The sequence below is a fragment of the Brassica napus genome, chromosome C5 (genome assembly GCF_020379485.1).
Source record: "Brassica napus cultivar Da-Ae chromosome C5, Da-Ae, whole genome shotgun sequence".
In the NCBI taxonomy this organism is placed as follows: domain Eukaryota; kingdom Viridiplantae; phylum Streptophyta; class Magnoliopsida; order Brassicales; family Brassicaceae; genus Brassica; species Brassica napus.
Genome location: NC_063448.1, coordinates 37,324,180 through 37,396,268, shown reverse-complemented (window position 1 = coordinate 37,396,268; position 72,089 = coordinate 37,324,180). Strand labels below are relative to the sequence as shown.

The 72,089-nt window shown below is 34.7% G+C and overlaps 6 protein-coding genes across 7 annotated transcripts; 3 read left to right on the top strand and 3 right to left on the bottom strand.

Moving 5' to 3' along the window:
- The first annotated feature begins 34,175 nt into the window (after nt 1–34,175).
- On the top strand, nt 34,176–34,979 carry LOC106362502 (glutathione S-transferase T3-like). The gene has a single exon (XM_013802396.1). It carries the CDS (start codon nt 34,176–34,178, stop codon nt 34,977–34,979), a length of 804 nt encoding a protein of 267 aa, XP_013657850.1.
- A 3,234-nt stretch (nt 34,980–38,213) lies between these two features.
- On the top strand, nt 38,214–41,011 carry LOC106365606 (secretory carrier-associated membrane protein 4). The gene is made up of 12 exons (XM_013805045.3): nt 38,214–38,456; nt 38,792–38,884; nt 38,955–39,017; nt 39,114–39,147; nt 39,248–39,370; nt 39,460–39,522; nt 39,628–39,721; nt 39,821–39,866; nt 39,964–40,031; nt 40,361–40,409; nt 40,519–40,584; nt 40,700–41,011. The coding sequence occupies exons 1-12, from the start codon at nt 38,391–38,393 to the stop codon at nt 40,730–40,732; spliced, it is 798 nt and encodes a 265-aa protein (XP_013660499.1). The 5' UTR covers nt 38,214–38,390; the 3' UTR covers nt 40,733–41,011.
- A 3,496-nt stretch (nt 41,012–44,507) lies between these two features.
- On the top strand, nt 44,508–46,971 carry LOC106451744 (phosphoribulokinase, chloroplastic). Its single transcript, XM_013893726.3, has 5 exons — nt 44,508–45,632; nt 45,870–45,954; nt 46,052–46,136; nt 46,211–46,455; nt 46,533–46,971. The coding sequence occupies exons 1-5, from the start codon at nt 45,112–45,114 to the stop codon at nt 46,782–46,784; spliced, it is 1,188 nt and encodes a 395-aa protein (XP_013749180.2). The 5' UTR covers nt 44,508–45,111; the 3' UTR covers nt 46,785–46,971.
- Nucleotides 46,972–47,013: 42 nt separating this feature from the next.
- LOC106365605 (acetyltransferase NSI) lies at nt 47,014–48,590 on the bottom strand. Of its 2 annotated transcripts, none has more exons than XM_013805043.3 (7): nt 48,335–48,590; nt 48,183–48,243; nt 47,914–48,109; nt 47,714–47,828; nt 47,512–47,627; nt 47,353–47,446; nt 47,014–47,268 (listed from the first exon to the last, which is right to left on the bottom strand). In XM_013805043.3, exons 1-7 carry the CDS (start codon nt 48,474–48,476, stop codon nt 47,192–47,194), a joined length of 801 nt encoding a protein of 266 aa, XP_013660497.1. In that variant the 5' UTR covers nt 48,477–48,590; the 3' UTR covers nt 47,014–47,191. The 2 variants fall into 2 exon arrangements, with proteins under 2 accessions (XP_013660497.1, XP_048614726.1); XM_048758769.1 differs by having other exon boundaries at nt 47,512–47,629; nt 47,725–47,828.
- A 338-nt stretch (nt 48,591–48,928) lies between these two features.
- On the bottom strand, nt 48,929–51,370 carry LOC106365603 (plastidal glycolate/glycerate translocator 1, chloroplastic). The gene is made up of 8 exons (XM_048758768.1): nt 50,939–51,370; nt 50,546–50,861; nt 50,194–50,455; nt 49,999–50,114; nt 49,802–49,911; nt 49,559–49,736; nt 49,354–49,483; nt 48,929–49,273 (listed from the first exon to the last, which is right to left on the bottom strand). The coding sequence occupies exons 1-8, from the start codon at nt 51,215–51,217 to the stop codon at nt 49,123–49,125; spliced, it is 1,542 nt and encodes a 513-aa protein (XP_048614725.1). The 5' UTR covers nt 51,218–51,370; the 3' UTR covers nt 48,929–49,122.
- Nucleotides 51,371–51,817: 447 nt separating this feature from the next.
- On the bottom strand, nt 51,818–56,158 carry LOC106365602 (CSC1-like protein At1g32090). Its single transcript, XM_013805038.3, has 11 exons — nt 55,725–56,158; nt 54,908–55,060; nt 54,673–54,808; nt 54,499–54,600; nt 54,297–54,419; nt 54,121–54,201; nt 53,705–54,045; nt 53,384–53,629; nt 52,967–53,291; nt 52,480–52,713; nt 51,818–52,382 (listed from the first exon to the last, which is right to left on the bottom strand). The coding sequence occupies exons 1-11, from the start codon at nt 56,039–56,041 to the stop codon at nt 52,023–52,025; spliced, it is 2,418 nt and encodes an 805-aa protein (XP_013660492.1). The 5' UTR covers nt 56,042–56,158; the 3' UTR covers nt 51,818–52,022.
- Between the last annotated feature and the right edge of the window lie 15,931 nt (nt 56,159–72,089).

Here is a 72,089-nt window from a genome sequence, read left to right as displayed (position 1 = left end):
ATTTTTCTTCATTTATAAATTTTTAACAACATTTTTCTATATTTATAAATTTTTTATAATTTTGTATACATATATATATATATATGTAAATCATGTATAATAAAAATTTTAAAATTTTTTATAATTTTTTATAAGTTTCCACTAATAAACTATGTATAATAAAACGTTTTTTTAAAAAAAATATAAATACTTAACAACATTTTTCTTCATTTATAAATTTTTAACAACATTTTTTTATATTTATAAATTTTTAATAATTTTGTATACATATATATATATATATATATATAAAAGGTTTAATAGTTTTTTTTAAAACGTTTATAAAACCTTTTGTAAATATATAAATGAAAACATTAAAAATAGAAATGATTTGAGAATATGTTTGATGTATTAATTTTTTTTTTAGGGCCGAGGATGAAGCCCGCCCCGCAGCCCGTCTTCGACGTAGTTCGGTGAGCAGTTCCCGTGCATCGGGATCGTCTCATGACTCGGTTCCCGCATATATTCCCGCTCCAGCTCCCCCTGCCCCTCACGCTGCCCCTCACGTTGCTGCTCAACAGGATCCGGGGGTCATGCCGGTTCATCTATTGGTTCAACAACCAGGTCGAGAGCATCTCCCGTTTCTCCAACCCAACCCACGACGAGGCCATAGCACTTGGTTAGTATTTTTTTTATTTGTACCGTTATATTTTTTCCTTTAATTAACTTGCTAACTTGTATTTTTTTTAACAGGTTCACCAAGTCGAAAAATGGCATTAGCCGGAGCATCAACCAGATGATGTACTCCATTCTCCGTTTTGGATATCCAAAGTGGAGTGTGATCCCTAACGACGAACGAGAGTTGTGGTTTCGTCAGTTTGCGGTATAGTAACTCTTCATTTTTTTAAAGTTTTTACATTTTTTTAAATATATTTACTTATTAAATTGTGTTTGTTTTGTAGTAAGAGTTCAACTGGCACTCCGATCTTACGGAAACAGTCCGTAAGAAATTCAACGAGAAGGCCATGGACTCTTACACAAAGCAGATAAACGCGTGGAAGACAGTTTGCCAGAAGAACAAGAAGCCACGGTTCATCAACGGGACGGTGGGAGCAGTTGATAGGTCATTGGGAGAAGGAAGAAACTGCAGAGACGTCTTCTAGGAACTCCAGGAACCGGAAGAGCGATCGTGGCGGGAAAGGTATGTATGTGCACAACCTCGGCGCTTGCTCTATGTCTACTAAGGAGGATGAACTTGTAAGTTTTTTTTTTATTATTTATCTTTATATTTTTTAAATAAATATTTTATATATTTCTTGGCTAATAATGGCGGTTTTTTTAGATCGAAGCAAATGACGGTAATCCCGTTGATCGTCTCCAACTCATTAAGGTGGCTCACACTAACAAGACGACGGGTCAAATTCAGGACCCCGTGATCAAAGGTGTAGTTGATTTGGTGGAAGCTGAAATAGTTGCCCAATCTCAGCCTCTCTCTGATGACGGCGAATTCACGGGAGCTTCAACCAACCTGTCTCTATTGCAAATAAATGAGATGGTTGAAAAGGTAATTTTTTTTATTAATATATTTTTTTATAATGTCGATTACTTACTTGTCCCTATTTACTTACTTTAAATATTTTTGTAGGCGGTTCCTAAAAGAAAAGGAGGCCGTTTAGTTGGGTTGGCCCATCGTGCTTCTTCGTATCCGGCATCTTCTTCGCAAGCTCCGTATGCCGATCCCATGATTCTCGAGGAGCTACATGACAAAGTTGAACGGATTGGGGCATTGGAGGAGCAGAACACCACTATCCTTTCGGAGAATGCCACTATCCGTTCGGAGAATGCCACTATCCTTGCTGAGTTGGCATCCCAGAAGAAGTTCAACACCGAGATTATGCAGAAGCTAGATCGTTTGATGTCTTCGAGTTCATCTTAGTTTATTTCGGCTTTTTAAAACTTTCGGAATATTTTTTTTTTCTATTTCGGTTTGTATGAATTTTAAACTTTATGAATGTTTTTTTCCTATTTCGGTTTTTATGAATTTAAATTTTATAATATTATTAGTTTTAAATTTCTGATTTTTTAAATTTATTAATATCGAAAAATATATAAAAATACAAAATTAATTTTTTTTTTAAAAATGGGTATATACCGACGGACAGTGGTCGTCGGAATATACCGACGGACATATATCCGTCGGAATTTACCGACGAACCCCATTTCGGTCGGAATATACCGACGAACGAGGTTCGTCGGTATATTCCGACGACCGTTGTCCGTCGGTAAATTCCGACGCCTAAAGTTCGTCGGAATACACCGAGGAACACTTTACGTCAGAATTGTCCGAGAAACGTTCTCCGTCGGTACGTAGTTTTTCCGATGAACTCTGGTCTCGTGTATCCGCATCGTAATATCGTCGGAAGTTCGTCAGAATGACGTTTCTTGGTATTCGTCAGAAAGTCGTCGGAAGTTCTGACGAAATTCCGACGAATTTTTTTTTTCCGACGAAACGATACCGACGGACGGGTTCGTCGGAAATTCGTCGGAATCGGTCTATTCCGACGAATTTCCGACGATTTCCGCCATCAGAATCCCCCTGTTTTCTTGTAGTGATGAAATCCTCGGAATTTCCTCGGAATATACCGACGGAATTCCGAGGAAATATCAATCCGTCAGAATATTCGGAGGAAATTCCGAGGAAAAATGTGTTCCTCGGAAAAAACCGATGAATTCCGAGGAAATATTATAGGGATTTTACAAAATTTCGAGGAAATTCCGACGAACTAGTGATCGATCGATGCGTTTTTGGAGATATACCGATCGATCGATTACATTGTTATGCTTTGGTCCACCTTAGTGATCGATCGATGCGTTTTTGGACATAAATCCATCGATCGATCCGTTTATAAAAAAACATTCGAGATTTTGAAACCCCAAACACTAGTTCCTCGGAATTTCCTCGGAATATTCCGAGGAAATTCCGAGGAACACTTGATATCCTCGATCGATCGATGGGATAATCTCATCGATCGATCACATTGTTACGCTTTGGTCCATCTTAGTGATCGATCGATGCGTTTTTGGACATATATCCATCGATCGATCCGTTTAAAAAAAAATTGACGTTTTGAAACCCCAAACACTAGTTCCTCGGAATTTCCTCGGAATATTTCGACGGAATTCCGAGGAAGAAAAGGGTTTCCTCGGAATTCCCTCGGAATATTCCGAGGAAATTCCGAGGAAATAGGGTTTTTAAACCGAAAACAACGTTTTGCGGTTTGAATAACACCTATATAACCCTTATTAAGTGTCTTACGTTCATTATGAAGTCAAAAATTTGTTCCTTACCCTATAATAAACACTTTTCCGATTGTATGAACGAAATCCCCACAACATAAGAGAAACACTTATACACTTTAATGAACGGTAAAAGGAATACTTACAATTCGTTTTGAAATTTGTTATTTCGTGGTTTATGCTCATCTATACAAAGAATCCTCAATGGTATGCATTACAATTGTATAAGAAATGAAATACGGCAAAAAAAATTGATGTTTTGAAACCCCAAACACTAGTTCCTCGGTATTTCATCGGAATATTCCGAGGAAATTCCGAGGAACAATATAAATTAATAGAAATACATGCACAGGATATTCTTTTTCCTCGAATTAATGAAAATATTCCAAGGAAATTCCGACGGATATTTAAGTGGCCGTCGGAATTTCCTCGGAATATTTTCATTTAACCGGGCAAACAAGCCGCCAAATATTTCGCGAAAATTGAAATTGAAAATACTGAGGGAATTCCGACGGAAAATATCCGTCGGACCCAAGGTTTTATAAACTCGAAGCGCATCTTCTTCCCCATTTCTCTCTTCTTCCTCTCCGGCGATCTCTCTCTCCTTCCGGCGTTCTGCACCTTCTCTCGCGACGATCTCTCCGGCGAATCCTTTCCATTCTCTTACAAATCATGTAAGGACCCTATCTCACTCTCTTAGGTCCTATTTGTTAGGTTTTTAAGTAGATTTGATGATTTTAGAAGGTTTTTGATAGATTTTTGTTAGGGTGATTGGGTAGGATTGTGATTTGTTGTGTAATAGGTTTAGAATTGTGATTTGGTTGTGTTGAATTGATTTAGAACTTTTTTTTATAAATTGTTCATTATTTTTTTATTTACAAAACGTTTTTTCTATATAAATTCGATTTTACAAAACGTTTTTTGTATATAAATTCGATTTTTGGATTTATAAAAGATGATTTCATATTTATAAAAATATTTATATTTATTAAAACTAATTTTTTATTTATAAAACATTTTTTTGATTTATAAACACTATTTTTTTAATTTTTGTATTTATAAAAACTAATTTTAAATATACAAACCGTTCTTTGTATATAAATTCGTTTTTTGGATTTATAAAAGATGATTTCATATTTTGAAATTAATTTTGTATTTATAAAATATTTTTTTTGATTTATAAACACTATTTTATTATTTTTTGTATTTATAAAAACTATTTTGTATTTATAAAAAGATGATTTCATATATATAAAAATATTTATATTTATAAAACTAATTTTGTATTTATAAAACATTTTTTGATTTATAAACACTATTTTATTATTTTTTGTATTTATAAAAACTATTTTGTATTTATAAAAAGATGATTTCATATTTATTAAAACTAATTTTGTATTTATAAAAAAAAATTTTATTTATAAAAACTATTTTATTATTTTTTGTATTTAAATATGTTTTCTATTTCAATTTTAATTTTATATTTTCGAATTTCAATTTAAAAAAATAAATTTATAAATTTTTTTTTTAATTTTGGAAATATTCCGAGGAAGTTCATCCCTCGGAATATTCCGACGACATCTTCCTCGGAATATTCTGAGGAATTTTCGACGAACTTGTGGTCCTCGGAAATTCCGAGGAAATAGGGTTTCCTCGGAATTCCGTCGGAAATTTCCGAAGGATTTCCGAGGAAAGATGAATTTCCGAGGAGTTATTTCCGAGGACTTTTTTCGTTGGTATGTCGTCGGAATAGCGTTATTCCGACGACATACCGACGATTTTTTCCCTCAGTATGCCGATGTTTTCTTGTAGTGACATTAACATCACATGTCCACACATCACTCATCACTCATCACTCATCCACACATCACCTGTCCACAAATCATCCAACCACGCATCACTCGTCCACAAATCACCCATCCACAAGCGTCGTTTCCATTAAAGGCAAAATTGTCCACAATCTGTCGCTGGCCCACAATAAAGTGTGTCACATGCAAAAAAGTGTCTCTATGTGTAATAGAAAGTCAAAAAGTGTCCCTTAGTGTAATCAATTCTTACATGAGTCTGTGGGCGAGACCCTAGAGGTGGTTTTGGGAGATTCCAAAGTCAGTTGTTCTTCAACTCATATTTGTTATCAAAGTATTCTAATATGTTCTTTTGTAAGCTTTCTAATATTGTTTTATATTTAAATGGGATAGGGAGACATGATCCACGGTACCGTGAATAAAGAATTGGTTAGCCAGTTTATGGTTTGAGGACACACATGATTCAGTTATCTTTAATTAATATTGAGTAAGTTATCCTGATGGTTTTAATAAGTAGTTTGTATTTACAAATAATGTCATGTGCTAAAAGTTATGTATTTTCTACACTGCAGTATGTTCACATTAAGTGTGTAGCTTATGGTGTTGTTGGTCAAGTTTTGCATAATTTCTGGAACTCAACTGATGCAACTGTCGTCCTATGTGTTTTACAGTTTTGGAAAATTGCTTGGAGTGTAGGCTATTTACAGTTCGAATTCTTACAAACATTATGAGATGATACACACGATAATTTTTTGTTAACATGACCTTATCATGACAAGGTGGATTGAATCACGTGATAAACATTGAAGGCTTTTCCAAAATTTTGTTTGAGCCTGATGATGTTCCAGGATCCCTATCTTTCAGACTGAGGAAATACAATTTGTATTATGATTTTTATAACTAATTGTGTATTTTACGTGAATTGATATCTTGATTCTTTTCTCTTAAAAGGATTCCAAACATTGCATACTGAAGACAAGATTCATATAAGTTTGGTTATAACATTTGTTATTTTGAGTTGTTTACTTATATTTTATTCCTTTCATATTTTATAATTTTCATTATGTTTAGTTGAATTTTAAATTCATGATTTATGGTTTAATTTAATATTTTCTTACGTTTATTGCCCACTTAAACTATCCATACTTTGAGCAGTACAAACATTGATATAAGTTGTTAACAAGTTCGAAGCTAACCTTATATAAATTTCGAGAAACTTTGTTAACCATCTACGGATGAGAGGCAAATGTCACTAACACGAAAAACCTTCCTTTAGAGATCTGTTAAACAGCATAAATCCATTTAGAATAAATAGTCGGCAGACAGAATTTGAACATATATCAAGAACTGTGACGCTAGGTTTTATAAGTGATATCGTTGAAGAGATCGTTGAAGAGACATAAGCAAAACTATATTTTAGTAGGTAGCTTCAGTAGCCTGTCAGTAACCTGAATATTTTTTTGGATTTGTTCTTCAATCCTCCGACCTATTCCAATACTTGGTCAGAGTTCAATGGTGTTGATATGATCTCGAAGCCTTAATAGCATACATTTCGATGCAGTATCTAACAAAAAAAGTAGACGATTTCAGTACCAGTTAGCGAATTAAGATGAAGAAACTAAAAATGATTTCATCGCAACTCTACCAAAATCTGAGAAATGTATATCAGATTGATAAGACGATTGTAATAAATACATCGGTTCAAGTGAATTAGACCTTCATCGATTCAAATTGTGTATGGTATCGTGGAACCCTAATCCCCTTTTGTTAATTTTTTCTTCAATGATAAAGTTATATTGTGTTTTGTTTTGTCATCCGATTATAAATCTTCACTAGACCACCAGCGCGGATATGAATTTTCAGTTTTTAATTATTTATTTTATTAAATGATGTATTTGTAATATTCGTTCATATTATATTCATTAAGTAAATATTTTTTTTGCATCTTAAACTATCTATTTTTTACGAATGTGTGATATTATATAAAAAATATAAAAAAATGAGTATATAGACTTAATTAGATAATTGTAAAAACAGAAAAAAAAATTTGTGTGCGATATCATATAAATAATGATCCGCCCAGTTAACAAAAATCATGATTTTTATATGTGTATTTTTTTTATTTTGACCATTTCCTTAAAACTATATTAAATTTTACATATTTTAATTAGAATATTTTTAATGTCTTTACTTTTTATTTGAAATGCAACTCAATATTTTTTAAAAAATTATAACAAAATATTTAAAAAATATTTTTAGAATTTGTTTGAAAAATACGAAAAATTACATTTTAAATTAAAATTATCCAAAAATATGATAAGTTTTGATATAAACGAAAACTCAAATTATGTCAAAAATAATTATATTCAATGATAATAACAATTTAAATTGATTATTTTTAAGAAAATACATTTACAAAAATATTGTTTGAAAGAAAATTCATTTATCTTTCAAATATAAAATGAAAATATTATAATTAATTAATAAAATATATAAATAAAAATCATAAATTTAGCAAATGACAACTGAGTTATATTATGCTAAAATTTTCTTTCTAACAATTTAGCAAATGACAAATGAGTTATGAGCAAATAAAACCATTTTTTTTCTAAAGCATAGCCATTCTTAAATATTTTTTGAATAAATAATTATTTTTAAATTTAATCAACTGAAAATAATATCCGTACAATTGTATGAGTCAAATTCTATTTTTATTGATGCATGTTATATATTAGTGCTGCATGTTTTAGGTAACATTTTAATGATGCACGTTTTTGAAAATCTCTATTATTAAAATTATGCACGTAAGGATAACTCATGAGTTTACTTGGTTGATTAAATGACATTATGTCCAAATTTATTCAAGAATATTTCATTAAGGTAACTGAAAAAGACAAACAATAAAATAGGAAGTTTAAATTCATTTAAGCATATTTCAATAATTTAACTGAAAAGATAAGTAATAAATTAGGTAGTTTTATTCGTTTTAGGATATTTCATAAATGCAACTAAAAAAACAAGCAAAAAAATAGGGAGTTTAGTTAATGAACTAAGAACATTTTCAAATGGATACTTCTCTTTTAATAATATAGATTTCATTAATTTAATTAAAAAGATAAGTAATAAATTAGGTAGTTTTATTCATTTTAGGATATTTCATAAATGCAACTGAAAAAGACAAGCAAATAAATAGGGAGTTTAATTAATGAAGTAAGAACATTTTCAATTGGGTACTTCTCTTTTAATAATATAGATGGATACTTCTCTTTTAATAATATAGATTTCATTAATTTAACTGAAAAGATAAGTAATAAATTAGGTAGTTTTATTCGTTTTAGGATATTTCATAAATGCAACTGAAAAAGACAAGAAAAAAAATAGAGAGTTTAATTAATGAAGTAAGAACATTTTCAAATGGGTACTTCTCTTTTAATAATATAGATGGGTACTTCTCTTTTAATAATATAGATTTCATTAATTTAACTGAAAAGATAAGTAATAAATTAGGTAGTTTTATTCGTTTTAGGATATTTCATAAATGCAACTGAAAAAGATAAGCAAAAAAATAGGAAGTTTAATTAATGAAATAAAAACGTTTTCAAATGGATACTTATCTTTTAATAATATAGATGGGTACTTCTCTTTTAATAATATAGATTTCATTAATTTAACTGAAAAGATAAGTAATAAATTAGGTAGTTTTATTCGTTTTAGGATATTTCATAAATGCAACTGAAAAAGACAAGCAAAAAAATAGGGAGTTTAATTAATGAAGTAAAAACATTTTCAAATGTGTACTTTTCTTTTAATAATATAGATGTCTGTTTAGAAATTGTAGTAATTTACTAAAAGCCTGGCTTCTAGGCTAAATAACGAATGAGCCGTTATATAAACCCTGCGAAAAAATAAAATAAACAAATACAAAAAATAATTTGGACTTCAATATTTATTTCATAAACAAATTATTAAATTTTGTGATACTTTATAATTTTTAAATTAACTATATTTCGCCCAAGGATTTTATACAATTTTTGTGAATATGGACATGTTCCTTTCAACTTAAATAGTTAGCTTTCGTAATTCATAATGCATGTAAAATAAAATCGATTTTATATTTTATAATTTATATAAACTATAGTAACTATATATATATATAAATTTATATCTTTTTATTAAACATTGTAATTTTCATCTCACCCTTGGACAAGGCATGGGTCTTATCCTAGTATATATAAATTATAGCAAAAACAAATTTTGGTATAAAAAATGAAGATTGAAAGCATCTATTAAAAAACTAATTATTTAGGTATATTCATTAATTATATCTAATTAAATGATTGAAATACATTTATGTATTCATTAATTATATCTAATTGACTCCAATGCAAAAGTATACCCCAAATTCAAATAAATGCAAAAATAACCCAAAAGTCTAGTGAAATTACAACGAACCTCTTATAACCAAACAAAAAACTAGTATGCATTTTTATGAATATAACCCCGGTAAGTCTTTTGATGTTTTGTAAGTCTTCCGCGAGAAGACTTCTAGACCTCGAAATCTTCTCAAATAGTATACTTTAAAAATACTTTCTAAATTTTATAAAAAATATTTTTATGGGGAAAAATATAATTCAAGTAATTATAAAAATTTGTAAATGATGTAAATTAATATCTAACAAAATTGAATTGTTTTCAATAAAGATGAGCGAATGTAGATTGAGTCATGATATTATTTTGTTTAGGTTTTGGAATCTTTACGTTTTTAATAAAATTAAAGTTAACCTATATGTGTTTAGATATTAATTTACATCTAAACAATGAAAACTTTACGTTTTTAATAGTATACTTTAAAGATTGATTTTTAGTTTAATGGAGTGCTTGTTGCTATTTAGTTACAAATAATGCATTAGAAAACTTTTGGGAGGGAAAGTCTAACAGTATGACGACAAGAGAGGCGATTTAGGGTTCCTATGTTTTCTCGACGATGGGAGGGATCCATGGGGAGATAAAGAATCGGGTTGGTCTTCAAATGAGGGATTATTTCAGAGAAATATGAAAAAATCAGGGAGATTTGGCAAGGGGATATTTTTCGGAATCGCGAAGGCTACTCCCTCACAAAGGGAAGAATGGAATTGACAGATCCAAGTACTAGGATTATGGCGTTCGATTCCGATCTGGATATCAGTCATCATTAAGACGATATCTCAGGAAAATAGAGGTATGATCTTTGTTTACATCAAAACAAAATATTTTCCATTTGAAATAGAGTTGAGAGAAAATATGATTTCTCCAATTCATTCTGATGATTGGAAACTATGGATATGATTACTGATAGTAATAGGGAATCCACAGATTTTTGGTTCGTTGATTGATTATTGGTTAGTAATGATCAAAACCAATCACAGGGGATATGGTAATAATGATGTAGAATTTTGGCGTGAGGAATTGGTTTGTTGGAACTACTATAAAGACTGTTTGGGTTGTAGTCAATCTCATATAAGATTTTTACATCTCTTTTCTCCTAAGCATAAAGAAGGTTTTGATTTTTTTCTGTCTATGATATCAATGTCTCAGAGCCAGATGTTGGGAAAGACTGGAGATATGAAACATGGGGAAGGGAATCGAAAGCGGTTGAAGATATCAGTTACTCACTTCGACAACTCAGACCTTATCAAGAATTACTCTAAGACCTTGATATGGAAATGCATGAATCCGGAAGAACAATACATCAAGGCTCTAATTGTGATGCTTCCAAAAATTTGGAAATTGGAGGATCGGGTTGTTAGAGCAGACTTGGGGCTTGGCAAATTCCAGTTTGATTTTGTGAAGGAAGAGGCCATTGAGGCAGTTCTAAATATTCAGCCATTCCACTTTGATTATTTGATGATATATCTGGTTAGGTGACAACAAAGGATGACACACAACTATCCGTCCGAGATCACATTTAGGGTTAAAGTTCTTGGCGTTCCCCTTTGGGCAGCGCCCAAGTTTTTGGTTTTATTTAGGAACGTTTAAACAATAGACTAAATGGATGGACCTTCAAGTTTTTTACCAAGGGGAATGAAAGTGATTATAAAATCTGTGGTAAAGGCTTCGCCAAACCATGTAATGTATTGGTTTCGCATACCAAAAACTGTAAAAATTTTGGTGGAGTTCAGGGGGCAACACTAGAGGTATGCACTGGAAATCATGGGATAAACTATGTTGTCATAAGGACAAAGGATGTTTAGGGGTTAAAGATCTCACAAACTTTAACACAACTATGCTTGGGAATCAATTTTGGAGGTTGGTAGAGAAACCGAACACATTATTCTCCGTGTGTTCAAAGAACGGTATTTCAGGAATGCATCACCCCTGAAACCAATTAGATCGTACTCGTCGTCCTATGGCTGGCGTATTGTCTATGCTAGACCTCTGGTTAGCAAAAGACTAATAAAAAAATATGAGATCAGGATCATATATCTCTGTATGGAATGATTATTGGCTCCCATCGACTTGTCCGAGACCAGCAAACAAAAATCAAAACAATCTTTACCCGGACCTTACAGTGGATAATCTCATCAATATAAAATCGAGAACATGAAATTTACAGGTAATTCGGACTTTGGTTGATCTTCAAGATGCGATAATAATTGAAAGTATACCATTAAGTCGGATTCAGACAGCAGATCATGATGGATGGCATTATAATAATAATGGGAGATACACGGTTAAATCTAGATATCAAGTGGAATGAATGTACCCGGATAGAGAAAGAACGCTACCAGAGTATGGTCCTTTCGTCTCTCCGTTGAAGGCTTTATGCTGGAAAGGACACTGTCCACCTAAGATGAAATATTTTTTATGGTAATGGTATCAAGATGTATAGCGGTTAGAAAAAATTAAAAGCAAGAGGAATAAAAGGAGATACGATTTGTGCATGATGTGGAGCACCTAAGGAATCCATAAAGCATGTGTTTTTATGAATGCCCACAAGTTGTTCAGGTTTGGGCACTCTCACGAATTTCGTCGAAATAATACATCTTTCCCACTCAATCACTCTTCACAAACATGGTTCATTTATTTTGGAGAGTTTTTCCGGAATCAGAAGATCATCAATTTGCATGGATCTTATGGTACATATGGAAAGAAAGAAATAACAAACTATTTAGCAATTTGGATATTGATCCTAGAGATACTCTCAAATTAGCAGAAACATAATCATTACTTTGGCCTGAGGCACATGTTACACTTACACAGGAAATCGATCAAACTCGATTGCCAGTAGAAGCAACAATACCGTCTATCTCAGGTAGATGGTGTTTTACGGATGGATCATGGGAAAACCAGGAAACCTACTTGGGAGAACGATGGTATAGCATACTTGAAGGTTTTGATGGTTTAATGGGAACGAGTAATACAAGAGCGAGTCAGTCGCCACTGTCCACCTAAGATAAAGTAGAACGAGTGTACCCGGATAGAGAAAGAATGCTATCAGCGTATGGTCCTTTCGTCTCTCTATTGAAAGGCTTTCTGCTAGAAAGTACACTGTCCACCTAAGATGAAACATTTTTTATGGTAATTGGTATCAAGATGTATAGCGGTAAACAAAAATTTTAAGAGCAAGAGGAATACAAGGAGATACGATTTGTGCACAATGTGGAGCACCTGAGGAATCCATAAATTATGTGTGTTTTTAATGTCCACCAGCTGTTCAGGTTTGGGCACTCTCACGAATTTCATCGAATCCATATATCTTTCCCACTCAATCACTCTTCACAAACATGGTTCATTTATTTTGGAGGGCTTTTTCGGAATCAGAAGATCATCAATTTTCATGGATCTTATGGTACATATGGAAATGAAGAAACAACAAAGTATTTAGCAATTTGGATATTGATCCTAGAGATACTCTCAAATTGGCAGAAACAAAATCATTACTTTGCGCTGGGGCACATGTTTCACTTACACAGGGAATCAATCAAACTTGATTGCCAGTAGAAGCAACAGTACCGTCTATCCCAAGTAGATGGTGTTTTACGGATGGATCATGGAGAAACTAGGAAACCTACTCTGGACAAGGGTGGTATAGCATACTGGAAGGTTTTGATTGTTTAATGGGAACGAGGAATACTAGAGTGAGTCATTTGACACTACGCTTGGAGATAGAGGTTCTCATTTGGGTAATGGAATGCATGAGGAATCTAAGACAGTTTAATGTTACATTTGCAGCAGATTTTTCTCAGTTGGTGAAGATGGTTTTGGAACCAGAAGAATGACCAGCATTTGCAAGTTATTTGGAAGACATAAAGATCTTGAAGACATGTTTCAATAGCTCAGAGCTCATTCATATACCACGAAAGCATAATTCAAGTGCGGACAGTCTCGCACGCAGTGCAAAGAAGCAACCGCCGTTTGTTGTCCATACGGACGCGTAGCTACTAGTTTGGTTTGCAGAGTCTATATGAGTCTGTTTAAGTTGCTGACAAAAAAAATTTCTAGGAAATATTCTCGTATGAATAATTTAGGGTTTAGAATACTTCTGTGAAAGTCTTCTGAATCGAAAATATTAAACCAAGTTAGAATTTTTGTTTCTCTATAAAAGGAAAATTTACACATTCTCTCTTCCTCTCAAATGGCTCCAACAAAAATGTAATGTTTCTCATTTTAAAACTTTCTGACCTCTTTGTAATCTTTTTGAACTTGAAAACAACAAACTTTATATCAATTTATCATTTTTTGTTTCATGTCTTTCTCACTAATTAATCTTGTTTTTGCAGGTTTTTCAATTCATGGTTCTCATCTTCCACTCCTTTAAATGTAGATCTATAAATTTTAGAATTGTATTTTTGTGTGTGTTTATATGTTAGATTCTAAAAAGTTATAGATTCAACCTAATATGACTGTTTTATTTATTATTTAAACATAAAAAATTATTTTTAAAGTTTTTCTCTGTTTTGAAGCCATTTGAACGTTTTTTTATAAGCAGATTTTTCATATATGAGTTAGACTTTAGAAGACTTTTGGGAAGTCTTCTCATAATTTTTCTAACATTTAATAATGCACTAGAAAACTTCACCGGAAGACTTCCTATAAGACTTCCTTGAAGCTGATGGAAGTTTCAGGTTTCTGAAGATTTCATGGAAGATTTCCAGAAAGACTTTCTTCTAGGCAAACTTCATGCATGCGAAGTCTTGCAAAGTATTCAAGGAAGTCTTTAACAGACTTTGGAAAAATTCCTTGAATACTTTGAAAGACTTCGCACTCGTGAAGTCTTCCAAAACCTGAAACATGAACATGGAGTACTATCAAGGGGATGATGTCAAGTGGAGTCCAAACTTATATATGTGAATGATTTCTAACTCCATATGTAATAGTTTTGTTTATGGTATGTTTTGTGATTTGTATGTATACAATTTTAGTTGTTGATTCTTTGGTAATTTGAAGATAATATTAATGAAAAGAATTTGGTAAATATATATATTCATGTCTACAATATTATCTTGCCAAAATTACTTGATGTTACTGAAGTTATTGACACAACTTCAATAGAAAAAGACAATAACAAATTTTTTTTTTTGTCAAATTTACTAAAACAACGGGACTAAGTCTCAATAAAACTTAGTCAAATTCACAAAATATCAAACATTACGTAAGTTAAAACATACAACACTTTCACTAGAAGTCTTCTGGGAAGTTAAATTTTAAGCGGGAAATTTTGAGCGGGAAATTTTGATTAAAGCAGAAAACTTAAATTGTAAGTAAAAATTGAAATTTTAAATCTCATAAAAGTTAAAAAAGTATATCTTATGATCTAAGAAGACACATTAAGCCACATGACTTGATATTGTTGATGTTACTTTACACTTTTGAATGATAAAATACATATCTTGAAGTTATTTAACACTCTTGAATATAAAAGATTTGCAAAAACTAATATAAAAGCCTTCCGTGGAAGTCTTCTCTCAAAAGACTTCTTAAGAAGTCTTCTCGGATTATCTAGAAACATTAATAAACATGAATGTTGGTAATCTCATAACTATCCCCAATTAAGTTATGAATTTCATTCAAGAGCCCCAATATTGACTAACATACATGAATTAACAAGAAAATATTAAATTGTATTTTACTTTTAGAGAAAATGAAAGCTTATTAACCATTTAGTTAGAAGCCTTCCACGAAAAATTACTTCATGAAGTAGACTTCCGTGGGAATATTGTATTTAGGTCATTTTTGCGATTTTAAATTTACAAAGGAAGACTTTTAGAGAAGTCTACTCTACATCATACTTTTTAGGAAGTCTTCCTTTGTAAATATTGACTTGCTTTTGTATTTCAAATTTTTCTGAAAATACGAGAAAAGACTTCCAAGAAATATTGACTTACTTTTGTATTTCAATTTTTTCTGAAAATACTAGAGAAGACTTCCAGGAAAGGCTTCTCGGATAAACATGTTAGTTTTGCAATTGACCGAATTGTGTCAAAAATTTGACATTTTCTTAGAAGACTTCCCTAGAAATTTTCTGTCTGAAGACTTTCGAAGAAGACTTTTCACTGTCGATGGAAGTCTGTGTAGGTTAGTTTTGCAATTGACTATATTTGACTATTTTAGAAAAGTCTTCTTTTATAACCAAAGGTTTGACCAGAATCCTGGAATAAAAATCGGAGAGTCTTCTAATTAAAACTAAATGTTTTAGTTTTAATTGTCAATTGTTAAAAATAATCTACGCAGACTTACACTGTTAGTGAGCAGACTTCATGTAACAGTTAAGAAGACTTTCCGCTAAGTCTTCCTACAGAAAACTTCTCGGTAAGCATTCTATAAGAAGTTAAACTTCTAACACAATTAGATCAATTTCGAAACCAAACTGTTTATCTGAGAAGACTTCCATGGAAGTCAACTCATTTTTTTGTTAACAAAGAAAATTTGGAAGACTTCGAGAGAATTCTTCTCTAAAAGACACATAGAGAGTCAATTGCAAAACTAACTTTGCATTGACCAGAAAGCTTTGGTAGAAGTCTTCTCGGTGGAGAAGACTTCCAGAGAAGTCTTCTTAGCGAAACATATCTGAAAAAAAATCCAAGATTATTCTTAGATTTGGTGAGGTTCATGTTTAGTTTCTCCAAGCACACATAACATCTTAATGAATGTTAGCCACTTGTTCTTGACCAAGAATCATGAAATTTAGTAACTCAAAGAAGTTTGTAAATTTTTAAATAAAAAAGTTGTAATTTTGGGATGAAATAAGCTATGTTGGAAACGGAAGCGGGTACGTGGAAGCGGAAACGTATGGAAGCGCAAAAGCGAGATTTAAAAAAAAATTAGAAAGCGGGTACGTGTTGGAAGCGTTTATCCATATATATATATATATGATATAAATTTAAAATAAAGTGTTTATTCATTTATAATACTTATGAAATGATTTCATATTAAAATTTTTTAAAATACACATAAATTAAGTTTGAATGAAATTATTATATTAATTATTTTTAATAATTCTTAAATAAATGACACAATATATTTGAATATATGATATATGTTTAATAAAAACCTCAATACATAAAGATAACTTAAGTATTAATTTTAATATTTATATATTTATATTCTCTATATTCATTACTATTAAAATTTGGATTTTATATAAATTAAAAACTATGATTATATTTTGATTGATATATGACATTGTATTATTTTTTAAAAGAACGGAAGCGTGATTTCAAAACGGAAGCGTGATCTTCCAATGTGTTTTTAAAGAGAATATTTTGGAAGCGTTTTGGAAGTGAGATTCCGTAAGCTTCCACAAGGTTCCGATTCCGATTCCGGTTCCGAAGCGGGAAGCGTACGTCCGATGAAGTGAAAGGAAAATGGTTTGTGTGTAAGAAATAAGAATAAAAATAAGAATAAGAAAATGTAGGTGTTGATTTTAGGTGCATTTAGAGCTTGAAATTGGTTTTTCATAATTGTTAGTGTATTGATAACAATAACAATATTGTAAATAAAAGAGGAAGATGAGACGATTGAGTAAAACAAGCATTTTCGAAAATAAAAAAACTATGACATTTTTGTGAATAATCCAAACTTTTACAGTGAATATGGCAAATAAAATTTCGAAAACATCATAGGTTAATTTTGCATTTGAATTTTTGTTTTAAGTCATTTTTGCAAAAAGCCCTAAATTTAAACTATAAAAATAAATTTTATTTATTTTATATGATATATATGATTATGTTTATCTTAATGTGTGTATATATATTATATGTTTAATTTTTTTTGTTAAAATATATAAAAATAATCAATTATTTTTAACTAACTTACTTAAAAAAATATGAATTATATTTATTTAAGTAATTTATTAATTACCTCAATAAATCAACTAAAAATCGATTAGCAAACATATTTTATAGTGATTATAGATGAATAAATTTACTAATTTTGTAATTTGATTATTTTTTCTTTTATACCTATTAATTAATTAAATTATAATTCAAATACATGATTAACAAATATATTCACAATTAATTTTTAAATACATATATTTACATATTTTTATTTTTGAATTGTACGTTAATATAAAAATATATATTTATAATAATGTTATTACCGTTAACTTTTAATTGGTGGTACATATAAATTATTGTTATATTTAAAGAATATTACAAAAAAGTAAAACTTCATAAATGCAATTGACATGCCACAATAAAAACTAAGACATATCATTTGATCAATTATAAACTCGCACCTTACCATATCTTCTTCTTCTTATAACATATTTTCTCGCCCTATTATATTTCTATCAGTATTATCTTTTTTATGAGGGTATAAAATTTTATTCTTATTCAAATTGTCCAATACAATAAAATAGTAAGTATTAATATCACATGTTATCAACAGGATCACTCTCCGATTCGATAAAATGTATATATATCATATATACCCTTCTATAATAGATGTATACCATATATATTATTATTTATTATTTTATGTTGATTATTTTACTGTACAATTTTTGGTTTATATTAATGCAGGCAGTTTTTCATCTCATTATTATATTGTGATTTATAAATAGACCAAATTTATCATTTGGCTTGGCTGTGCCGCCGCATAATTTATTTAATTTTCTAATGAAAATAATCCTATCACCACAATACTATTGATAATTATTTATTTATTTATTATATTATGGTTATTATATAAATTTGTGGTCACCTATATAAAAATATTATGAATTGTTTTTGGATCTGATTGATTACTTATTACAATATTTTCATACTGTTTTTCTGTTCAAACGCTTTAACTCCACCAGTGACAAAGAAAAAAATTCAAAAGTTTTTACCTCTTCAAACAGCACTAAACAGCATATTTCGTCTATAAATACATTTATCTTTCACTCATTCACTTCATCAAAACATTTCATCTTCTCTCAAATACTTTCAAATAATTTTCTCTAGATTTTTTTCTCAAGAAAGATGATTCGCGTCTTTTTTTATTTTATTTGCAGTGGTAATTTTTGCCTTATGTATGGTCTTTTGTTGAAGAATTTACTCAAGGAAAATATTTACCATAAATGTGTGTTTGCTTTTATATATGGTGTTTTCCTTGTAATTGCTTTTATGATTAACGTATACGATTTTTTCCAATTAAAATATTATTAATTTTTTTAATAAAGTTTACTATGTTGTATTTAAAAAAATCAAATAACAAATATTGAGAACTTCAGTTTCCGTTTATCAAAGTAACTGAAGAAAATTACACAACATTGATCACCATTATGGAGTTTCTTCTAGATTTAGAGTAACATGCGACACATTAAAAAAACAAATAAATCCGCTTCTCATAAAAAGTTAAAGTTGTAATATTTTTAAGAAAGCATATAGATGAAAAGGTTACGCATGATTATGCGAGAAGTAAAGATCCTCCAGATCTTTGGAAATCTCTAAAAGAGAGGTATGATAAACAGAAGAAAATAACTCTTCCCTATGCACACGATGAATGGGTAAACCTATGATTTTGAAAAGGTGAAAACGTATAATTCCGCTACATTGAGCATAGCTACACAATTAAAATATTGCGGTAAGCCCATAACAGAATCAGAAATGCTTGAGAAAACTGACCTCAATGTTTCCAAAACTCATTATGTTCTTGAAGAACAATACAAAAACCATGGATACACAAGGTTTTTTGAACTCTTTATGGCGTTAATGATAGCATAAAAAAATAATGAGCTCCTTATTAAAACCACAATACCCGACCCACATGAACTAAATCAATACCTGATGTAAATGCAACGAATGTAAAAAATCTGGAAAAATAAATTATTCATATCGAGGTCATGGTCACGGCCGTCGATTTAGTCGTGGTCACGAAAAGAGTTACAACCCAATAGAAATGGTATAAATCACATAGAATCGGTTTGATTGTGTAAAAGAAAAAAAAGCCCATGAGAATCTAGCTCATGAAAATGAGAACGTCTGTTACAGATGTGGATCAGAGGGACATTGTTCCGAAATATGTCGAACTCCAATGCATCTATGTAAGTTTTACATGGATACCATCAAAGGCAAGGCAAAAGAACTGAATTTTAATGAACACTTTGAAAGCACTATATTGACATACTTTGAGTCCTCTGATTTTATGGGAGATTTCGATAAGACCATTCATAGAGATAATTAAAAAGCTTGTAGTAATCAAGCTCAATAATGCCTAGTGATGTCATAAAATTATTATTATTATATATTCCAATTTTCAAAATAATATTTTTTTCTAAATAACTAATGTATAATTATTTTGTAATGTAAAACTAATGTGTGCTTATAATCAATGTATAATTATAATACGTTTGCTTATGAAGTTTTATTTTCTTTATTAATTTTGACTGTGTGTTACGTAAACGGATACGAAATCAAATGGAACAACAACCAAGTAAATTGGTAGAGAAATTATCATACCAGATAGTGATACAAAACACACTATACGAAAAGATAAGAGATATTTCTCTAATTTAAAGTCAGATAATGACTGTCAACTCAATATCAATCCCTACGACTTGATCGAAGGAATTGGCAAAGCAAACTTTATGTTGCCTAATAGAACAAAGTTTTCCATAAATAATGCCATTATTCTCCAAATTCTAAGAGGAATTTGTAGAGTTTCAAAGATATATACCTTCAAGGATAAGACACTCAGTCTGCAACTGCGAATGAAAAGAAGTATATATATATATATATAACTTCTGAAAAATCAGGCAAAAGCCTTGTACTGGAAATGTTTCATCTCGTGATCAAAAGAAATCATGAAGATGTGATATTATGGCATGACCGTCTCAGTCACTCAGGCACTACAATGATGCAAAACATCATTGAGAATTCACATGGTCAATCAATGAAAAACCAAGATAAAAAATTTAGATATATATATGTATATATTAAATTAATAAATGATATGTGCTCTTTGGAAGTTAATCATAAGGCCATCACCAACAAAATTGATAAAGAATCACCAAAATTCTTAGAATGAATCTAAAGGGGTATTTGTGGACCAATACATCCACTACGCGGACCATTCTTTATGGTACTAATCGATACATCAAGTAGATTGTCATATGTTTGTTTGTTATCATCTCAAAATATGACATTTTTGAGATTTCTAACTCAGATAATTAAACTAAGAGCTCAGTTCTTTGATTATCCAATTAAAAGAGTCAGATTAGATAACGCTGGTGAATTCACATTCCAGGCATTTAATGATTAATGTATAGTAAATAGGATTGAAGTGGAGAAATTTGTTGCTCAGGTACATACACAAATTAGTTTGGCTGAAGCATTAATTAAACGATTGCAATTGATTGCAATGTCATTGATCATGAGATCAAACTTCCAACCTTGTATGGGGACATGCCATTTTGCACGCAGAAGCACTCATTCGGATAAGACCAAGTGTATTCATAAATATTTCCCATTACAGTTAGCATTTGGTAGAGAACCAAATATCTCTCTTCTAAAAATCTTTGGTTGTGCGATATATGTTCCAGTACAACCACCACAACGTACAACGATGGTTGGGAATATATATTGGTTATGATTCTCCATATACCTAGAACCACAAACTGATGATGTCTTTACGGCATGATTTGTCGATTGTCATTTTTATGAGAAAGAATTCTAATTCTAGGGGGAAAAAATAAACAGGTAGGAAAATAAATCAAATGGAGTGTGTCATCTTTATTACACCATGATCCTCCTACAAAACATTAAGATTTAGAAGTTCGACGCATCATGCATTTACAAAATATAGCAAATCACCTACCCGATTAATTTTCCAATACCAAAATGGTAACTAAACCACATATATGGAACATCAACTGATACACGTGAATCAGGAACACATTTGAAACACGGTAGACATGCTGGTTCAAAGGATAAAAATCATAGAAATGAAAGGAAGCTGAAAAGCATGATACACCCAAAATAACGTAAAAGTATTTTGGAAGAAGCGAATAATGAATCTAACGACAATATAGAACATCACGAAACCAAAGGAAATCACAAGATTTCTATCAATTACATCCATAATGGAAAGATATGGAAACAAAATGAGATGGATGATATTGATAATGTTTTCTCATACTTTTTAGCAAAGAAAATAGATGAAGAAAACAAAGATCCAGAACCAAAATTTGTATATGAATGCCAAAGGAAACATGATTGGATAAAATGGAGAGATGCAATTTAAATTGAATTAAATTTATTTAACAAACAAAATTTATTCGGACCTATCGTACTCACACCAAAAGTTGTGAAACCAGTTGGATTCAAATGGGTATTTATACGAAAAAAAATGAGAAAAACGAGATTATAAGATACAAGCTCTCCTAGTGGCCCAAGATTAATCTCAAAGGCCAGGAATTGATTATAAGGAAACATATTCTCCTGTTATGGATGCATTCACGTTTAGATTCTTCATGAGCCTAGCGGCCAATCAAAATTTAGAAATGCGTCTCATAGATATATTTACGGAATATTTATATGGATCACTAGAAACTGATATCTATATCAGAATCCCAGATATATTTAAAATGTCAAAACCGTTAAGTTTCAAACCTAAAGAGTTATGTACAATAAAATTGCAAAGTATGTGGTATAATAATTTAAGTGATTATTTAACAAAAGAAGGATACACGAATGATCTTATATGCCCTTGTGTTTCATAAAGAAAATAACATCTGGATTTGTGATAATCTCGGTATATGTTGATGATCTTAATATTATTGGAACTTAAACGAAATTCAAAAGGCATCAAACTATCTGAAAAGAGAATTTGTGATGAAAGATCTCGGAAAGACAAAATATTTGAACATCAGTCTACATATACCAAAAGAGTGTTGAAATGCTTTAACATGGATGAAACAACTCCTCTCACCATCTTGATAGTCGTTAAATCACTTAATACTGAAAATGGTCCGTTTCGACCATGTGAGGAAAACAAAGAAATAATTGGTCCTCATGTTCCATATTTAAGTGCAATTGGAGCTCTTATGTATCTTGTAATTTTTACTCGACCCGATATATCCTTTTCCGTCAATCTTTTGGCAAGATTCAGTTCATCTCCTACAAGAAGACATTGGAATATAGTTAAACATTCGATATCTACAATGGACTATTGATTTGGGATTATCTTATCCTAAAAATATGAATATGTCAAATGATTGGTTTTGCAAATACATGCCATTTTCAGATCCACGTAAATTTTGATCAAATACAAGATACGTTTTCACAATCGGAGGCACTGCCATATCATGGCGTTCACAGAAGCAAACACTCGTGGATACTTCTTCATACCATACTGAAATAATTGCATTCCATGAAGCAAGTAGAGAATGTGTATGGCTGAGATCAATAAATCGGCATATCCGATCAAGCAGTGGGATTAACGAAGATACGCCCCCAACGATTTTATATGAAGATAATGCGGCTTGTGTTGCTCAAACAAAGGAATGATATATGGAAAGTCGTAGAACAAAGCATATACCTCCAAAGTTATTCTCATAGACTCAAGAGCTCGAGAAGAATAAAGAGATTGAAGTAAGATATGCCTGATCATGTGACAATGCAGCAAACCTCTTCACAAAGTCACTTCCTACCTTTATATTCAGAAAACATGTCAACAACATTGGAATGCGTCATCAATAAGATCTATGAGATGAGGGAAACATGGCCTATTTCAACAAGAATTTTAGGCGTTGTGTCTTTTGCTTTCCGAAATTTGTAGTAGTGCATATTCGATATTGAACTAAACAAAAATTTAAAAATTCTACATGAACTTTACACGCCGTGCCTTTTCCTACCTAGACTTTATAGTAGTGCATATTTCATATTGAACTAGATAAAAATTCAAAAATACTATATGACGATAAAATTCGTACTTATATATATTGACCATCAAAGGTATTAGTCATCCGTTAATTAATCAAAACTACGTTATTATGGATAAATTCTGTAAAACTAAAAACTTACAATACTACATGAACTCTCATAATTGCATATTGACTGTCAAAAGGGTTAGTCATCCGTTAATTTATCAACAATGTTTTTTGGATAAATTCTATAGAATTAAAATTTAATTATTTGAGAGGCTCGAATTCTCGTACTGGTGAACAAGTAATAACATATTAACTGCTAGATTGATATTACGTGTATACGCACACCAATTAACCTAATGTGCACACTACCACAATCAAATGGTATGTCGATGTAGCACTTTAGGATCAAATCCACAGAGACCAACAGTTATACTTTATATCTATGGTATCAATATTAAGCTAAAACAATGAATGGGTTTTAAAGTTGATTGAAGCTTAAAAAGCAAGTAACAGAGTTGGTTTAGTTTCAGATTATAAAAGAGCTAGACTCAGGGTGATTCATTGGGATACTTAGGACCATAAGCCACACAACTATTCAGGAAGACAATACAATCCAATCTAGAACTTGAACAACAAGATTAGATAAACCCACTGTCGTGGTGTCTACCAATTTATCAAGCAATCCTAATGCCTAAATTGTCGTTTGGATTAGAGAATGGATGACAAGCATTAAGTCTGGATTTAATTAGTTCACGATTTGCCTTAACATCAGCTTTCGTTGGCTAAGAAAAAATCGCCTATCTATGCTTTTTCTACCAACCTAAAACACTTTTGATGATTAGATTAAACCTAAGATCAGATGATAAATGACCAGTTTAACACAAGCAATAGATAGAGATATCAAAGAATGACAATCCTATTTGTGTCTAGCTCATTGATCCATGATCCCTAACACCCTAAACCTAACAAGCGACTACTCAGCCATAAACAGAGAAATCACAGAGACAATAGATGAAGAAAATATGCTGAATCAATAAATAAATAAGATAGGGTTCAGGAATCTTCTCAAGGCGAGAGAGATGAAGCCTTCTCCCTTTCAAGGTAGCAAATCTTCAAGTACAAAAGTCTCCGATAGTTTCTTGTATAAAAACCTAGCGTAGAAGAAGAAAGAGAAAAAGGAAAAAGAAGATATATGGAAGCCACATGCGGCTGGGAGAGAAAATAGGGAGATAACTTGTAGTTTCCTTAAAAATCTCTGCCGCTGGAACATGCACTTGGAACAGGCACTCGGGTTGCTATGCTCGATCGGGAACAGCCAATCGGACTGTTCTGCGTGAAAAACTCCAAATTGCACTCTTTTCTGTCATTTTTTCTCCAAGTGGCCTATCTTCCCTCATGTACAACTTCAGACCTCTAATGACTCGAAAAGGACTAGGGGGAATCGATAAAGACTTGAAAGCCAATTAGAAAACATATATACAAGATGTCAAAACACCATATATCATAGATCAAAGTAACTTTCTTGTATAAATTATGTAAACATTAACTTTCCTTTCACGAATATATTTTAAAACAAATAAAAATTTGATAACATTTATTTGATTAAACTAAAACTTATATGAATAAATGTTTATACAATTTATACAGGAAAGTTACTTTGGTCTACAAGTTAATATGATATTACTTGTTCACTAGTGAAAGAGTTCGAGCCTCCCAAATAATTAATTTTAATTTTACAGAATTTAGCGAAAAAATATCGTTCTGATAAATAAACGGATGACTTACACCTTTGACGGTCAATATACGATTATGAAAGTTCATGTACTATTTTAAAATTTTTAGCTTTACAAAATTTATCCAGAATGACGTAGTTCTGATAAATTAACGGATGACTAATACCTTTGACGGTCAATATATATTAGTACGATTTTGAGAGTTCATGTAGTATTTTTGAATTTTTGTTTAGCTCAATACGAAATATGCACTACTGTTATAAAAGTAAAGGAAAAGTCTATCTTTATTCATAACATAGAGGTTCCTTATATAGGAGATTACACCGTCATAGATAAATGGAAAGATTACAAATCATAATCTCTTGGTTATGAGCCATCCACAATCTGGTTCATAACACCCACCCTTGGATGCCATAACCATTTAGAGCTTGTAATGTGCTTTAATGTTGCCTCATTAAAACCTTACCAGGAAAACCCAATTGGGACAAAACCATGGTGAAGGAAAAAGAGTACAACACACATTACTCCCCCTGATTTGGACATTACTGAAGATCCCTTGTACCTCTCCAATTTTCTGCAATCCATGGGTAATGAAGATCTTGGGCAGAATATGATTCGTCCTCGAACATGATAGTTGGTTCTTCTTTACCATCGGCCATGCCACAATCTGATCGAACATATTGAGTCATCGACCTCAAATACACACACACGAAATCTTGGATGATGTTGCTGTGATATGCGTGTACCACCATGTGTAAAACATAACCTGTCTGAAAACAAATCAACAAAACCAAATAACCCCTTTTTGGACTGGTTAGTATAAAATAAACCAAAATCAAAGGCTTCTTCATCGTCCTTCTTATGGACCAATCAGATCAGTGTCTAAAACAAGACTTCTGCATCGTCCATCTCATGACTAAATGGACTTCTTTATCGTCCACCTTTGGACTAAATGGATCAGTGTCCAAAACAAGTGATCTCACTCCCATGTACTTGATAATAGGTGAGACTGGTCCATATTAAATCTCTTGAGTTCCATTTTCTGTATATAGTATTTGATGCACAAGGATTTCATTGTTAATGTACTCAAGCTGTAATCCCAAACAAAACTTTGTTTTCCAAGATCTTTCATCTCAAACTCTTTCTTGAGATATTCAACTGTTTGGGAAATTGTATCCATAGGTTCCTAGGATATTCAGATCATATACTTTGATGATTATCAATATTGTTCTCGAGAACTTGCTGTACTTTCAGCTCAATACCCTCTAGTACTTTCATTGTCCAGTGGACCATATAAATATGCAGTCACTACATCAACTTGCTGCAAGTCTAATTTTCTCTCTTATATAGCCAGACTTATGAGAAATCTAAAAGTAGTTGCATCCACCACATGGGAGTATGTCTCCTCGTAATCTATTACTGGTCTTTGTGAGAATCCTTGTGCAACATCAGCTTTATATCTCACGATTTCTATTCCTCACAAGACCCATTTATATCCACTGGTTTTAACATCATATGGCGTCTTAATCATATGGCCAAATACGCTTTTCTTCCTTAAACTATTTAACCCCACGTTTCCATTCAATCCAATATGTTCTACGAGTGCGCACTCCTATATTGACTTGGGTTCATGATCCTCGCTTATATTCATAAATTCAAGTGCTACCTTGTATGCAAATAAATCATCTTATGTCGACATTGCTTATTGGTTCCATTATGTTCCAGACATGATATAATCGATTGAGATTCATTATTATCAGGACCTTTAATACTTTGCAGCTTGGAGTCCCAAGCTACATTGTTTGGTACCTGTACCTTAGAGCCGGCCGGCCTTATCTCCATGTCTGGGATGGTTTCCTTAGTAACCTCGGATTTGGATTTTGATTATCATTCTCTGCACCTTTCTTTGTTTCCGAGGATTCTTATCTTTTGGAACCTATTGGTCTACCACGTTTCATACGTTGTCTAGACTATGTAGCAACTTGACTGTGTCTCTTCTTGGACATCAAATTCGTTGGTGCTTTACAAGCTGGTTTATATATGACTTAGTCATTCTTTTTCGGGTCAGCAAATGTGTCTGGCATTTGATTAGCTAGCTTTGTAAATGTATAATCTTTGGATGTCTATTTCACATTCTTTAGTCTGAAGATCTTGCCAAGACATTGATGGTTGATTCCATTCTATCTCTTTTACCATTCTTTTACCAGCTATATTATTTTTTTCCTCCTGGTCTTAAAATAATCCGTGTACCTGACCTCAAATATAATCACCCATAGTTGGCTCAAAGTACTTTATTATTGTGGAAGAATCATATCATATATCTCCATCCTCCTTTTGAGGTCCCATCTTAGTTCTCTGTGGTGGAGCAATTAGTACATAGACAGCATATCCAAATGTCTTATGATGGGGTATGTCTGGCTCTTGACCCGTTAATAATTGTGATAGGGGATATCTATGCTCACTAAATGGTGGTCTGATGCGTATTAACTTAGGTGCATGTAAATTTCGTGTGGTCCAAGCTGTGAATGTGAGTTTTTGACCTCATAAGTTATGGTCTATCAATCAGCTATTTGCGTTTTAAAAGATTTCGGCCAAACCATTCTTGGTATGGACATGTATCACAGAATTGTCCACACTTACCCTCATGGACATACCATAATCATTTAAACGCTTGGGACATGTATTCACCAGTATTATCTAGACTGATAGTCTTTATTATGAAAAAGGGGATCGTAGCCGTTTTACTGGTGATGGCCTAATGAGTTTCCATTGTGTACATGCTACACACGTGAGATTCTTTGGGATAACTCTTCTTATCTTTTAATGTGTGCCTTTTGAATATCAATTTTCGCATCATGTTTGGACCAGGATGGCCAATCCGGTCATGCCATAAAGTGTATATTTTCGCAGGCTTTTAGCCTCTATCATACTGATCTATGCATAGTCTAGGTCAGTAGAGAATGCATGTATAGTCTTTAGGACTTATTATGGCCTTGGGCGATTTTATACATATATAGAGAATGCAGGTATAGTCTTTGTGAATATAAGGCATCACTGATTTCTAGATGCATACCCTTAGACAATAATATATTAGCCTAGCCATAGTCTTCTTTCAGACTGGCGATACCTGTTTTAGTACTTATATTGGTGTTTTTCAGTGTACTCATATAGAAAAATCATTCATTCATTTAATATAAGCAGACAATGTAATAAAAATAAATTCAAAGAGATAAAAATCAGAGAAAGCATACAAGCAAAGCAATCATACAAGTTTGATGTCGAAATCAGATTATCAACTTGATTCTTTTAGGCAATCATAAGTTTCATATTCCGTAGGATCATCTATTTCATGATCAAAAATCATCTTTGCCATCTTTATATACCAAGTGGGCTTCAAGATTCTTCCCTTTCAGACTCTCTTGATAGTGGTCACAAAGATGTTTGAGAGTCCTTCATATCTTAGCCAAATGGTTCTCCATTCCACATCTATGACATACTGATTTGGTCGAGCTTTGTGGTTTAAAGGATATACCACGGCCACTGCCTTGACCATGGCTCAAATTGGGTTGATACCCACGGCCTCTGCGATAGTGATTCCCACGGCCAAATGTGTTATAGTGGCCATGGCCACGTCCTTTCCACCCTCCACGGCCATGGCCGTGTGGTCTATCATTCTGGATGTGGTTACCTTTTTTTTTTTTTCTGCGGCCTTATTGGTATCAGGTAATGGGGTTAATCCAGGAGGTCTCAATTCACTGTTTCTCATCAGTAATTCATTATTTTGCCCAGCTAGCAATAGACTCATCCACGAACTTATAGTCCTGGATTCTGGGATTCCTCCAATCAAATAGGCCTTTGGTTATAACACCGTTCTTTGGTAATCGTATCTCGATTTTTAACTCTGTCCAAAGGTCTAGAGGATTCTCTATTGTCAAATACTGATCTTTGAGACTCTTAATAAGATGATGGCTAATAATTAATATTGCCATGTATCAATCTTTCTCATTGGCATTATTGCCTTATATGATACATTCACCAAATATTTTTGACTTTAGGATAATCTTTGTATCCAATGCCCAGCGTAAATAGTTATCTCCAGAGAGATTTAGGGCAACAAAATCCAGGTTGATTTTCGACATCTCAAATCATATATCACTCAATATTTAGGTATAATTTTCATGCGGCCTTACTCTTAAAAACAATCAATTCGGATTTCAATCTTGTGATGACAATGAGACTATCAATCTTAAAGGCATTTAATCAATCAGTCAATTTCTAGCAAGTCTCAGCAATACTATTTCTATGTGCTCAGAATATTATGGTTTATCAAGACTAGCAAAAACGGATTCAATTAATCATGCAATTAGGGTTTAACAATCAATAGATTTTAGCAAGACTAGTAAAAAGATTCATTAATCACTCAATCAGTTTCAAGGCTGATTTTAGCAATACTAGAATATAGATTTCAAGCATGAATTTCAATGAATCAGTTTCAATGCTGATTTTAGCAATACTAGAATATAGATTTCAAGCATGAATTTCAATGAATCAGTTTCAAGGCTGATTGGTATTTAGCATAAACCATGTGTAAATAATTTATCTTGTATCCGAATTTATCAAACCTCAAAAACATATAATCAGATCAATCAATTTAATAGAACTTAGCATACAATCTTAAACCTCAAGACATTAGATTTTATCATGAATCTATCAACCTAGCATACGGATTCTCAATTCTCAAAGACATCCAAATCAGATCAATATAACCTATCATACGGATTATTTAGGGTTCCTATTTAAAACAGATCAGATTACAAAACTATTAATCCTAGCTGATGATATTAAACCCCAAGAATCATGCAATCAGATCATTCGGATTTTAAACAAGTAAACCTCAATCAATCTATCAACCTATCGGATTATATAAGCAAAGCAAGCTAGCAACCTGTCGGATTCAATCAATGTTGGCTGGTCGGTTTAAACAATTTTAAATCAGATGAACAATTAACCAAGCAGAATGATAAAATAAATCTATCAATTTAACGGTCAAACAATTCTAGCAACATAGCATCAGATTCAATCAGATTTAAAACCTCAATGATCAAAACCGAAAACAATTTTGATTTCAAAATATTCGATTAGGGTTTTAATATGTGATTTGATAATTATAGTATAATTAATTATGATACTTATATTATTTAGGATTTATAGATATAAGGTTAGGGTTTATCGGATTTTAACTTGTAAAAACCGATTTGGGGTTTTAATCATGTAGGAACATGATTTAGGGTTTGGGGTATCGAACTTTTAGAGCTTCGATTTACTCAATTAGGATTTTTGATCTATTACCCTATGGTTTTGATTCATAAAGATTAGGGTTTTAGGGTTTCATTCTTTATCAATCAATCCATGTTCGAGTACGGGTTCTTAGGTTTTGAATTACCTTTTAACCGTAGATGATTGTTGAATCAGACCACCAAAGGAGTTGAGCCGCGAGCTGGACACGAACGGGATGCGAGCTGGAATGGATCGAGTCGCTTCTATCGGGTCGCGGACGTCCTTTGTTTCTTGATTGGGAATGCCTTGATCGTCGGACGCGAGCTGTCTGATGCTGTCGCGAACGAGGAAGAGGTCGCGTGCTTGAGCTGCTCTCGGGTCGCGAACGTCTGAGCTAGGATCAGGAACGCCTTGGGCTGAAGCTGATCGGGGACGCGAGCTGGAACAGATGCGGGAACAAGAGACGGTGATCGGGGTTTAGGGTTCGTCGGATCGCCGGCTAGGGTTAGGGTTTTAGGGTTTTTCGATTTGGGTATTAGCTTAGGGATTTAGAGTTTCGTGCTGATAACGTGTTATAAAAGTAATGGAAAAGTCTATCTTTATTCATAAAATAGAGGTTCCTTATATAAGAGATTACACCGTCATAGATAAATGGAAAGATTACAAATCATAATCTCTTGGTTATGAGCCATCCACAATCTGGTTCATAAAACCTACTATAAAGTTCACAAAAGAAAAGGCACGACGCGTAAAGTTCATGTAGTATTTTAAAATTTTTGTACTTCAATATGGAATATGCACTACTACATAGTTTGGGAAAGAAAAGGCACGACGCATAAAGATCATGTTGAAATAGGCCTTTTTCCATTAGATGATATATTTTTCTTTCGAGGGGAGCTTGCGTTGTTATATTCTTTTTACCTTACTATGGGATTTCCCACTTAGTTTTCTTAGAAATGTTTTTAACGAGACAACAAAGACGTGAAGCAAGAGACAATAATGACACGAGTCTCCAAGGCGGATTGTTATAACGTGAAGAAAGTGAATGTCAATAATATACGCACCGAAATTTGACATATCGTGTAAACATTTATTATGTGGAGCCTACGTCACTTTACGCGCACAGTAACTTTAACTTTTCTACTTCTATATATACGATAAATTTTAAACTTACACCTCACCATCTCTTTTTCTGAATTGAATTTTAAATTTGTTCAAATCAAAGCTTTTTGATTACATCAAGTGCATCTTATTTTGAAAGTGAAAGAATAAAGAATCATCCTAATATCTATGTTATATTGGTGTTTCTTGTGAAGAACCAAAACCCCAAACCATCATTATAGGTCTTGTCTCCCATTCTTTGAATTCTGTTGTGTCTGTCCCAAACATTTTTATCCAGAAGTCCTATCAGCCTGGTAGTAGAAGAAATCCTTTATCCACGATTTCTTCAATTTCTTTCGCGCTAGATTGCGTATAAAGTTGCCTGAAACATCTACTGGAGAATGAATCTTGATTTCTTTTGCTGAGCATGTGCGGGAATAAGCTGCATCATCGCATGCCATTTCAGACTTTACTGATCTTTGAGGAAAACCTTAGTAAGCGCTTCCCAAACGTCTGCTAAGTATTTGCATTGAAAGAAGACATGTTCTCGTGTCTATAGAGGAGCCTGACACAGAACACACTTTGGATTTATGATTGCATTCCACTTTAGCATTATATCTCATGTTTGTAACCAATCATGCATTAAGACCTAATGAATAGAAGCATATTTAGGTGTTTTTTTTGTTGAAACAACACCGCCTTGTCCCAGCCCCACGCTCCATGAACTTCTCTCAATTGCAGCCATGTTTTTTGCGATGAGAATTTTCATTTGTAATTTTCAGCATCATATTTTCAGAGAGTGTTGTCTTCTCCTTGCAGTGTCTTCTCCGTCTTTTCTTCCTTTTATAACATATTCTTTCTTGCTATTATATTTGTACCCGTATTATCTCTTTTATACGGTGTAAAATTTTATCCCATATTAAATTTTGGGCAATTCTCTCAAATAGACTTTTTTAAGTTTTTGTCACAAAAATAGGTCTCAAAAATTAAAATGACCAAAATAGCATTTTTTATTTTGAAAATTTTAAATTTTAAAATTGAAGAGATGGTTGTTATATTCGGCTAATAACCCTCCAATAATCATGCTGTCCTAAGCAGTCGTAGGCCAGTGCTCTCTTGTTCTTAGAGCAAGTCCATTAAGGGTTCATAGGCGAGTCATGGGCTGAGGTTCATAGGGTTTTTTATCGAAAAGAAAATGAAAATTGAGTTATTTTCGCTGAACCGGGCCGTTGGAGAGAGCCCGCATGAAATGAGTTGAAGCCACGTGGAGAGAAGTTATTGGCTTGTGCGACGCGCGTTGTCGACGGAGAAAGTAGTGGATATGCGTGAATCTCCTCATTTCCTCCTCTCTCCAAAAAAGCTAGGGTTTTCGACTCGAGAGGCGATTTTTGTAGCGACGCCGATCCAGAGCTCAATTCTCCATCAAATCGACGACGTAGTGAGATCTCATCGAGCTGAGGTCCGTTTTTGAGTTGGTTGCTTCGTCTGATTGTATCGATTTTGGGGTTTATTTGTTAGGGTTTTCTTTGTTAGGGTTCAATAGAGTCTGCGATCTGAAATCGATTTGGGGGTTTCTTTGTTAGGGTAGTAAATCGTCAATCTGGTTTGATATAGGGTTCGTTTGTATGTCAATTGAAATAGAGATTTGTGTTTATCTTAGTTAACTGTTTCTCTTAGTTAACTGTTTCTCTTCCTGGTGCAGATGGATCCCGCAGAAGAAAGAAGACATTCAAAGAAGCAAAAGGATCACTGCAACATGTTAGGGTTCGTCGCGGATTCACAGTACGGGGTTCCAAGAAGGTGTGCTTGCGGTGGGAGAATCATTGACGAGGTTCGGGGGAAGGAAGATTACGACAGTCTTCCTGGAAAGCGTTTCTTCACATGCGTAAACTATGAGGTCAGTGTCAATCTGTAATCATGTTCTTATAATTTATGTAACTTGAACTCTCTCTAATATTTGTTTTCTGTTGTGAACAAGGATGATGGGTTGCATTATCGTCATCCTTGGGTGGTTGGTGTCCAGGAGGAGATCAAAAGGCTGAGCAAGCGTCTGGATGAGGCTGAGCAGGTTATGAAGGGGGTGTGGAAACTCAACAAACGGATTGAGGACCTGGAGGTAAGTGTATTTCCTTTCTCTTTATTTTTGTTACATTATACTTATTGAGTCAGTAAGTATAACACTGTATATTGTTGTTTCCATGTTCAGGTACAGGTTACAACCCTGTCTGAGCAGGTTGATTACCTCACTGTCGAGGTGGGTACCCTGGAGAAGGTCTGCTTCGACTGATAATCAGAGGTACTTTTTTTTAAAAAGTAATTGTTTTTCAAACCAAACAAAACTGAACTGAACTAGTAGTCTGTGTTGGTTGGTTCCTCTGATTGTATTAATTAGCTACAACGAAAAGTACAGTGGAATTAACTCTGTGTTGGTTGGTTGCTTGCTCTAATTGTGTTGAGTAGTTGATTGTATTAAGTGGTTGATTTGATGTGTAATGACTGCTCTCTATGAAGTAGTTGTTCTATACTGGCTTTTATATTGAATGTTTGGCAGCTAGAGTTTAATTTTTCTCTCCTGTGGTAGCTTAAACTAGTTTAAATAGAGTACCCAAACCCCATTAACTTATTACATCAACCTAAACCATAACGAAAATGGATCCCTTTACCATAAACTCTCCCGGGTTTACTTTGCTCTTAGCTTCGCAGAGCAGTCCAGCAATGGACAGCGGCTTTGCTGAGGCAGTAGGCAACTCTCCCGGGTTAGTGAAACCGGTGCTAAAGAGAAAGTGGTCAACAAAAGAAGACCTAGTGCTCATCAGTGGTTGGCTGAACACGAGCAAGGATGCTATTGTCAGTAACGAGCAGAAGGGAGGATCCTTTTGGAAGAGAATTGAGGACTACTTCAATTCAAGCGCTCAGCTCACTGGCTCCGTTGCTAGAGAGTGGAGTCAGTGTAAGCAGAGGTGGGGAAGGGTGAACGAGCAGGTGTGCAAGTTTGTGGGGAGTTATGAGGCGGCTTTGAAGGAGCAATCTAGTGGTCAAAATGAGAATGATGTCATGAAGGCTTCCCATGACATCTTCTTTAATGATTACCATGTGAAGTTCACCATGGAACACTGTTGGAGGGAACTGAGATATGATCAGAAATGGAAGTCATACTCGAAGTCCAGAGATGGCGCAAAGGAGAAAAGGAAGGAGAATGAAGAGTTGATGCCTGAGGAAGAGGTGATGCCTGAGGAGGAGGTTAGACCGGCGGGTGTAAAGGCTGCGAAAGCAAGCAAACGCAAGCGGCACGGGAATGAAGCTGCTTTCGATCAAATAGAGAGCATCCTGGATGCGAGAAAGACAATTTCCCAGCAGAAACTCCTTGATCGTCTCCTTGCCAAAAATGACACTGATCTATCTCCAAACGAAATCAGTCTCAAAAACAAACTCATTTCTGAACTGCTTGATTGAATTGGTTAATCTCTGTTTTTTTATTTCTTACTTGCCTCAATATGTTTAGTTATTAACTTTGTTGCTTGGTATAGTCTCTGTTTTTTCATTATTTACTTGCCTCAATATGTTTAGTTATTAAGTTTGTTGCTTGGTAGAATCTCTGTTTTTTATTATTTACTTGCCTGAAGAGAAAGAGTTATTAACTTTGTAGTTTGGTTTTTGTTTTGCAGGTCACGGGATTGTCATCATGTCTGGATCACGGGTTGCTATGTCTGATGTTGCTTGGCTGTTGTTGCTTTTTCTCTACGGATGCAGTGTAGTATTTTGTTAGTTTCTACACTGTTGTTGCTTTATGTCAAACGGATGCAGTGTACTCTTTTGTTAGTTTGTACACTGCTACTATGTTCTTAATTCACGGGTTGTACTTTGTTTCTACACTGCTTTTTGTCACGGGTTATGTAACAAACAAGCATATATAAATATGCTCTCTTCATGTATGTTTCTAAATGAAAACTCAACTTCTTCTCATTGTTTCTCTGTATCATCATATATAATTCATTTCTAACCAAGAACACAACTTTTGTATCGCACTTGATCTACTACAAACCAAGAACACAAGAACACTGCATCTGTCTGCCTCTACCGCCTCACCCACAACAACACTGCATCCGACCCCCCAAAACCGTGTACAAACCAACGTATCATATTTATTACATTTCCTCTTGTATTTCACTCTTTCATATAACAAAATTACTTTTACTATCTTACTAAAATTCAAACATATGCAGTCATATAAAATCCAATAAAACTATACGACTACGTGTAAGGAAAACTATCGAAATTTTTTTGGATATTGTAAGTTTGGATATTTTGATTTTAAAATTTTATAATTTTATACTAGGTTGACAATAAAATTGATAATTTGGCTACACACAGTTAATTTTAAAATTTGATAAAATGTTAGTTTGGATTAATTCATTTTATTATTTTATAATATTATACTAGGTTGAGAATAAAATTGATAATTTTAGAATTTGTTTTTTTTTTAAAATAAGGGAAGAATGTCAAGCTCCTCAAATGATGAAGTATATGAAGTTTTTGAAGAAATGGTCGACCAACAAATTGATGATTTCATCGACTCTGTTATAGCGAACGACCCGAAGAGACGAGTGTATATCGAAAGAGATCGGGAACAAGGACACAATCAACTATGGCACGACTATTTTAGTGAAAATCCAACATACCCACCCGAAATGTTTAGGCGGCGTTTTCGAATGAACAAACCTTTGTTCCTTCGCATTGTCGAACGCCTAAATAATGAAGTTCCATACTTTCAGCAACGAAGAAATGGTCACGGAAGGTGCGGCCTATCTGCACTTTAAAAATGCACTTCAGCAATACGAATGTTGGCATATGGTCAAGCCGGAGATGCGAATGACGAATATCTCCGACTTGCGGCAAGTACTGCACTTTTATGTTTGGAAAATTTCACGGAAGCGATAATACAATTGTTTGGAGATGAGTATCTAAGAAGACCTACACCAGAAGATCTTCAAAGACTACTTGACGCTGGAGAGGCACGCGGGTTTCCGGGGATGATAGGCAGCATCGATTGTATGCATTGGGAGTGGAAAAACTGCCCAACGTCTTGGAAAGGTCAGTACACACGTTGTTCAGGAAAGCCGACAATTGTCTTAGAAGCTGTGGCATCACAAGATCTTTGGATATGACACTCATTTTTCGGATTAGCAGGTACCCTCAACGATATCAATGTTCTTGATCGGTAGTGATGGGTTCGCGGGTCAACCCGCCCCGACCCGCCCCGCCCCGCCGCGGGTCGAATCATTTTTTCGATTCAAAAACTCGACCCGCATAACCCACAAACAAAAACTTTTATATCCGCACCCGCCCCGCCAAAACCCGCGGGTAACCCGCCAAACCCGCGGGTAATATTAATTATATTAAAAATAGTTATTTTAATTAAAAATGATTATTTTCTAATTATATAATAATTATTTTAATTAAAAATAATTATTTTTTATTTATATAATAGTTATTTTTTAAAAAATACTATTAAAAAAATATATTTATAATTAAAATTATACAAATATTTATTGTTTTTTATATATTTTACGAAAAATTGTTTTTTTTTTCAAAAATGTTTTTTGTTTTTTTTAATTTGCGGGTTGGCGGGTACCCGCGATTCAAATTCGGCTGACCCGCACCCGCCCCGCTCAAAATAATCTCGATCCGCACCCGCACCCGCGATTTAAAAATTTCAAATGGTTCGACCCGCACCCGCCCCGCGGCGGATCAAACGGGGCGGGGCCCGCGGGCAATGATTAAAATTTCCAGCTCTATTGATCGGTCACCAGTTTTTGATGACATTTTACAAGGTCGAGCACCTAAAGTTAAGTTCAAGGTCAACAACCACACTTATCGTATGGCCTACTATCTTACCGACGGAATTTATCCTAATTGGGTAACATTTATCCAATCCATCAAACTTCCTCAAGGTCCTAAAGCAGAGTTATTTGCTGAACGTCAAGAATCCACCAGAAAAGATGTCGAACGGGATTTTGGAGTATTGCAATCGAGGTTTGCAATTGTTAAAAATCCAGCTCTACTATGGGACAAGGAAAAGATAGGAAAGATAATGAGAACTTGTGTCATATTGCACAATATGATAGTGGAGGACGAACGACACAGATACATTCAAATTGATACATCTGAGTTCGAGTCAGGAGAGTCTAGCCGAAGTTCCAAGGTGAAAAGTAGAGAAAGTGTCAATGTCCCTATGCTTACCATTCACAATCAAATTCGGGATCCACATATACATGAACGTTTGAAAGCTGATTTAGTTGAGAATGTTTGGGAAAAATATGGTAATCATGATGAATAATCTTTGTATGTTCATGAATTCTCAATATATTGAATAAAAACTTTTAAGAAATATTTTAAAATCTTTTGTAAGTTTATGTATTGAATAAAAACTTTTTAAAAACATATTACAAAATATTCTCTCTCTTATTGAATTCTCAAATTGAATAATATTCAAAAAAAAAATTTAAAAACCAAAATTTTTTCCATTATATTGAATATTCACTTTTCAAAATTTAAAAACCAATTTTTTTTTCATTATATTGAATAAAATTCTCATTATATTGAATATTCACTTTTCAAAAAAAAAAAATTCCATTTTTTGTCAAGCAAAAATTATTATTTTATTCTTATGAACTCACACTTCAGGTTCATTGATGGAGAAGCAGAATTGATCCGGGTTCATCACTATTCATGCTCCCCCATAAAATTAATAAACAATACTTATGAGAGGGGTTACATGCTCTTAGTCTCACTCTCACTGGATCTCGGGCGATCTTATCGGAGAATAAGATTCGAGGTGGTAAATAAAGGGATCGGCAACCAACAATGAATCGTCACCACGACCCCAACCCTTTCGATGAGGAAGATGAAGAAATCGTCAATCCCTTCTCCGTAACGCTTTCTCACTAAATCTCCGCTTTGCATTTTCTCTAAGTCGCCTTTGGATTTTATGCTTATGAATCTAGATCTGTCATCCCTGTTTCGAGCAGTGCCGAGGTTATGGATCTCCGATTTTTCATCTGGATTTATTGTATCGTTGGATCTGGGAACTAGTTTAGGATTTTTCCGAGAACCTACTGGCGTTTAGCGAGTAATTTGGAGTGTAGTAGTCTTTATGAGTGAGACTCATTCCTTTAGATTTGGATTATCAAACTCAATGGTGAAGTTTTCCTCTAGGTTACTACTGACATTGGATAGTTTTACTGATTGTTGTTGAATATTTGCAGAAAGGCGGCGGAAGGGTTCCTGCTGCATCTAGACCAGTTGGATTTGGCCAAAGCCTCGATGCTACTGTTGATATTCCCTTGGATACCATGACTGTAATCACTTCTTTCTCTCTCCTAAACTCATAATAAACCTCTTTCTCACCTGCGTTTTTAACTGCTGCAGGACTCTTCACAGAAACAAAGAAAGCTTGCTGACTGGGAAGCTGAGCTTAGGAAGAAAGAAATGGTTAGTAACACTAACCACTTGATATGTATTTGTCAAATATAACCTCACCCTGCTGACTAATGTTTATTTGTACAACTCTATATTCTTTTCACTCAGGATATTAAGCGGAGGGAGGATGCTATTGCTAAATGTTAGCCAACACAACAATTGATGATAATAGTTTATCATTAGTTTTATCTACCTGTAGTGGTGGATAAATAGCTAACTGTTCTCATCTTATTTTGTTGCAGCTGGTGTTCAAATAGATGATAAAAACTGGCCCCCGTTTTTCCCAATCATACACCATGACATTGCTAATGAGATACCAGTCTATGCACAAAAGCTGCAGTACCTGGCTTTTGCTAGTTGGTTAGGTAAGTTCTGTTTGGTTTGTTTTTGTTTCCGTGAAATGTTTCTACTGCGTTGAATTGACGGGGGCTTGTATTCTACTGCTGGCTTTCAGGTATTGTTTTGTGTCTGGTATTCAATGTGATTGCAACCATGGTGTGCTGGATTAAAGGCGGAGGTGAGCTTGACACTATCAGTTTATGTTTTATTTCTATGGGTAATGAAGTTCTGATTGGATTTGGTTGAAGTTGAACTAATGCTTATTGTTTAATATTAATGATAGGTGTAAAAATATTTTTCCTTGCCACGATATATGCGTTGATTGGATGTCCACTTTCTTATGTTGTATGGTACAGGCCTCTCTACCGAGCCATGAGGTAGTTCTCCTTTTAACTAGTTTTCTTCCAATGGTTTTCGTACAAGTCATTATTAACTGGACAGTTAATATAATTGGTGTACTTTTCACGACCTTGTAGGACTGACAGCGCTTTGAAGTTTGGTTGGTTTTTCTTCACTTACTTGGTGAGTCATACAAACTTTTCATATCTAAAATTTTGTACCTTACCTAGAAGCAGATGTAGTTTCCATTTCCCATATGATTGACCTATGCTCCTCACAGATTCACATTGGTTTCTGCATCGTTGCCGCCATTGCCCCGCCCATCTTTTTCCAGGGGAAGTCTTTAACGTAAGTCTTTCAATCATAGCCAAAGATTCCCTTTGCGCTCGAACTTTATTTGTTACTTCGTGTATAGTTGATTAGTCTAGTGAGTATTTCACTTGGAAAATTCTAAATTGTTTTGATCGATTTGAAAATACGGAGTTTTAACTTAATAACTATAACTATAAATTTTTGTTTGAGCTTCGTTCACTCTAGCTGTGATTCAACTTTGTAAAACTTTCTCGGACAGAGACACGTAGTCGACCGTCAAAATTAATGCTCTAGAAGATTCCGGGTCTCTTTATGGTTTGTTGCCTTGGGATAATTTGATCACATTCTATTTCTATGATCAACAGGGGTGTGCTTGCAGCAATTGATGTCATCTCAGACAGTTTATTAGCAGGGGTACAACCCGTATTTTATATTTTTATTTACGACGCTCATATGTATATGCTCACCTTGAAGAAAGCTTAATGATAGCTAAGCTAAACCAAACCTTAATGAATGAATGCAGATCTTCTACTTTATCGGTTTTGGTCTCTTCTGCTTGGAGTCACTTCTGAGTCTATGGGTTCTTCAGGTAAGCTACTGATTAGTAACTCCATGGCTTCTTTAAAAATTGTTAACCGCAAAGGGATTTGCTAATTTTAACCGGCCAACATCTGAATTGATCGTGTTTCGTTGTGGGTGTGCAGAAAATTTACCTCTACTTTAGGGGGAACAAGTAAAACGAAGGGAGACAGGACAGGGTGGTGGTAATTTTCCCCTTAGATAAAAAAAGGTTTGAAATATCTCGTATGAATGTAATTACCATTTTACCGTTTGGGTGCGTTATGTTGTGGTAAATTTCTTTAGTTACTATAGTTGCAAGAGAGAGAGAGAATGGGTTTGTTCGGCCATTTCTGTAGGGCTTTTTTCTTCAGTGTCTGTAGCACAATATCTACTCTGGATATTTGGATTATTTTTTCTGTGAGTTGAACTATTAAGACAACCATAGCCACAAACTATTTCGAGTCTCTCGTTTTGGTCTGAACGTTACAACATGTTGGATGCTATTTCTTTAAATAACTCGATCAGGTATCTTTTACAGATAGTTTATGTAATCTTTCAAGTCTCCTAGTTTGGTTATATACCAATGGTGAAACTGAAATTCATGCGTGTTAACCGTTATATAATTGTCTTTGTTGACTGGTGATACCAGGCTTGAAAGAACTTTGTCAAGGGCCTTGAGCAAAAGAGAAAGCTTTGGTCTAATTCATTTTGTTCCCCGGAGAAGAAATAAAGATTCGAAGCTGAAGGGATATAAGGGATATACGGAACGTGTCAACGGGACCCACATAAAACACTCATGGATCACCCACATAAAACACTCATGGATCACCCACATAAAACACTCATGGATCAAATTCCATAACGGATCAAATTCTATAACGGACCACTTGGATCTGAAAAAATCTATTTTGGACCCCTTATAATTTGAATTTCTTTTAGAATTAAATTTAATATGAAAGGTCAGCAAAACATCCATAAAACATTAAAACCTAAAAACTTTAACTTATTTACCAACCCAACCAACTAAATCCGAGCTCAAACTCAATACCTAAAACTTGGCCCATATTCACTTAACTTTAAATATTTAAAATTAATTTTTATTGTTTGTACCAGTTGTACAGTTATATCACTTGTATTAGTTGTACTAACTGTACATTTGAACTAGTTATACAATTTAATAAATTACTAGATTTTGATTCACGCTTAAAAAACACGGGCTTGTTTTTCATTTATTGATCGAAAACTGATTTATAAACTACCAATATTTTTTATTCGAACCATAACAATTGAGTTTTTAGGTTTATATCAATTGTTTTTTTTCTCTTCAAAATATGGTATTTGTTCGAAATATGGTAGTTGTTCTATAATAATATTTGAGCTTTAAGAATTTTTTTCATATCTGACCTAGATTCGTGGTTAAACCTATAGACCTGATACATTATATATAATCCGGTTCAGATTTAATGAAAAAATCGTTATTTAAAAATTCGATAGAACCCAGTAAAAATCCAAAAACTCACTATTAACCCGCAATCTGATGATACCTTTGATCCGATAAAAACACAAAATATCTGATAGTATTTTTTTAAAAAACATTGATTAAATTACTCATATATTTTTTAACATTGCATAAATTTGTGATTCTTTAGAATATTATGAAATTTTATTAAGTTATACAAATAAAAAATGATAATATAAAAAATCTTATTGATATGACAATATTATTTTATTTTCGTTATTAATAACCTATTATAAGTTTGTATTTTATTTTAGATTTAAAAATTGATTTAGAAGTTTCCAGGTTGCCAGGAGGCGGCTGAGAGGAAAAAGAAGGGAACATTAGGATAAATCCCTAAATACTTTGGAAGTTGAAAAAAATATAAACATAGAACCAATAAGACATATTGGTCTAATCTCTCCTGCATGCATGTGTCAAATATATAAATATTATATTTTCAATAATATTTTATTTGGAATTGATACGTTTACTAGTTATACTAGTTGTACGATTTTTAGAAAAAAATCATCTTCATCTATTTGGCCTCGAGGCCAAAAAGCTAGATGCGGAGCCAAATTCAACTATTGCTTTAAAAACGCGAGTCACCGGAAAGAAGAAAAAGATTGGGTTTGATGTATGATTTATGTATTTTTGTTTTGCAAATAACTTTTTTAATCGTGATGTATTAATACAATTCTTATAAACAGTTGTAAAATTTTAGTTTGTTTATCAAGATAATAAAATATATTAGAAACAAACAAAATTGCAACAAATAATAAAAATAATCAGTAAAAATTTTAATTAAGAATTATTTAACAAAGAAATCATTTTAATCACATAATTTTGTTAAAATTACATTTAATTAGTAAATGATATAAATCAGTTGTTGTAAATGATATGTATTTTTGAATAACTTCTTAAAATTGAGACTAATTTTTTGTAAAATGAACTGATGCAAATAGTTTATATTTTTACATCAATTATTAAATGTTTTTTGTAAATTTTGTACATCACCATTTTCAGAGTCACTTTTTAAGTGATGTAAAATTCTTTTACATCATTTATAAATAATGCAAATATTAAAAATAAATGATGCAAACTATTTTTTTTTTGTATTGTGGTGATATTTGATTTTTGTTTACAGCGTATTAATGATGCTGTATAAGATGATTATGCAGAACCAGTGAAAATGTTGGTCTAATCAAATAAGAGAAACTTTAAAAATATAAGGTATATCATATAAACTTATAGGGTGGTGTAATAATTGCAAAAATAAAAAATATATGTATTCTAAAACCTTAATAAAAATAGGAATATATCACAAAATGGCCTTGTAACATTGACATTAACTTAAACTAAAAATTTTCAAAAGTTAAATTATGTTTTTTCAAAATAATGTGGTTAATCAAGTAAATAAATAGTTAAAGTATAAGATAGATTATTTAAACTTATGAGATGGTGTAATAATTGTCAAAAAAAATTACATAAAAATATTTAGGTTAAATTATGTTTTTTCAAAATATTACGATATTAGTGTTCAACCACGATATTTAAAACATGATACATGTTTAAAAAGTGATGCACAATACAAAATGAAATAACATAGTATTACAAGTATTTGAGTTATACCAGGTCGTACATAGTTGTACTAGGTTATGAGTTGTACCAGTTTGTACATAGTTGTACTTTGGCAGTGGAATCGAAAAAACTTGTTGTACCACATAAAATTTAAACTTATCTCGGTTGTACCACTTCTTTATGTGTACATGCCTTTGCCCTACTAAAGTAGAATCATTAATTTGGTTAAAATGAATTTGGTGTATGTTTTTCAAAAATATAGTGGACAAACAAGTTAATAAACCTTAAAAGTATAAGACATATAATAGTTATTTACTTGTTTAGCCACATTATTTCTGGAAAACACACACATTGAGCATCTTTATACAAAATATATGATAAATAACATTTGTGACATGGTATGGATACGTATATAAGTGGTACAACTAATAAAATTATATTTTGTGTATTGTACAACTAATTTGTGGTTGTGGCATCTGAGGTTGTGGCATCTGAGCTCAAGATAAAGCAAGAGATGTCACGAGTTTTGATGCCATTTAACATGGTGGATAACAAACTTCAACGTCGATGCCGCTGTAGTGGAACAGGGTTGAAGACGAGGAGTCGTAGAAGAAAAGACGTAGAGAATGAGGAAGAAAAAATCCTACGCCGGCGACCATAACGTTTTTTAGTTTTGTGTTTTTAATTTTATTTTAATTTAGTTTAATTAAGGGTGTTAAAGTAATTTACATGATAGAGGTCCATACAGATTTTTTTTGGATGCTGTAGAATACCATTTGGTCCATATGGTCCATATGAGATTTTGGTCCAACACTCATTCAACTTCAGACCTTAAACACATAACCTCCATCTCTCCAATTAAAGTCTTCCACGTTTCTATTCAAATATCCGAAACCTCCAAAAATAAGCAAATATCCACCGTGCGTCCCTCCATGCTCTGTTCTAGTTTTATCACTTTCATCGGCAACTCCACTCTCTCCTAAACTTCAATATCCAATTATCATTTTTATAAAATAATTAAAATCAAGTACCATTATGCAAATCTATATAATTTAGACAACTCAAAAGAAACCATGAAGTATAGAAGATACATATTGCTTGTTTTCGTGCGGCTAGAAGTGTTTTACTTGTCAACAATTATCTTAACAGAGAGACTAAAAACTTATCTGAAACAAACATCACATAGTGTTTACTTGAGGAAATCAAAACATGAGCCACTCATTACAGACCACATCAGATCAAAACCATAACTCATTTGCCATTTGTTTCCTATAGACTCATTTGCCTCCTCTCATTTGGTTTCACATCTTTACATCACCACACAAAAACCCATAACTCAAAATATCCTTACCCATATTTCTTTCATCATATCCAAATCCTCATCACTCAACCAAAGCTCTCCCAAAACAAAACAAAACAAAACAAAAACAGAGAGCTTAGGCGGAGAAGAAGAGGAAGAGGAACAAATCACCAGCAGCAATGGCTGTTTCAACAATCTACTCAACTCAAGCTCTCAATTCAACTCATTTCTTTACCTCCTCCTCCTCCTCCAAACAAGTCTTCTTCTACCGTCGCCAAACCAACCGTAGATTCAACACCATCATCACTTGCGCCGCACAACAAACCGTGGTGATCGGACTCGCTGCCGACTCCGGATGCGGCAAAAGTACCTTCATGCGGAGGCTGACCAGTGTCTTCGGTGGAGCCGCCGAGCCACCAAAGGGAGGGAACCCTGACTCCAACACACTCATCAGTGACATGACCACTGTGATCTGCCTCGACGATTACCATTCCTTAGACAGAACCGGTCGCAAAGAGAAAGGAGTCACTGCTTTGGACCCACGCGCCAATGACTTTGATCTCATGTATGAGCAAGTCAAAGCTCTCAAGAGTGGTATCGCCGTCGAGAAACCCATTTATAATCACGTCACTGGACTTCTTGACGCACCTGAGCTTATTCAGCCTCCCAAGATTCTCGTCATCGAAGGTCTTCACCCAATGTAAGTAGGCCACTCATCACTCTGTTTTGTCTCTCAGACAACTTCAAGAGTTTGCAAGTCTTTACTTTCTTGTCGGAATCTTGGATTTAGATTCTAGATAATAATATATTGAGTATTTGAACCTTTTGCATGAAATATTATAGTTTGACGATGATGAAATTATATTCGACTAATTAAGTTAGTCTATAGTTTTGGTCATGCAATATTTTTATAATAATGTTTTATCTACTTGTGAAGGTTTGATGAGAGGGTAAGAGACTTATTGGACTTCAGTATCTACCTAGACATTAGTAATGAGGTCAAGTTCGCTTGGAAAATTCAGGTGTGTTTCTTTATCTATTTCATCTTCGTATATATATATATATATACATAAGATTCGACCGTGACAATGTAACGTATCAAACGAGTTTGTGTCACAGAGGGACATGGCTGAAAGAGGTCACAGCTTAGAGAGCATCAAAGCGAGTATCGAAGCACGAAAGCCTGACTTCGATGCATTCATTGGTATAAACTCATATTCAGTCTTCATTTCCTGGAAAATTTTGTTGATAACAATGTGCATCAAATGGCTTATGCAGACCCACAAAAGCAGTACGCGGATGCGGTGATAGAAGTGCTTCCAACACAGCTGATTCCAGATGACAATGAAGGCAAAGTGTTGAGAGTGAGGTTGATAATGAAGGAAGGTGTTAAGTACTTTAGCCCGGTCTACCTATTCGATGAAGGTTCAACCGTCTCGTGGATACCTTGCGGCCGCAAACTCACCTGCTCGTACCCTGGTATCAAGTTCAACTATGCACCTGATTCCTACTTCGACCATGAGGTACATTGGTTGATATTGCAGAATGAGTTTCGTTTTTTTTAGCTCTTGGTTTGAGCATTTTGTTCTCTCTCTATCAGGTTTCGGTTGTTGAGATGGACGGGCAATTCGATAGACTGGACGAGCTGATTTATGTGGAGAGCCATCTGAGCAACCTCTCGACCAAATTCTACGGGGAAGTGACTCAACAAATGCTGAAACATGCTGATTTCCCTGGTAGCAACAATGGAACTGGACTTTTCCAGACCATTGTTGGATTGAAGATCAGAGATCTCTATGAGCAGCTCATTGCGAACAAAGAAACTGCTCCTGCAGAAGCTGCTAAAGCCTAAAACAAAAAGCAAATTATAACCCGTCTATAAACCCGTTTGCAGTTTCTTCTTTCTTTCTTTTATGGATTTTTTTTCATGGCGAAAAGGACTATCTTGCTTTGGTTTGTAATTTATGTGGAGATGGTAACAGAAAATTCTGTAATGTAGAGAAGTTAATAGCAAAGCAATAAAAATTAAATTAATACAATATTATCCATTTTAAAGTTTCCTCATCAAACCTTTTAAGCAATGGAAAGAAAGGTTTCTTCCTATTGATCATATACTCATGTTTGAATCTTAAATAGACAAATATCGGTTTCGAGTTACAAAATGCACAGTTAGTAAACTTCCTTATTGACCCGACCCATATAATAAGAAAGCATACAGCCAAATAGTAAAGTCCCACTCTTTTGCAAACCCACCAACTGCTACTTTGGGTACCAAAACATGCCTTTGATGCCTTCTGGATCAGCCTCAAACCCCAAGTTTTGATAGAAATCCACAACTGCATGACAAATTCAATAACTCTAAGAAAGAAGAAGTCTTGATTACAAAAGTTTGTATGGTGATTTGATATTTGTATTATTACCTTGACTATCTGCAAAAAGAGATATATTACCAATATCTCTCTGAAGAAGAGCCCTTACAAGCTTTTCCACAAGAGCTTTACCAAGCCCTTGACCCTGAAAACCAAAACAACACTTATTAACATCAACACACAGAAGAGTTAGTTCTTTGTTTTGGTTACCTGATACTCAGGATCAACAAGAACATCCCAAATTGTAGCATTAAAGGCATGATCCGACGTGGCACGTGCCATTCCAATAAGCTTCTTATTCTTCTGCTGCTGCTCATTATCTCCTTCTGTGTCAAATAACTTCTCCAAAATCCGCTAAGATATTCATCAAAACATCGGATGAGTGAAGATTAAGGTTAATTGAATGAAGCACCTGATGATGATGATGATGATGATGATGGCTTCAATACAGAATGCAATGTAGCAACCATATAACTATTCTTCAAAGCTGCAGCTAGTTTCGTTAGTGGTCTCCGAGGCCATCCCACCTTTAATATTATATAATCCAAAATGAGAGCCTTTTTTTTTGAAGTAACATCAAGAAGAAATAGAAGCTTTTAAGTTTTAACTAACCTTGTCACAAAGGGTTTGAAGATCATAGACATCAATTTCACCACCAGAAGAAAATATGATCTCTTCAATCAACCCATCTTGAAGAGTTCTCTCAACCAAAGTAAACTCCACAGGAAGTAATGGTTCCGTGTCTTCATCTTCTTCGGTTGTAGAAGGTGGTTCCACAAGTTGGGTCGTGTTATTATTCTTTACAAACCTGAATCAATCAATCAATCAAGCATTCAATGTACCAGGCTACGAGCACGAAAATTATGAAACTTTGGAAGTACCCAGATCGGATTGACTCCCAGAAATTAGCCCGGAGACGCAAAGTCTTCAGCTTTCTGCTTCCTGAAGTAGCCACAGAGTCGTAAACAAATTGAAGCATAAGACTTTAGATCCTACCGAAGGAGTTCAAATCAACAGATTGAAGCATAAGTACCCTGGTGACTTGGATAAGCGGATTTGGAGAGGAACAGAGACTGATTCGATGGATATGAATTAGAATTGAAGGAAGCTTGCGGAAGGCAACAACACGAGTAATAAGAACACGAAGATGAAGAAGAAGTTGGGATTAGTATCATTTTTTGGGTTTTGTGGCTGAGAGTAGAATTCAGACAAGACTGGGAAGATAGTTTGGTAACGCTTTTAGCTTTACGCCTTCCGTTAGAAGCTTTGGGCTCTCGTCATCTTCTTTTCTTTTTTACTCTTTTGCCCTCTCAGTTTTTTTTTATCAATTTTGATAATTCTTAAATTATCGGGGAGGTCACGATCCTATTTATTTCTAAAGCATCAAATTCAGAGCAATCAAGCTTTAAATTTTTTTTTGAAACCACATCTCTAGAAATAACCTAACCAAATATCCAAAGCAATTTTTTAGCTCTTTCATAAAATTATACAGCAATAAAATTTAAAATCACCACAAAAAAAAATTTACCGTCATTACCAATCAGACCTTTTATTTTATTTTATCACATGACTAAAAATTGAATACATAAATTTCTAAATTGCAAGAGAAAGGTAAAAGATGTAAAACTGAGACTTTGTGAATTTTTTTTGTATCAATGAAAATATTAAAGTTTACATATTTTTTTTCCATTATAATAAATTCACAGCATATACAAAATAGAATGAAAAATTAATGATTCAAACCAAACTGCTCCCATATTGAAAAGTAACTCGCCGGCTTCTAGGGCCGCCACCAATTGTGTGTCGCCACGTCATCAATTCTCATCCGACGACAGCCAGCAAACTCTGTCGGACGGCAGGGACAGAACAGAGTAAGGATCCGAAGATTCCAGTGAGAGCATAAGCAATTGCACAGAAGGGAAGTGCCTCTGGCTCCTTGGCCGACAAAGCTGCTGTTCCAAGTCCATGAGCACTGTCCACTTAAATAATGTTATTAGATTTTTCCTCATTTTGATTCGAAATGCGAAAAGATGATATCTGTAAAGAAGTCACCTTGAAGCAGTTGCGATTCCTCGAGCAATAGGATCATTTAAACGCAGTTTGTCAAGAACAACTTGTACAAAGTTAGCTCCAATCAGACCAGTCACAACCACTACAGCTGCTGTAAGCGACGAATTGGTCCCTGAAATATGTCCAAAAGAGTCGCTAAAAATGTTCTTTAATGTACTCTGCTGAGGAGAAGAATAGCATGTTATACCTTCAAAGAGTGATACAATGCTAAGGGCTAACGCAACCGTGATGCAGCGAGGTAGGATTGAAACCGTTAAAGATGGTTCCAAACCAACTAAACGTCCAACGAGAGCAGTGGAGTAGAGCGAGAATATCGTTGAAACAATCACAGACGTAAATATCTCAGCTGCGTGCCTTTTCACAAGCTGGGGCAAACCAAACAGATTGTCACCACTTTTCTAAAGAAAAACAAGAACAAGTGTGTTGTTACCTTTCTCTGTTTGAACATGGAGAAAGCGAAAGAGAGAATGACAGAGCCAAGAAAACCCATTAAGATGTCACCAGCACCAGGATCCGATGCTACTTTTGTAAGGTAGTTTCCTGTCACCACCATTAAGAGTAGTGAACAAAAGAACTTTTACTTTCTGTTCTAGGTCTTTCTTTCTCTCTTGTTTGAGTGAGTTTTACCTAAAACAGGATCAAGTCCAGATCCTGAAGCATACCCAAAAGCTAGAGCAGCGAGTAGTGCAGATACAGCGCAGCAGATTATCGGATGGAATACTTTCTTAATAGCAGATGGCAACCTAGACAATACAATAAGAATAGCATCAAGCTAGAGACTTGAAACTTGAGTAGAAAACAAGGAAAGGGTTTAAATTGTACCCGGTACCGACAATGTAACCTAGAACAGTAGAAGAAAGAAGGAAAGGGAGACAAGTCCTTGCACTTGTCCCCAACGAATTAGGGTAAAACATAGCACCAACAAACGACGCAACAAAGATCCCACTCCAACTCCACAGCTCAAGTGCTGAGAATGGTGAAGGTTTTGCCATAGGCTCAGCTTCCGTCATCTCGGTATTCACCATTTTCCTCACTGCAATAGCTGTGAACCCTGCTACACAAAGAGACGCCAACCATCCACCAGCTGTACAAGCATTTGATCAAACATTAAACAGAGCTAACAAGATAACATTACTATGAAGGGTACCATAATAAGAAGAGAATGATTATATACCAACAATGTAGCAGATTTTGAGGCCGGAAGCCGCGGGAATATCTCTGACGGAAAGAGGGAGAACCACAAGAGATGGAACGTAGAACAAAGGAAGCCATCTCTGGATGAACAGAAACGCTGGCTCGAAGAAGTTCATCATGCCAGTTGCAGCAGCGGGGACAACGGTATCTAATATCATAAGAACAGAGAAAATACAAAACATCCCAAACAAAGCGCTGGGGAACTTTATGGAGGCTGCTACAAAAGCCTGTTTCAAGAACTGGTCTGCCGCTAGTATGATCCCAAGTGACACCAACAAGTGCGCTATCGCCAACACCTAGTGTGCATAACAACGAGGATGAAAACCTAACGTGGTAGACAAACATCATAAAATCTTCAAATCGTTAAGCTTACGTTACTAGAGATCGTTGATGTGTTCCCTGTCCCTGCCCCATCCGCGGCCTGAACTGAGAGTTTTCTCCCAAAAGTCATCTCTCGAGAACCCATTTGCAGGAACTTACTCCTTTTTCCATCTAGTTTACCACATTTCGATAGATTTAGCTTCTGGTGTCCATTGGACTCCAAAGTGCTCCCATTGTTCGACTGGAATCGGATCTTGGGATACGAACGGCGGTTTCTTGCTGAAGAAAGAGATAAAGGAGAGAAGAGAGGAGCTGCTAAAGGAGTAGCCATGGAAGTGGAGACGACTTGGCTGTGATTTTGCGAGACCACACATCATAGTCTTCTCAATCTTCATTTAATGACAGGAGCTGGATGACAAGAACTTGTATGGACGAGACAGAAAGTTTTATCAATACAAGATGAGCTACTTTTGTCTCTCTTTTTTCCCTGGTTAGGTTTTTCGGTTAAGAAATATTTTTATCTTAATTAAATAAACAAGGCCTACTCGAACCAGAACCTGCCGAACTGAATCAAAAGTTGGGTCAGAAAATTCGGCAACTGAAAAAAATTTTAGTCCGATTCGACAATCGGTTAGTTCGGTTTTCTAAAAATATTTTTTACCAAATAATATCAATTTTAACCAAAATTCCGAACTGAACTAACCAAAATCTGAACCAAACTAACCAATTTTTTTCTGGAATTTATTCAATTTAAACAAAAAAATTTAACCGAACTAACCGCAAAATCAAAAATTTTGAAAAAAATTCGAAACCAAACTAACCAAAAAACTGAACCGATTTTTTTTGTTCACTTCAGTGAGATTTCGACCACCTGAACTAACATAGTTCTAATTCCGAACTACCTAAAAGAAACCGAACCTTCGGCCTAAAATAAATATTCATATCTTTCATCACATTCACTATAAACCAAGTTTTACAATTACCAAAAAAACTGAAAGTAGATGAGAATAAATAAATCTTGGAACAACACTAAAACCACCAATCTCCCAGCACCACCAATAAAACCTAGACCATTTAATTAAATTTTAAACGACTACTTATACAAGTAACACTCATATAAGACACCCTTTTGTTTGTCAGTTGTTGTAACGGTATCCACCATGCTCCTCATACCGATGAGTTTCGTAATGGTACTCGTACTGAGAAGATGACTGCTCATAGGCGGAAGCGTAATGCGAAGAAGGGGACGTTGGATTGTAGACTTCATGTTGCTGGTAATGAGAAGGAGTACCGAGCTCCGTCACAGGACTAGACGACTGTGTTTCATGTTTGTCCACTCTAACCTCCGTTGTCTCTTTTTGGTGCCTCTCATCTTCTTCATCTAATTCTTCGTCAAATGAAAGGAAGATAGGGTGTAAGTACGCGTCTGCAAGATCAGCTTTCATGTTCAACTCCGGTTCTGTCTCCTTCTCCAGCTTGTCTTTCGCCATTGCGTCCTGCAGTAAGACCAATGATGAACACATGTTTTTGTAAGAAAGCTAGAAACTTTTCTTTTGGGTTATGATGTGGTCCTGGAGAAGATTGGTACTTTACCTCGAGTGGGTATTTTCCGAAGGCGGGTTCGAAGCGGTGTTTGCAGTACTTGTGGAAAGAAAGAGTGAGAATGGGTAAGATGATAAGCAAAGGCGTTGAGTTAGCTGCCTTTTTAGAAGTCAAAAGTCCCATAAGCAGAAGCTGAGATATCAACAAGCTAGCTATTATCCTGCCATGAACGTGCGGCCAGAACGCTCCACAGCTCTCATATTGTTGGTTGTAAACGTTGATTATCTGCGTTGTAAACCCAAGAAAACATCATCAAGAAAGATCAAGAAACTGTTTGAAATACTATAGGCTAAGCTACCACTTTTCGAAAATACAATCAATCAAAAATAACCTAACATTATATAAATCATTTTTACACATTTATAAATAATTAAGGAGTGGTAGTTTAGTCTTTTTTTTTCATCACAAATTTAAGGTATGAAAATTGTTGAGTAAATTTGAAAAATAGTATTAGATGCCACTGAGTTGTAAAGCGAACCTGATGGCGATAGACCAAGTAAGCAAACGCGAAGAAGACACAAATGAAGGGAAGGAGAATGGGAGTGACAACGGCGTAGACAATCCCCAAGAGGAAGTAGAGCTGGAGAGATGGGAGAGTCTCCTTGAAATCGACAAAACCAGGGTCCATTGCTCTCTCTCTATCTCGGTCCGTCTTCACAATAAACATGTTCTTCAAGTGGAAGATCACGAGGGGCTTTAACCGGAGAATCTCACCCGCTATACCAGCCCACCCGTCAACCATTATGTACGTGATAAAGAAGGTAGCTTTCATCGGTATAGAGACACCAATGGTTCGAGGAATCCTGTACAAGTACAACACCATTAAGAATAAACAAAAGCATTTTCAAAGGTATGATTCTTTTGGAGAGTTTATAAGAGGTTAAAGGTTGCTTACTGAGTTGGTGACTGGTGAAGGAAAGAGTCAAGCTGCTCAAAAGCGGTTCCGGCAATGATACTTCCCAAGAACACATTTACTAACATAAAGTAATAGTATTTCGCTGCTGCTCTACGCTCAAGTGTAGATAAAGCAATGTAGCCCTCAATCTTCGACATAATCAGTAACACTGTTGGGAGGATCCACAAGAAGATCTTCAGAGCGAGACCAGGTAGAAAACCTTGTAAGAATGACTTTACAAAGTCCCTGCAATAACAAGAAGATGGAGTCATTCAACTCTATCAAGTTTGTGTAAATTGGCATGTGATTGCTTTGACTTACAGTCTAGTGACAGGTCTGAGGAAAGGCGCAACTCGATCAAGACCTTGTAAATTGGCAAGAGACTGCACGAAAGCGATGGGGATCATGTAGAAGAAGACCAATGCAAAGACTGAGACACCAATTATGAGCTTTCTGATGGTCAGAGAGATAAAAGGTATAGAAAGGTTTTGCCAATAGATATCACGAGGCTCTGGAGCGCTGCTCGTTAGCCACAGCGTTGGATTCTTGCTCTGCTGCGTCTGTGCGCAAACGGCAGCTCCCCACCGTGAATCAAACGACACGAATGCGACGGGAAGCATCAGTTTCGAGTCTTTAAGAACTTTTTGGCGCTCCAAAGCCATCTGTTATCAACATCAGACACGTGTTTAAAATGAGGTTAAAGTGTCTGTGTTAGCTGCACCAGAGGAGTAGCTTACAGTGTGGTCAAAGTCCTTGATCTGTTGTTGGTAGTACTCGATGGAGTCAACTTTTTTACCCCATAGACCTAGAAACCCTGTCTGGAGAAGACAACAACCTTATCAACATCATTACATCTAAAAAAAAGACTAAAGAAATGGCGTAGAGAGAGAGAGAGAGAGAGAGAGAGACTAACTCTGCAAGTAGGCTTCTTCTTATGAGGATTGCGTTGATGCTTGAGCACATAATAGTCATACCAGTCTTGCAGCCTCTGTCTCTGCTTCACCAGCTTCGCGTACTTGTTCGCGTTATAAACTGCCTGAAACAAGAAGATCCGATCCCTCAATCGAACTGATTATAACAAAGATAAGCAATTTATAAGGACAAAACATAATTACCTGATGACAGAGATAATGCTCAGGGTGATTCGTCCTAAAGAACTGATCCACAGTATCCGGAACTGAGTGTCCAGGCATGTCAGGGACGTTTCTGACAACAACCTGCAAAAAACAAAACTCCAAATGTATTAAGAAAACACTCATCAGTGTTAAATATTTGAAGTTTTCACTTACAGTGAACTGCTCAGGACGCCTACGCTGTGAAGCTAGATACTGAAGACGCATTAGTGCAACAGTGTTGTACTCTCTGTAGAGCATGAAACATGCCCATAGCGTGAAAAGGTACTCTACTCCAATGTGGAAGAAGAACCTAAACACAGACACACACACACATAAAGATGTTAATAATGATCACTAACCATCATTAGTACTAAAGCTCATTTTTTCTAAAACAGAACTAAGCTCTCACTTGGAGGATTCTGGCTGGACATTAGATATGGAGAGCTTATCAATGTCGCTGACAACGAGTTCCTTCTTCAAGAAGAAGAGTGTTCCGCTTGATACATTCACTGGAACAAGAACTGCGAGTGCTAGAACCATGGCTGGTACAAAGATCTTCAAGCTGCCAAACACCAACATGAAAAGAAAAAGAAAAAAAACATCTTTAGAAGGAAAAACTAACTAATGCAGATTCTCTCATAATTAATCTCAATAACTTTCCCCGGAAAAGGAATATCTAAAAAGTGACTTTCTCAGGAAACAAACAGTGACAACAAACAAAACTTCCATTATTGCTTTTGCTTTTGTCTTTGTGGAATACAGAGCAGACAAATCCGAAACTTAGCTGTGTTTTGTAATAACATGTTCTGTAAGAATAAAGTACAAATATTTTCTGACGAATTAAAGATTATTTTTAACCGTAAAATTCGGGATTATGTCACTTGGTGAAACTCGTTCTTGGGGATTACAAATCACGGAAATCCCCAAGAAAACAAACAAGAACACAATAAATACCAAAATTTTCTCAGAAAGTTCCAATTTTTCTCGAGAATTCAACAGTATCTATCTTTTTAGTGATTAGACTCATGAATATCATAAGTAGCCTAAATACCCAGAAAAGTTTATTTGTGGAGAAAAAGAAAAGACATAAACCTTTATAACTGAAAAGTTTCGAGTTTTTTCCTTTCAGTTTCTCGAGAAGTTGACATCTCTCAAGATTGAGAATTTTGCATTTTCAAAAGAAAGAAAAAAAGGTCAACTGAGGAGGAGGAAGAAGAAGAAGTTACCCGAGAGTGTAAATCCTGAGGAAAACAGCAGAATCGAAACCAGCGTGACGAATGATCTCGGATTCACTCATTTTCATGGCTTGAGGCATCCAATTAAGGAAAGTGAAGTATGTTTTGAAGTTGAGGTTGACAAATTTTCCGACGAGGTTTCCGTCGGAGCGGCGGGGACTGTGTCTGTCTCCGGAGAGATACCATTTGGGGAAGTAGACTCTGTCGTTGATGGGTTGGATTCTTAGGACAGCGAATGCTATCAGAAACAAGAAGGCACCGAAGAGGTTTATCAGAGCTGAGACTCCTATGTCTTCTAGAGTCGCCATTGATGAAAGCAAGCACCACACAGAGAGAGAGAAGAGATGGAGAAAAAGGTTGGCTTTTAAGGAGAGAGTGGCGTGAAAGAGAAAGAAAGAGAATAGATAATATCGAAGTCTAGGAGTTTCTTTCTCCACTTTCCAGTTATTTTATTTTTGTTTTTTATAAGGTATGTAAATATTGTTATTTTATCCTCTCATAAATGATATAAATCCATAAAAGACCATATAATATACGTTAGGGTGGTATTTAGTATTTTTATTAAATTAATGTGTCGAATATCACACGAAGTAACCTAGTCAAATATCACACAAACCAAAACCTTCACTGAAAAGAGTGGAAATTTGAATTTTACAGAATATAAGAAATCCTTATTTTTATTTAGAATTTATGTTATAAGATATATTTAATTGCCAATTTTAAAGAAAATCCTCAAAATGTTATAAAAGTAAAAGAAAAGTCTATGTTTATTCATAACATAGAAGTTCCTTATATAAGAGATTACACCGTCGTACATAAATGAAAATATTACAAATCATAACCTCTTGGTTATGAGCCATCCACAATCTGGTTCATCACAATCCCCCTTGGATTCCATAACCATTTAGAGCTTGTAATGTGCTTTAATGTTGTCTCATTAAAACCTTACCAAAAAAACCAAATTAGGACAAAACCATGGTGAAGGAAAAAGAGTACAACACACATTACTCCCCCTGATTTGGACATTACTGAAGATCCCTTGGACCTCTCCAATTTTCTGCAATCCGTGGGTGATGAAGATCTTGGGCAGAATATGCTTCGTCCTCGAACATGATAGTTGGTTCTTCTTTACCATCGGCAATGCCACAATCTGATCGAACATATTGAGTCATCGACCTCAAATACACACACACGAAATCTTGGATGATGTTGCTGTGATATGCGTGTACCACCATGTGTAAAACATAACATGTCTGAAAACAAATCAACAAAACTAAATAACCCATTTTTGGGCTGGTTAGTATAAAATAAACCAAAATTAAAAGCTTCTTCATCGTCCTTCTTATGGACTAATCAGATCAGTGTCTAAAACAAGACTTCTGCATCGTCCATCTCAGGACTAAATGGACTTTTTTATCGTCCACCTTTGGACTGAATGGATCAGTGTCCAAAACAAGTGATCTCACCCCCATGTACTAGATAATGAGTGAGAATGGTCCATATTAAATCTCTTGAGTACCCTTTTCTGTATATACTATTTGATGCACAAGGATTTCATTGTTAATGTACTCAAACTGTAATCCCAAACAAAACTTTGTTTTCCAAGATCTTTCATCTCAAACTCTTTCTTGAGATATTCAACTGTTTGGGAAATTGTATCCAGAGGTTCCTAGGATATTCAGATCATATACTTTGATTATTATCAATATTGTTCTCGAGAACTTGTTGTACTTTCAGCTCAATACACTCTAGTACTTTCATTATCCAGTGGACCATATAAATATGCAGTCACTACATCAACTTGCTGCAAGTCTAATTTTCTCTCTTATATAGCCAGACTTATGAAAAATCTAAAAGTAGTTGCATCCACCACATGGGAATATGTCTCCTCATAATCTATTACTGGTCTTTGTGAGAATCCTTGTGCAACATCAGCTTTATATCTCACGATTTCTATTCCTCACAAGATCCATTTATATCCACTGGTTTTAACATCATATGGCGTCTTAATCATATGGTCAAATACACCTTTCTTCCTTAAACTATTTAACCCCACGTTTCCATTCAATCCAATCTGTTCTACGAGTGCGCACTCTTATATTGACGTGGGTTCATGATCCTCGATTATATTCATAAATTGAAGTGCTACCTTGTATGCAAATAAATCATCTTATGTCGACATTCCTTATTGGTTCCATTATGTTCCAGACATGATATAATCGATTGAGATTCATTATTATCAGGACCTTTAATACTTTGCAGCTTGGCGTCCCAAGCTACATTGTTTGGTACCTGTACCTTAGAGCCGGCCGGCCTTATCTCCATGTCTGGGATGGTTTCCTTAGTAACCTCAGATTTGGATTTTGATTATCATTCTCTGCACTTTTCTTTTGTTTCCGAGGATTCTTATATTTTGGAACCTATTTGGTCTACCACGTTTCATACGTTGTCTAGACTCTATAGCAACTTGACTGTGTCTCTTCTTGGACATCAAATTCGTTGGTGCTTTACAAGCTGGTTTATATATGACTTAGTCATTCTTTTTCGGGTCAGCAAATGTGTCTGGCATTTGATTAGCTAGCTTTGTAAATGTATAATCTTTGGACGTCTATTTCACATTCTTTAGTCTGAGGATCTTGCCAAGACATTGATGGTTGATTCCATTCTATTTCTTTTACTCTTTTACCAGCTTATTACTTTCTCCCCCTAATCCGTATACCTGGCCTCAAACTGATCACCCATATTTGGCTCAAGGTACTTAATAATCGTGGGAGAATCATATCCAACATATATCCCCATCCTCCTTTGAGATCCCATCTTAGTTCTCTGTGGTGGAGTAATTTGTATATAGACGGCACATCCAAATGTCTTACGATGGGATATGTCTGGCTCTTGACCCGTTATCTAATCGATGGGGAATATCTATGCTCACTAAATGGCCTGATGCATATTAACTTAGGTGCATGTAAATTTCGTGTGGCCCAAGCTGTGAATGAGAGTTTTGACCTCATAAGTTATGGTCTATCAATCAGCTATTTGCGTTTTAAAAGATTTCGGCCAAACCGTTCTTGGTATGGACATGTATCACAAAATTGTCCACACTTACCCCCATGGACATACCATAATCATTTAAACGCTTGGGACATGTATTCACCAGTATTATCTAGACATATAGTCTTTATTATGAAAAAGGGGCTCGTAGCCGTTTTACTGGTGATGGCCTAATGAGTTTCCCTTGTGTACATGCTACACACGTGAGATTCTTTGGGATAACTCTTCTTATCTTTTAATGTGTTCCTTTTGAATATCAATTTTCGCATCATGTTTGGACCAGGATGGCCAATCCGGTCGTGCATTAAAGTGTATATTTTCGCAGGCTTTTAGCCTCTATCATACTGATCTATGCATAGTATAGGTCAGTAGAGAATGCAGGTATAGTCTTTAGGACTTATTATGGCATTGAGCGATTTTATACATATATCTGAAGGAACTCTTTGTTTCCTTCGCCCATTGTTTCAATTTGGAAACCATTCATTCTTATATATTTAAAACTCAACAGGCTGCTCTTGCTCTTAGAGCTGGGTGAATATAAGGCATCACTGATTTTTAGATGCATACCCTTAGGCAATAATATACTAGCCTAGCAGTACAAGAAAACATAAGTTTAACGACAGCGGTTTTCCTCGTGAATTCGTCGTAAAAGAGGGTTTACGAGGAATCAGTGAGAAAACGGGTTTTGTCGTTATACGTTCGTCGTAACGCATATTTACTCGCTATTTCGTCGTAAAATAGCGAGGAAACCATGTCGTCGTAAAAACGAAGAAAACAAATCGTCGTAAAGACCACGTAGATAGTCCACGTAAGAATGTCACTACTGTTCCTCGTAAATACCACGAAAGCATTTCCTCGTAAACGACACGTATATATCTCGAAAGTATTTCCTTGTAAAATTCACGTAATTACCTTGAAATTTTTTCCTCGTAATTTTCACGTAAATACCTTGAAAGTATTTCCTCGTAAAATACTCGTTTAACATTTCTCGTGATTTCCTCGTAAATGTTCAACGTAAATAAGTCGTAGATTAGCTACGAATCTACTTCGTTTTATTATTTAACAAATTTAAAAATATAATTAAAAAATAGTAAAAAATATTTAATTTATTAATAAAATTAATATTTAAAAAATAAATAAATACACAAATATTTTATATATAAATAAGTTTTGAATTTATAATACAACCATGGAAAGAAAAAAGAACTAAGAGTCGTGCATCGCCCGGAGGAATTCATCACTCCTCCTGTCTACATCCTCCTCGGCATGTGTGTCGTTGGATGGTCCCTCGCCTGGAATGGGATTTTGTCGTCGCATGTTCGTCAACATGGTCTCCCATTCCAGATTTGTGGCCGCTATAAATTCCAAGAAGCCCTCGAGTCCACCCACACGAGATGTGAACGCAGATTGCATCGAGGCCAACGCGTTACGCAGCTGAGTGACTTCATCATCCCGTAGCTGAACATAAGACGATTTCGCTCTCGGAACATCGTTGATGGAACCAATCCCCAACGTCCGTCCCTTTTTTTTAGGAACAACCTTAAAAACAAAAAATAAATATTGTTAGTAAAAATTTTAAGTTAAATTAAATGAATAATAAAAAAATTAAAATTTTAGAAAATTTACCTCCTCGTAAATCTTATCCACTTCAAGTGTGGACAAGGTGACGGGTAATCCGTCGGTAGACTGCTGGGTCAGCTGGGTCTCACCCCTGTTGACCACAAATCCTTCAACTCTTTTATCAGTGGTTGTAGGAAAACATCCAGGGACCTTTTTGGATGGTTCGGACCAGGTATTAATATGGTCAAGAATAGCAACTCCCGTTGCATGCACATCTCCGGTGGCAGGTTGTATGGCGTAAGAGAGACTGGCCACAATGAATATTGTCTTCCTGACATTCCGAACGGACTAAATCCATCTGTGCATAATCCGAGATATACATTTCGGCTATTGCTAGCGAAATCCGGATGTACTTTGTTAAAATGTTTCTAGGCTCTTGCATCTGATGGATGAGTCATCTCACCATCCGTCTGAGTATGCTCGGTATGCCATCTCATCTTTCCAGCTGTCTGCTCTGATTGGTACAATCTTTTCAATCTGTCTGTAATTGGTAGGTGCCACATCCTTTGGTACGGTACCCTATTACGTCCCCGTCCTTGCGGCTTGAATCGTGGCTTCTTGCAGAATCGACATTCTTCTAACTTCTCATCATCTCCCCAGTAGATCATGCAGTTGTCGATGCAAACATCTATCATCTCCGAAGGCAACCCAAGACTATAAACCAGTTTCTGAATCTCATAATAAGAATCAGCAGACACATTGTCTTCCGGCAAATACTCTTTAAACAAGTCTGCCCATTCGTTCATACAACTTTCAGATAGATTGTGATCAGTTTAACATTTCGTAAAACGTTTTTGCATCTATATTAGGTTCTTCGTCTTCATCATGAGCTACGAATGCATCAGCTACCATATCATGAACCCTATCATAATCTACCATCTCCTCCTGATGGTAACTATGTTCATTATGCAAATGATGATCAACCGGTTCTTCCTGAAAATTGCTATTACTACTACTAGCTTCATTCTGATCATAATTATAACCTTCTCCATGTTGAAACCAAATATATTAATTTGGCGTGAAACCTCTATTTGTTAAATGCTTCCAAACATTTTCACGGTTTGCCAATTTCGAATTGTTGCATTTCCGACAAGGACATAACATCTTACCACTTTCTTGGGCGACCGGTGTTGAATCTGCTTGATGCATAAATGTCTCCAGCCCCGCAAGGTATTCTTTGTCACTCTCCCGTTAGCATCTCTATGCATATACATCCACTTCCTCAACTCGAAAATATTCCCGAAGCCAACCATTTTTTTTCTTTCACGTTTTTTTTGTTGGTGTGTTTAAAATGATGTTCAAACGTCCCTATTTATAGAAAATTTCCGAATCTTGTAGTTGTAATTTTTCTACGAATTTACGACGAAAATTAGTTAGGTGGCCGAAAAAAAACGTGTGACAAACAAAGTTGGTGGATTCAAAATTTCCTCGCTAAGTAGACGTAAATTATTTCCTCGTAAAGAACACACTAAGTTTACGTGGAATTTACGAGGAAATATGCTTTCCTCGTAAAAGCCACGTCACTTTACATTGAATTTACGACGAAACTGTTTCGTCGTTACTTTACGAGGAAATAACGCTGATTTTATTTTTCCGCGTAATTTCCTCGTAAAGTCGACGTAAATTAACGAGGAAAAATATTCCTCGTTAATTTTCCTCGTTAATCTTGTGCTTTTTTGTAGTGTAGCCATAGTCTTCTTTCAGACTGGCGATACCTGCTTTAGTACTTATATTGGCGTTTTTCAGTGTACTCATATAGAAAAATCATTCATTCATTTAATCTAAGCAGACAATGTAATATAAATAAATTCAATGAGATAAAAATCAGAGAAAGCATACAAGCAAAGCAATCACACAAGTTTGATGTCGAAATCAGATTATCAACTTGATTCTTTTAGGCAATCATAAGTCTCATATTCCATAAGATCATCTTGATCATGTTCGAAATTATTTTCACCATCTTTATAGGCCAAGTGGGTTTCAGGATTCTTTCCTTTCAGACTCTCTTTGATAGAGGTCACAAAAATGTTTGGGAGTCCTTCATATCTTAGCCCAATGGTTCCTCATTCCACATTTATGGCACACTGTTTTGGTCGAACTTTGTGGTTTAAAGGATATACCACGGCTACTGCCTTGACCATGGCTCAAATTGAGTTGATACCCACGGCCTCTGCCATAGTGATTCCCACGGCCAAATGTGTTATAGTGGCCATGGCCACGTCCTTTCCACCCTCCACGGCCATGACCGTGTGGTCTATCATTTTGGATGTGGTTACTTTTTTTTTTCTTCTGCGGCCTTATTGGTATCAGGTAATGAGGTTAATCCAGGAGGTCTCAATTCACTGTTTCTCATCAGTAATCCATTATTTTGCCCAGCTAGCAATAGACTCATCCACAGACTTATAGTCCTGGATTCTGGGATTCCTCCAATCAAATAGGGCCTTTGGTAATAACACCGTTCTTTGGTGATCATATCTCGATTTGAATTCTGTCCAAAGGTCTACAGGATTCTAAATTGTCAAATACTGATCTTTGAGACTTTTAATAAGTTGATGGCTAATAATTAATATTGCCATGTATCAATCTTTCTCATTTGGCATTATCACCTTTTGTGATTCATTCACCAAGTCCTTTGACTTTAGAATAAACTTTGTATCCAATGCCCGCCGTAAATAATTATCTCCAGAGAAATTTAGGGCAGCAAAATCCAGGTTGATTTTCGACATCTCAAATCATATATCACTTAATATTTAGGTATAATTTTCATGCGGCCATAAAAAAACAATCAATTCGGATTTCAATCTTGTGAGGACAATGAAACTATCAATCTTAAAGGCATTTAATCAATCAGTCAATTTTTAGCAAGTTTCAGCAATACTATTTCTATGTGCTCATAATATTATGGTTTATCAAGACTAGCAAAAACGAATTCAATTAATCATGCAATTAGGGTTTAACAATCATTGGATTTTAGCAAAACTAGTAAAAAGATTCATTAATCACTCAATCAGTTTCAAGGCTGATTTTAGCAATACTAGAATATAGATTTCAAGCATGAATTTCAATGAATCAGTTTCAAGGCTGATTGGTATTTAGCATAAACCGTGTGTAAATAATCTATCTAGTATCCGAATTGATCAAACCTCAAAAACATATAATCAGATCACTCAATTTAATAGAACTCATAAGCATAATGAATTTAGGGGTCCAAGTTTCAGATATGCGGATTAATGTTAGGACTAGAATTAGGGTTTCATGATTTCTAATCAGATCAATCAATAAAATCGAACCTAGCATACAATCTTAAACCTCAAGACATTAGATTTTATCATCAATCTATCAACCTAGCATACGGATTCTCTATTCTCAAAGACATCCAAATCAGATCAATATAACCTATCATACGGAGTATTTAGGGTTTCTATTTAAAACAGATCATATTACAAAACTATCAATCCTAGCAGATGATATTAAACCTCAAGAATCATGCAATCAGATCATTCGGATTTTAAACAAGTAAACCTCAATCAATCTATCAACCTATCAGATTATATAAGCAAAACAAGCTAGCAACCTATCGGATTCAATCAATGTTTTAACAGGCTGGTCGGTTTAAACAATTTTAAACCAGATGACCAATTAACCAAGCAGGATGAGAAAATAAATCTATCAATCCTAACTGTGATTAAAGAATTAATAAAAACAAGCAGGTCGGATTTAATCAAGACTTAAACAGATCAGAATTATTAAACTAGCAGGATGAGAATAATAAATCTAGCAACTTAACGGTCAAACAATTCTAGCAACATAGCATCAGATTCAAAACCTCAATGATCAAAACCGAAAACGGTTTTGATTTCAAAAATATTCGATTAGGGTTTTAATATGTGATTTGATAATTATAGTATAATTAATTATGATACTAATATTATTTAGGGTTCATAGATATAGGGTTAGGGTTTATCGGATTTTAACTTGTAAAAACCGATTTGGGGTTTTAATCATGTAGGAACATGATTTATGGTTTGGGGTATCAAATTTTAGAGCTTCGATTTACTCAATTAGGATTTTTGATCTATTACCCTATGGTTTTGATTCATAAAGATTAGGGTTTTAGGGTTTCATTCTTTATCAATCAATCCATGTTCGATTATGGGTTCTTAGGTTTTGAATTATATTTTAACCTTAAATGATTGTTGATTCGGACCACCAAAGGAGTTGAGCCGCGAGCTGGACACGAACGGGACGCGAGCTGTCTGATGCTGTCGCGAACGAGGAGGAGGTCGCGTGCTGGAGCTGCTCTCGGGTCGCGAACGTCTGAGCTAGGATCAGGAACGCCTTAGGCTGAAGCTGATCGGGGACGCGAGCTGGAACAGATGCGGAAACAAGAGACGCGATCGGGGTTTAGGGTTCGTCGAATCGCCAGCTAGGGTTAGGGTTTTAGGGTTTTTCGATTTGGGTATTAGCTTAGGGATTTAGAGTTTCGTGCTGATAACGTGTCGTGAGAGTAATGGAAAAGTCTATATTTATTCATAACATAGAGGTTCCTTATATAGGAGATTACACCGTCATAGATAAATAGAAAGATGACAAATCATAATCTCTTGATTATGAGCCATCCACAATCTGGTTCATAACACCAAATTCGTTCTTGAATTGCCATGATATGCTAATTATGAACCGGATTTTAAAATATTGATGAATAATGAAATAAGAAATAATTTATTTGTATCTTTTCAACGAGGTTCCTAAAAACGAAGCGTGGGAACTGAGAAATGCTAATAGACCTAGTAATGCCAACCCTATCTAAGATGATAGCACGCGTGGGATCGAGTCATGGGGTGGAATTCATTTTTGGATACATTTGCCGGCAGGTTTTACAAAACCTCCAGATACTAAAGCTCCAAGATCAGAGAGACTAAGTCCCAAACATGGGAAGATTAAAAAACAAGAACGTGAAACAACCTTAATGCTAAACCGAACAAAACTAGAAGAAGTGAGGAACCAAACAAAAGAACCCTAGAGAACAATAAAGCACGAAGACTACAATTAAGCCCCTTTGAACGAGACAAGGCGAGGATGCCATCCAAAGCTAATACATCCGGCTTCTGACTCCTCCTATAGTCAATAGCCCATGTGATTAAGATACCAAAGCTTCAAAATATAGGAGAAAGAACAATTTCAGTTCATAAGTCTACAACCGGAAATGCGTTGACGGAGATAAAACATAACAAGACGCCATGATGAAGCTAGACGGGTAGTAAGAACTCGATCAAATCTTTTGATAAATGACAAGGAGCGAGACAACTCATAAGCGGGTTCAACCATTATCGAGAGATCAAGAAGGCCGAAGATCGAGACCCAAAATGAGCCAAAGAGAGCTCAAAGCCAACATGCAAATCATTCAAACCAAAATCAAGTTCAAAACAAGACCGAAAGAAAACCCAACTCACTTCAACTAGATCGATCAATATCAAACACAGAGATCAACATGAAAAACTCTCATCCCCATGGTTAGGATAAGATCTAAGATCTGGAAATTCTACCGTAGAGAAGAAATGAGAACAAAACATGAAGATCTAAACCGATTGAAACCTAAAACGAGATGATTCAAAGAAATTAAACCCGACTCTGGCTCTGAGAGAGCAACCGAAGTCGGAGAACAAGCTTCAACAATGGAGGACTGATGTGAGAAGACAAAGGATTTTCAAAGACAATGGAGTTGATCTAGCACAGTGCCAAGGTACTTCTTCAGTTAGAAAAACTCGTTCTTATTAATAAATAAGATACAAAAATTGGGGTACAATACAAAAAAATTGGGGTGATATAGTTTGTAATAATTGGCTCTCTCTTCTTGTATCATAGCTTATAATTTTTAATTTTTATAATGTGGTAGTAAGCGTCCAAATTATGATCCTTAATGATAATTCTTTTTTGGCAACAAACAGTTATTCTATTACTCGAATTTGAGGTGGTCTAGGTAACCATACCGGAATAGAACAACCAACGAAACAAATCTCTCTATGAAAAGACCGAGCATACCTAGTTAAAGAATCAGCAATTCGATTTTACGCTCTTGGGATGTGAGATATCCTGAAATCCGAGAAACATATCTGAAGAGTTTGTATCGCCTCCGATTATGTTGCAAAACTTGGCCAAACCTGAGGTTCATTTATCATTGCAATTATATCCTTGCAATCAGTTCCAAAGCTATGGCATGACGAATATTGAATCATGTTTTCCATAGTCCATCTCAGTGCTTCTAATTCTGTATGAAAAGCAGCCTTTCGCCAACGTAAGTTCCGCTTCCCCATGAATTGAGTCTTGCCCAAACTATCCATCCAGACTTATCCGCATCCACTGAACTGAGATGTAGAAGTCCATGAACTATCTACCGTAAATATATTACCCAAGCTTAAGACTTGTGGCTCCTCAATATAATGCTCATGTGGAGATAAAGATAATTATTCATTTGCATTGAACCATGCTTGACATTCGCTTTCCGCATATCTGATAAGTTTCAAAGAATCCATGTCTATTATATCATAAAAACTGCATTATGCTAAAAGACGAACAATTAACTGGGAGGGGGGGGGGGGGGGGGGGGAGATTGATTTACGTAGATCGTAGTGTTCAGAAATTATAAAAGTTGATAGATTTTAAAAATTATGTGGATCATGTAAATATATATATATATATTTTTTTATTATTATTTATAAAATTTAGGAAAATTTTCTCAAATAGTTTTTTAAGTTTTTGTCACGAAAATAGCCTTCAATAAGGAAAATGACCAAAATAACCCCTTTTTATTTTTAAAATTTTAATTTTAATTTTTTAATTTTTTAAAATTTGAAACCCTATCCTCAAAACTCCACCCCTTAACTCTAAACCCTAAATCTTATTTTATTTTTTATCCTTGTATTAAAGTAAATATATGATTTATGTTATTCTAAATACTTTCTTCCGGTATAACATGTTTATTAGTCTTTTTGTAAAAACATATATATCTGTTAAAAGAAATAAGAATGATACATATATAATTATGTTAATATGATAAGATGAATACTATATATTAACAAACTTAACTATATTATCTTTGCCTAGAAATTTTCATGCTATTATGTTTTTTATTTAATTATGAAAACACTTTAAAATATAATTTTATGATAAAAATGTAATAAAATATAAAATATGATTAATTATATCTTTGCTAACAATAGTTACTATGTTTCTTAATTTTTATTACATAGTTTTGAAAATCTCATAGATATATATGATATTTTGAAAGTTGTATGTTTATAAATAAAAAGTAGAGAATTCATTTCCCACTAATAATGGAGTTAGTTTAAAATATAGAATCAGCTATAACTAAACTTTTTTGAATAACAAAAGATTGAAATGAATGATGTAGAAAAACGAAAACATGTAGATGAATTTTAAAAATCCTCAAACCAATAACAATTGACTATGCTAAATTTTTTTAAGAATTCATATATTAATAACAATTGAATCTCAATTTTTTTTACTTTATAAACATTCTTATGCCAACAGCACACCCCCTAAGTTTGGACTTTTTCAATGATTAAGGAGAAATATGTTATATTTTACATTCAATCGATTTTAAATTCAACACTGTTTACAAATTTTTTTTATTGTTTTTGAAATAAATACTATTGGAGATGGGCATGGCATCCCGCCAATGTCCGGCCCAGTTCTAGAAGAAGCTGATAGAATATGAAGAGTGCAAAAATAAAGGAAACCTAATTCACTAATAGACAAAATTGGACGATGAAAGTGACATGACGACTTCGCATCCATGCTGGAAAAGAGTGTGTTGACTCACTCAATGAGTACGAATGATACAGTTTGACCCGCATTTGATGCATTGGGACGAAGAAAGCTGCATCTGCGTGACAAAAAATTTGCGACCTCACCTATCAGATTATTGGTTTAGTCTGGTATATTTATATTTGGTTATTAATTTCTGGTCCACATTATAGACCGGTTCACTCATGTATATATTGAACATTTGGATCTTAATGTGGAATAAGAAAACAGTTTACCAAAGTCTGTTTAACTAATATGGGGTATCAGAGCAATCTTTTTGCTCGTTACTCTGATTCACTTCCGCAAATTGATTACTTCTTCGATTCTGATCTTGTTTCACCGATTAATCGCTTTCGTGAGCTTGATTCCCTACTCGACGAGCTCCGATTTGGCTGAAAATGGTGAAACGAGGCGGTAAGAAGAAGGCTCGAAGTTCTACACCAGACGATGGTGATTCTGTTACTCGCAATCGATCGGTTACTCCGATCCTCGATGAACCTGATGATTTCATACCACAACAACAACAAAATCGCCGGAATCTCCATTGCGATAATGCTGGATCCTCTCCGATGATGAAGGAGTCGTACGATAGTACCCACAGTCCGTTCTTCCTTCATTCGGCAGATCATCCAGGTCTATCAATCGTTTCTCATACTCTAGATGGAACTAATTACAACAATTGGTCAATAGCTATGCGTATATTAGTCTTGATGCGAAGAATAAGATAGGATTCGTTGACGGAACTCTATCTAGACCTGCTGTTGATGATCGCTTGTTCAAGATTTGGAGTAGGTGTAACAGTATGGTGAAATCTTGGTTGCTGAATGTTGTTAACAAGGAAATATATGATAGTATCTTATACTATGATGATGCTTCTCAAATGTGGGATGAGTTGTTTAGAAGATTCAAGGTGAACAATCAACCACACAAATATCAACTTGAGCAAACGGTGATGAGTCTCAAGCAAGGACAATTGGATCTGTCTACATACTTCACTCAAAAGAAGACTCTATGGGAGAAGTTAGCTAATACCAAGTCGTCGACAGTGAAGAAATGTGATTGTGATCAGGTTAAGGAACTGCTTGAGGAGGCTGAAACTAGTAAGATCATTCAATTTTTGATGGGGCTAAATGACAACTTCAACAATATCAGAGGTCAGATATTAAACATGAAGCTTCGACCTGCATTGAATAACATTTACAACATGTTAGACCAAGATGAGAGTCAGAGAATGATTGGTAATCATACAAAAGGAACTCCTAATCCTACAGCTTTTCAGATGCAGTCTATGCAGTCGGAGAATAACCAGATTTTGTTAGCTCATGGAGGATTCCAGAAACCAAAATGTTCTCATTGTCATCACATTGGTCACACTGTGGAGAAGTGTTACAAAGTTCATGGATATCCACCAGCCCATCCTCAGAGAAACAAGGTGGCTAAGCAGATTGGAAGTACAAACCTTGCGGCTTCATCTGTTCTGGATACTTCACCGAAAGAAGAAAAAGAAGTTAGTGAAGGCATGACGAAGGAGCAGATTCAGCACATGATAGCTTACTTGAGTGGTCAAATTCAGACTTCTACACAAAGACAAGAGTTGCATAGCGTCAAACTCCAAACTCCTTGTCCTATATCCGCAAAGAACTTTGCTTCAACATCCACATCTGTACCAAGTACTTCGAAAATTACTGGTACTTTCCTTTCTTTCAAAACATCTCTTGGTGACATGTTAAATTCATCTATCTCTACGGAAACTGATATGTCTCTTATAGCTTGGGTTATTGATTCTGGAGCTAGTCATCATGTTACTCATGATAGGTCTAGGTTTACCGAGTACAAACCCTTAGATCAAACCTTTGTCACCTTACCGAATGGTCATATTGTTCAAATAGAAGGATCTGGATTCATTCAGTTGACTGATGCTTTATCTCTCCACAATGTTCTTTTCATTCCTGATTTTAAATACAATTTGATGAGTGTTAGTGTCTTAACTAAAACATTAAACTCTGAAGTTAGATTTACTCATAATGATTGTTTTATTCAGGATCTTACTCTGGAGTCGATGATTGGTCAAGGTAGAGAGATTGGAAAACTTTACGTTCTGAATTTTCCTGTATCTCACAATGCTTTATCTGTTAAAGGTATGTCTTCCGTTTGTGCAACTTGTGTTGTTGATTCTATCACTTGGCATAGACGTTTAGGACATCCTTCTATGAATAAAATTGATGAACTTTCTGATGTATTGAGTATAACAAAAGGAAAAATGAATAAAAATCAGCCACCTTGTCACATTTGTCATTTGTCTAAACAAAAACACTTACCATTTTCTTTACGACAAAATATGTGCACTGCATCTTTCGAACTGGTTCATATAGATACTTGGGGTCCGTTTTCAGTTCCTACTGTTGATGGATTTCGATTTTTCTTGACCATAGTTGATGATTACAGTCGTGCTACTTGGCTTTACTTGCTTAAACATAAATCTGATGTGTTAACTGTGTTTCCTAGTTTTATTCATATGATAGAAACTCAATACAAAATGAAAGTATGTTCTGTGAAATCTGACAATGCACATGAATTGAAATTCACTGAACTTTACCTAGAAAAAGGCATCAAAGCATTTCATTCTTGTCCTGAAACACCAGAACAAAATTATGTGGTTGAGAGAAAGCATCAGCACCTTTTAAATGTAGCTAGAGCTCTTATGTTTCAGTCTGGTTTAGACTCAGAATTTTGGGGAGAATGTGTTTTAACTTCTGTGTTTCTAATAAATAGACTACCCTCTAAAGTTTTAAAAGGTTTATCTCCTTACGAGAAGCTTATGCCTAAGAAACCCGAATACAATTCCCTTAAGTCATTTGGATGTTTGTGTTATAGTTCAACATCAACTAGTCATAGAACCAAATTTGATCCTAGAGCCAAAGCTTGTGTTTGTATAGGATACCCATTGGGTTATAAGGGATATAAGCTACTAGATATAGAGACAAAATCAGTTTCCATTTCTAGACATGTCATCTTCTATGAGGATATTTTCCCCTTTGTCTCTTCTACAATTCCATAAGATTCAAAGACTTTCTTTCCTCATCTTTATAATCAGCCTTTTCCTGATGTACACACGCATTCTGCGTCGACATCTTCTGATACTCATCTCTCTAAAGATGAGTTATCTTCTGTGCCTTCTCTTCCAACTGAGTTGACTTCTATTCGTCAACGCAAGCCTCCTTCTCATTTACAGGATTATCATTGTTATACAACTAACATTGAACCTGTTCTTTCTACTAATACTACTCCTATTACTCGTATTACAACTCCTTATCCCATCACAAACTATATCTCTTATTCAAAAATATTTGAGTCTTTCTATGCTTTTCTTAATATCATAACAAACATTCCCATTCCTCAAAGTTATGCTGAAGCAAACAAGGATAAGGTATGGTGTGATTCCATGGGTTTGGAGATTGGAGCTTTTCAACGTACGGAGACTTGGAGTATTACTGAATTACCTCCGGGTAAAACTGCTATTGGGTGTAAATGGTTGAATACTATAAAGTACAACGCCGATGGAACTGTGGAGAGGCACAAATCTTGATTAGTTTCTAAAGGATATACCCAACAAGAAGGTATAGATTTCTTTGATACCTTTTCTCCTGTGGCAAAGATGGCAACTGTGAAGATACTACTTTGTCTAGCGCTAAAGATGAAATGGAAGTTGGCACAGCTTGACATCGCAAATGCTTTTTTGAATGGAGACTTAGACGAGGAAATCTACATGAAGTTACCCCCTGGTTATTCTGAGTTAACAGGGGAATCAGTATCTCCAACTGCAGTTTGTCGTTTACACAAGTCCATATATGGATTGAA

Coding starts and splice junctions, on each gene's coding strand:
- LOC106365602 (XM_013805038.3), bottom strand. CDS start 56,041: ATGGCGACTCTAGAAGACATAGGAGTCTCAGCTCTGATAAACCTCTTC. Junction 54,809..54,907: donor GTCCAGCCAGAATCCTCCAA/GTGAGAGCTTAG, acceptor GTCTGTGTTTAG/GTTCTTCTTCCACATTGGAG. Junction 54,420..54,498: donor AGCATTATCTCTGTCATCAG/GTAATTATGTTT, acceptor TTCTTGTTTCAG/GCAGTTTATAACGCGAACAA.
- LOC106362502 (XM_013802396.1), top strand. CDS start 34,176: ATGGATCCCTTTACCATAAACTCTCCCGGGTTTACTTTGCTCTTAGCT.
- LOC106365605 (XM_013805043.3), bottom strand. CDS start 48,476: ATGATACTAATCCCAACTTCTTCTTCATCTTCGTGTTCTTATTACTCG. Junction 47,829..47,913: donor TTCAAACCCTTTGTGACAAG/GTTAGTTAAAAC, acceptor ATAATATTAAAG/GTGGGATGGCCTCGGAGACC. Junction 47,269..47,352: donor TCTTTTTGCAGATAGTCAAG/GTAATAATACAA, acceptor TTTGTCATGCAG/TTGTGGATTTCTATCAAAAC.
- LOC106365603 (XM_048758768.1), bottom strand. CDS start 51,217: ATGGCTACTCCTTTAGCAGCTCCTCTCTTCTCTCCTTTATCTCTTTCT. Junction 50,456..50,545: donor CAAAATCTGCTACATTGTTG/GTATATAATCAT, acceptor ATGCTTGTACAG/CTGGTGGATGGTTGGCGTCT. Junction 49,274..49,353: donor GGAATCGCAACTGCTTCAAG/GTGACTTCTTTA, acceptor TTAAGTGGACAG/TGCTCATGGACTTGGAACAG.
- LOC106365606 (XM_013805045.3), top strand. CDS start 38,391: ATGAATCGTCACCACGACCCCAACCCTTTCGATGAGGAAGATGAAGAA. Junction 39,018..39,113: donor AGCTTAGGAAGAAAGAAATG/GTTAGTAACACT, acceptor CTTTTCACTCAG/GATATTAAGCGGAGGGAGGA. Junction 39,371..39,459: donor GGCTTTTGCTAGTTGGTTAG/GTAAGTTCTGTT, acceptor GCTGGCTTTCAG/GTATTGTTTTGTGTCTGGTA.
- LOC106451744 (XM_013893726.3), top strand. CDS start 45,112: ATGGCTGTTTCAACAATCTACTCAACTCAAGCTCTCAATTCAACTCAT. Junction 45,633..45,869: donor ATCGAAGGTCTTCACCCAAT/GTAAGTAGGCCA, acceptor CTACTTGTGAAG/GTTTGATGAGAGGGTAAGAG. Junction 46,137..46,210: donor TGACTTCGATGCATTCATTG/GTATAAACTCAT, acceptor TGGCTTATGCAG/ACCCACAAAAGCAGTACGCG.